The 72,089-nt window shown below is 34.6% G+C and overlaps 1 protein-coding gene and 1 long non-coding RNA gene across 2 annotated transcripts; one reads left to right on the top strand and one right to left on the bottom strand.

The window, feature by feature from the left end:
• Window positions 1-15,079: 15,079 nt before the first annotated feature.
• Window positions 15,080-18,918, top strand: LOC146997044 (uncharacterized). The gene is made up of 3 exons (XR_015040991.1): window positions 15,080-15,298; window positions 15,714-15,778; window positions 18,808-18,918. It is a non-coding gene; the product is annotated as an uncharacterized LOC146997044 (long non-coding RNA).
• An 18,377-nt stretch (window positions 18,919-37,295) lies between these two features.
• On the bottom strand, window positions 37,296-45,227 carry LOC146997043 (uncharacterized). The gene is made up of 4 exons (XM_085816402.1): window positions 45,093-45,227; window positions 44,334-44,456; window positions 37,965-38,147; window positions 37,296-37,673 (listed from the first exon to the last, which is right to left on the bottom strand). Exons 1-4 carry the CDS (start codon window positions 45,225-45,227, stop codon window positions 37,296-37,298), a joined length of 819 nt encoding a protein of 272 aa, XP_085672528.1.
• Window positions 45,228-72,089: the final 26,862 nt, after the last annotated feature.

Below are 72,089 nucleotides of genomic sequence, written 5' to 3'. Positions count from 1 at the left end.
AGAAGTAAACATTATTTGCCGATAGCTTTGAGGGAACGCTTTGATGATTAAAAATGTCTTATTGCAACATAATCTCTCTCCAAAAATTCAAAATATTTTAAAACGCGGCAAACTCTTCCAAGCCCGCATCTGTTAACATAATTAGTACCTAATTTACCTGCTGAAATCTACATTTGTGTGCAAATTAAATGCCCATCACTTGAAACTGTACGTTGCTAAAAACGAAGGATCAAATATTTCGAATCATAAATTCGTCACAATCAAGAATAACGCCATAATAAAAAAAACTGAATGATTTTTTTTTTAAAAGTACAAATTTGGTAAATTACTTTAGAAGTTCCAAAAACTCTTAATTTGGAATATTATTTTTCGTCCTATCTAACGGTACAAAAATCGAAATTCTGCACTGTTTAAAACAAGGATATGAGAGAAAATACACTACCCAACATTGGAAAATGCAACACCAAGCAGGACAGGCCTAAAAATTACGTTGAAAAAGATATAAGCAAAGGAACCTGCAGAATGTTCAACTTTAGTGCCGTTATTTCTGCTAGGGAAATCATTGTACAAAATCTGTTCTTATCTTAGAGGACGCGTCTAATAGCAGAGAATGCCAGGCCGTCAACGGAGGCAGTTACAGCAGAATTTAAGAGGGGCATGGTGATCGGACTGAGAAAGGAATGTTGGTCCATACGGCAAATCTCAGCTGACACACACCTTGATGCGTCCACAGTGTACCAGCTGTGGCAACGATGGTTGGAACAAGGAAATGTGCCAAGTTCGACGGGTGCCGGTGCAGCCAGAGTGACGTCAGCACGTATGGACCGACGCATTCGACGACAGGAGGTGGCGCACTCGCAAGTCACTTCTACCTCCATTCTGCAGCATGTTCAAGACACCCTGCATGCTCCAATATCGACCAGAGCTATTTGCCGTCAATTGGTGGCTAGTGGCCTGCATTCGTGGCGTCCGCTAAGAAACTGCAATTGACCCCACATCATACACTCCAACGTCTGCAATGGTGCCGTGCTCGAGCGATGTGGACGACGGAATGGCACATAGGTCGTGTTCTCAGGATGAGACAAGCTTCTGTTTCTTCTATGATAGTCTCCGCGTACGAGTGTGGCGTCGATGTGGAGACAGGTTCAATCCCGGCAGCAATTGTGGAACGCTCCACTGTGCGACATCATGGTTTGGGGGCCAACTGCTTACGATTCCAGGTCACCTCTAGTTCGTATTCAAGGCACTATGACGGCCCAATGATACGTGGATCATGTGCTGCGGCTGCTGACACTTCTGTACCTTCAGGGAGTGGCCAATGCCCTCTATCAGCAGTACAACGCCCGACCACACACTGCTCTCATGAGCCAACGTATTCTGGAAGGTATCTTTTTGTTAGTCAAATTGCGCTTTGCGACGCTGCCAACGGGCTCACAGGCCACAGAACAACCCTCTTTTCGGCCTGTGTTATTGAAGTAAATCCACTTTTCATCACAAGTTACGATCCGGTCCAGAATTTTGTCCTTGCGTTGATATTCGAGCAGATTAGTGCAGGCCCGAACACGTATATCCTTATCTTTTTGAGACAGTTCATGTGGCACCCAGCGATTGAACTTATACGTCAAGTTTATGCGACGTATAGCGCGGCTAATGGATATGGGATTAACGTCTAACTCCTTAGCAAGCTCTCGATGAGTTCTATACTGATTTTCTTCTACAAGTTCTCGCAAGCGAGCCTCATCAACGTCAGTAGGCCTGCCAGAGCGCTCTGCTTTTGAGCCCAGCCCTTGTTTTTGAACTTTCGGTTCCAAACCTTCACAGTATCATATGTTACGACATTAGTACCTAAAGCTGTAGCACATGATTTGGTGACATTTTGTAGCTGATTTTTTGAAACAGAATTGGAAGTAAATGATGGTTCTAATCTAGTAGCGTGATAGTTCTATTTCAGACACCTTGTACTTAATAGTAACGATAATTTTTTACAAATTTCACAACACAGTGTATAAGCTAGTTCTCCCGCCTTATTAGCATGCATTCGCAGTTTAGTGGTCAGCACGCTGGGCGCGTATTCCAGACGTCCGTGGTTCGATTACCGGCGAAGGTGTTGCTCATTTTTAACTTCTCCAGGCTCCCAAAACATACCTAATATCTCTACAGTGGCTCCCGAACTAAAAGGGTGGTTGATGATGATTCTCCACACCCAGGATTTGGCGATTGGGTCCCCTAAAACCCCAGACGCCCTTTAAAAGGGAGAGTATATAAAGAATTTCTCCTGCCTTCGTAGTGTAGTGGTCAGCACACTCGGCGAGTATTCTAGAGGTCAGTGGTTTGATTCCCGACCAAGGTGTTGCTAATTTTTCCCTTGTTCTACTTCCAAAAAATACCTAATATCTCTATGAGTGTTCTAAAACAAATCTCTTCTTTTCAAATGCCAAAAACCATTTGACAAAATATGATTAAACACACCAGCGTGTTATGTTTCCGAAGACGATATTTGCGGTGGCGGGAAAGTTTCGTTAAAACCCAATATATATGTATGTTATTATGATTCCCCTTAAAAAGTCGGGATCTGTCCATGGAATCAGCAATAATTCTTCTGCTTTACTCTACTATTTAGTTTTTATTTACACTGCTGTACCTTTATTTATAATCTGGTAGCTTATATTCAAATCTAAAAATGCTTTCTTAATTGCCAATTATTACCACAATAGCCCACTTTTGCATTCTAAATTTCATTTCGAATTTCCCAGGAGAAAATTTCCTTTATTTTGCTTTGTTATTCTCCCTCCTTTCAGCATGCCTTCGTGATGTAACGGTTAGCACACTCGTTTCGTATTCGAAAGGACGAGGTTCGAGTCCTGACGAGGGTATTTCTCATTTCCCATATCCTCTTGCTCGAAGATAACCTAATGACTCTACAATGGCCCCGACTTAAAAGATGGTGGATGATGATTCTTCGCCATCAGGATTTGGCGATTGGGTTCCCTAAGATATTTTCCCCCTCCTTTCTGCATGCTTTCGTGGGGTAATGGTAGTACACTCGGTGCGTATTCGAGATGTCTAGGTTCGAGTCCCGGCGAAGGCATTGCTAATTTTTCACATCTCCCATATCAAAGAAATCCTGACAATCTACAACTGAATTGAATTATTTATATAAATATAAAAAAGAGGGATTGTCATTGATTAGAATGAAGACATAAAATTATTTCTGAAAACATTTTTTAGAAATTTGATATTTAGCTTTAAATATAAGTAACCTAATCTGAAGATAAGGTGAAAATGTAATAAATTGATAAAAGAACTAATTTTGTAGGGGGGGGAATTCTCGTAGTAGAAAGGAAAGAAGTAATATACGTTTTAATCTTACAACAACAACAAACAAAAAAAAAAAAAAAAAAAAAAAAAAAAACTGAGATATGTAAATTTAACGAGTTATCTTTTGACTTTCATTTTCTAATCAGTGAAAAATTAACATTAATAAAATTTAAGCTATCCAAATGAAGAAGCTTATAATCTAGCATTTAAATACCTAAATGATATACAAATAAAAATTTCATCACAACTTTCTAGCTTTAAAAACCAGTTATTTGAACAGTAAGACTGCTTTAAATCTTTTGAAGATAATTCTCTAATTACAGCCTAGTTCAATCATAATGAAATTTGAAGCTGAAATAAGGCTAATATTCCCAGTTACTGTTGCTGATGGTAAAAGAAGCTTCTATAATCTTAAAATAATAAAAAATTATGAAACATCTTCATCTATTCTCTGTATAGAATATGAATTAAGCTATCAAATTCCTTCTGGAAAAAATATTGATGATTTTGTTCTATAAAGGTAAGGAGAATTAAATTATATACAGTCAAAAGTCTTTAATCTGGACTCGTCGGGACTTCGGCGATTCCGGATTATCGATTTTTCCAGATTATAGATCATCAGTTTAAATCTGGTAAGATGGCATGCAGAAGTTATAAAATTAAAAATATGAAACCGTAATTTATGAAATAAAGAACAATTATGATCTAAAGGATATCAAAATTTACAAAAAAAAAAAAAAAAAAAAAAAAAAAAAGCTTAATATACATTTGTTTTTTTTTTATTAAACATTTCTTTCAATGTAAGTTGTTTAAGTTGCTTTGTTTTATGTGATAATACTTTCTCTTTAATTCTATAAACAGACATAATTTCTTCTTCAGTTACAAAGTTCCGCTGGTCAAGTCCTATAATTGCTGTGTCGAGAATACCGACTAATTTGTCAATCGAAATTTTTTCGTTTTCAATAACCTCTGTGTCACTTTCTTCACTATCTCAAGCGAATTATAATGAGGAGGAATTTGATTTAAATCATATCAAAGACGGAGTACAACGAGATGAAATACTACATTTAGTAAGGAATTATAAGCCAAATAAAATAAAAACATCTGCCCTGAAGATAAGGATAGTGCTGACAGATCAACTTCCAATTCATTGCGCGCCGTGTCGTTTCCCTTCACCGGCAGAGTAGCGTGAAATTGATAAACATATTTCGGAATGATTAGATAATCAAAGGATATGCCTTTATACATTTTTTGCAGCAATTCCACTTTTGGTTTAATGGACTTCGAAACATACTTTCGCTTTGTAGATCCTTTACATATTAGTAAATATATATCGGAAATTCTATTTGACATAATCGAAAGTTCAAGCTTACTTTTATAAAATTGCTGTAACAGTCTGCAAAAAATAATAAGCCGGATCCAATTGGAAGATTAAGGAACAACGCAATCTGCAACATTACCTGAATTAGATAATTTCAACTTAGCTTATACCGTCCGTTATACATTAAACGCGCTTGCGTAAACGTATTATGCGCATGCGCACACGCCTATTTTTAGCCGTAAAGGTCTTACGCGCATGCGTCTAAGCGACGCAGAAAGTTTGTAGATTTGATGTCCGGATTATAGATCATTCCGGATTATGGGTGTCCGAAATCACGACTTTTGACTGTGGTCTTACGCGCATGCGTCAAAGCGACGCAGAAAGTTTGTAGATTTGATGTCCGGATTATAGATCATTCCGGATTATGGGTGTCATTCCGGATTATGGGACTTTGACTCAGTCAAAAGTCGTTAATTCGGACACCCATAATCCGGAATGATCTATAATCCGGACGTCAGATCTACAAACTTTCTGCGTCGCTTAGACGCATGCGCGTAAGACCTTTACGGCTGCGAATATGCGTGTGCGCATGCGCATAATACGTTTACGCAAGCGCGTTTAATGTATAACGGACGGTATAAGCTAAGCTGAAATTATCTAATTCAGGTAATGTTGCAGATTGCGTTGTTCCTTAATCTTCGAATTGGATCCGGCTTATTATTTTTTGCAGACTGTTACAGCAATTTTATAAAAGTAAGCTTGAACTTTCGATTATGTCAAATAGAATTTCCGGTATATATTTACTAATATGTAAAGGATCTACAAAGCGAAATTATGTTTCGAAGTCCATTAAACCAAAAGTGGAATTGCTGCAAAAAATGGATAAAGGCATATCCTTTGATTATCTAATCATTCCGAAGTATGTTTATCAATTTCACGCTACTCTGCGGGTGAAGGGAAACGACACGGCGCGCAATGAATTGGAAGTTGATCTGTCAGCACTATCCTTATCTTCAGGGCAGATGTTTTTATTTTATTTGGCTTATAATTCCTTACTAAATGTAGTATTTCATCTCGTTGTACTCCGTCTTTGATATGATTTAAATCAAATTCCTCCTCATTATAATTCGCTTGAGATAGTGAAGAAAGTGACACAGAGGTTATTGAAAACGAAAAAATTTCGATTGAAAAATTAGTCGGTATTCTCGACAGAGCAATTATAGGACTTGACCAGCGGAACTTTGTAACTGAAGAAGAAATTATGTCTGTTTATAGAATTAAAGAGAAAGTATTATCACATAAAACAAAGCAACTTAAACAACTTACATTGAAAGAAATGTTTAATAAAATAAACAAATGTATATTAAGCCTTTTTTTTTTTTTTTTTTTTTGTAAATTTTGATATCCTTTAGATCATAATTGTTCTTTATTTCATAAATTACGGTTTCATATTCTTAATTTTATAACTTCTGCATGCCATCTTACCAGATTTAAACTGATGATCTATAATCTGGAAAAATCGATAATCCGGAATCGCCGAAATCCCGACGAGTCCGGATTAAAGACTTTTGACTGTATATAAAATTACATAATTAGTACAGCATTTTTTACATTGCTATCTATTCTGTTTCTTTGATATTTGCTATTTTTTAAACATTTCTCAGTTTATAAATATAGATCATTATTTGTAACATAATTTTTTTGAATATATAAAGCTATGATTGAACATGTTAGAAGTGTTAGAATGTTGTGATTTGAAATATTTATCTTCAATGAATATGAAAGCGTATAAATATCATTAATTTCAATAAACATAGGGGTATGCCTCTGCTTAAGGCAAAAAAATATCTACGTAATGCTCTACTTAGAGTCAGCATTGCAATATATGTTTTAAAAATTCCTCAGTGTAACTTCTAAAATATATATTGATATTTATAATTAAAAAAACACATAATTTCTAGACTTTTCACCAGAAAACATTGAGGCATTATTTCCAATTCAATCAGTTCTTATGATTCAGAGAATGTAAAGAGATAATATAAAAATCAGCTCTGTGCTTCAAATCCCTAATGCATTATTTATGGAACTTCTAAATGTATTCTTTTCATGTGGTATCTATTGTCATGACTTTGAGCACATATGTTTGGGACAAGAATATTTGCATCTGATAAATGTTTGTTAATATAAATATTCAGTTTAAATTGAATTTTCAGAATATATTTACATATGTGAAATTTTCACAAAATTTTTTACATGGAACATACCTTCATCCACATTAAGAAACCTTATAATGTATTTTGCTTATATCATTTAATGACTATTATCTAAAAATATGTCGCATTACTTAGCATTCCTGACTGCATAACTTTTCTTCTGTTTTATCTTCTCAGAAACAAAATAAATCATTATATTTTAATGCTTTTCTGCATAAATTATTTTCTTTTATTTAGTCCCAGAAATAAAATAAACCAACTTACTTTAATGTTTTTTCTGAAATAATTTAAAGTAGTCTTTTAGATATTTTCAGTAACAATTTGGATATAAAAGTTCAGCTGAACTTTGGGAAGTGGCCATTACATGTTTTGCTATGCTTTTGTACACTAAAGCCTACATTTAATAATTTTATTGCATCGAATCTATTGTCTCTTATTTTAGATTACAAGTGAATCATTTCTTATGGGATTCACGATTAGGCCTTTTCAACACTAGATTTTTTTCCCACTTGTTGTAATCTCAAGTATTTCTAAATGTTAGGTTAGGTTATTTAACTATGGCAAAGCCTTGAGGGCTATCTGCCTAATGGGAGGGATGCCTTTGTGGAGGACTTTCTAAGGGAAACTGGCTCGTATACACGTTACACATGGGTAAAACCACGAAAATGGACATGCAGCCAGCCCGTTTGCGAGATTCGAACCTCGGACCGAACTACCAGTGTTCAGCGACTTTACCGCTCGGCCGCTGGTGGGCTCCTATTTCTAAATCATATCACCTGGTGTGACCGCACAAATTCTAGTGCCCGCTCTCATGAGGTTTCAGATGGTTTTTAGACGTCTTTTATTTCCTTTCAGAGGCAGATGTAAATGCTCCAAGTCCTTATATCCATCATAAGAGAGTGATTTTTTATTACTGGAAAACAGCTAAAACAGAAGCAAAATGCATGGTCTTTTTCTTCACTATGATTAATTAATTATGATCTCCATTGTCCAAGTCCCTGATGCAATGATTTGGTGAATATTTTCTAAAATAAAATAATTATCCCCTTTCTCTAGCAGATCTTTCAGTTCTTTGGCATCACTTACAGAAGGATTCTATCTTATCACATCAATGTTGAAGTACATTACTCAATTTCTTTTATGAAGAGAAAAATGCTAAAGCAATTCAATTATTGCTCTCATTATTACTAATGTCAAAATTACTAGGATAACACGTCCTGATTTTGGTGGGACAGTCCTGTTTTTTGGAGGACTGTCCCGTGCCCCACAGATTTTTAAAAATGTCCCGCTTTTTTAGAAAACATCTGCATTTCTTATTTTAAATGTACTGTTAAAATATATTACCTATTATTTATTAATTATTATAGTAAATATAAAGAAATAAATAATACATAAATAAAAAAAAACACATAAAATGTATGCAGAGTACACTAAAATAGGCGATGTAACGAGTTAGATTTACTCGGTGGTGTTCGATCATTGTCTTTACGTCTCGTCAAGGAATATCTATTGTTAATGGAGGAACAGCTAGCATTAGCTCAAGGGCTATTTGCTTTCCACACTATAAACCACAATCAAAGTTTCAGATCAATTGATTGTACATCGTAAATGATCAAAACATTGTACGACAAAAAATTTGCAGATGCAACGACAAAAAGTGAAGCAATTATTTGTAATGTTTTTTCACTATGTTCGTTTTCACAATTGCAGAAACAATTAGATTTTAAATGCACATTTATATCCATATATTATGATGCTTCCAACCACAGAGATTTAAAATTATTTTCCACAATTGTTAAACTTTTTGATCTAGAAACAGAAATTAAAATTAGAATATTAGATTTTATTTCACTGCCGGGTGAAACTTCAGAAATAATTTTTGATTCAATAAGTACTATTTTAAAAAATAATAATTTGAACTATAAAATCATTGCCTATTGTGAGGATAACACTAATGCAAATTTTGGTGGAAAAGCTAGAAGAAGCATCAATAATGTTTTTACGAACTTAACGAACATTTGAACCACAAAATTATTAGAGTAGCTTGTTGGAAAGAAGGAATGGAAGACACTCAGATGTATCCCCAGGGGTGTTCTCTATCGAAATTTGGATGGCTGCAGCATTAGCGCAGTGGAATTATACCTGTATGACACCACATGATGAAATGATGCTTGGTACTGAATTTGGAAAGAATGAAGGACAGAAGATATGCTTCTAGTTCCATATAATTTGATATTAGTCTAACACAGGCATACAGTGTGTTCATTTTAGGTAAGAAACAAAATCCTTATTTCAGTCTTGTATCTCTATTATTACAGTTGTTTTAAAGGGAGAATCAAGTAATAGAAAATAAAATAAAAAATAGAAATGCAAAACTCAAATAATGATTTTTTTAAATGATCTGTATTATAATAAATGCACTGTGTTCTGAATAACACAACATATTGCATTACACTTTACTCATATCTCATCACAAGCAACTTCAGTCCCGTCTTCCCTAGGATACTATGTTCAGCTGTTTCTTTGTAATATACATGTCAACAATCTTATATTTATGTTAGAAGATAGGGATGTAAATGTATTGATGTATGCTGAAAATTTGGTGATATGGTCTTCCATCCTCAAAAAAGGTGCACAGAAATAGTTAATTAAATGATGTCATGAAGACTTGAGTACTTGGTGCCAATTAAATAACATGCATAGAAACAGAAAAGCCTGCCTGTATAACTTTTGTATTGTGTCACAAGCCTTTTGACTTGAAGTTTTATATAATAATATCCATGTGCCTCAATACTAAACTTTTAACTAAATGGGAATTGTCTTAAATAGGAATTTGTCTTGGAATTAATGGATTGGAGGAATTATCATTGAAATAATTGTTTCTAAACTTTTAACTACATGGTAATTGTCTTAAATAGGAATTGGTCTTGGAATTAATGGGTGGAGGAACTAACGTTAAGGATAAATAATTGTTTCAATGTAATTAAACAACAGGAGTAAGGTGGGGATATGCGACTTCCACTTTATTTACAACTTACAAACCTACTTACTGTTATGAAATATTCCAGCACTCAATTAATAACTGCCTTTGAGGATTTGAAGAACAAATTGGAACAAATGCAAAATCAGATTCTTCGCCTTGACTGGCATTGAAAAAAAAACAACCCTAAGAGTTACTTTTATACTGAACTGGACAACTGTGCATGTCTCATGAGATACAAATTTCCAACTCAAGTTTCAACAACATTCTTAGACTTTCATAGATGTCTCAGATAAACTTTGAGCCACGAAGCTTAAAATTCAGCAGGGTTTTGTTTAATTTACATTGAGGGAAAAACTCAAGGATTTTGATGATTTACTAGACTGGTGCCCTTGTGAAGATACAATAGTTGTGTTTTGATTAGCAGTGGAATATCATTGCTGGGCTGTCCATATGAGTAAGACTGGAATTTTTAATAGTCTTGATTATCTCTGCCATTCTGGCTTTATGGATAGTGATCACTTCCTTCTTTGTCCTGCTCTAACAAAGAATTCTCTACTTAAACATTATTGGGAAGCTCGAAATAACATGAGACTTTTTTCACAATATTTTAAACTTTAGTAATTTAAATTTAGCATTTTAAACTTTAGTAATTTAAATTCTGGCTTGGCTATTGAATTCTAATTTTATGCTTATATGCTATATTTTAATATTGTTTTATCACCTAAGGACAAATTTTCAAAGGTTTTTCTTTTTAAGTATATAGTTTACGAAATTTAACTCATAATATCCTAAAATATGATTTCAACTAACAAGGAATAAATAACATTTTTATGACTTGAGTATCAAGTATAATAACTGAAATTCAAATATTTCTTATTCGTAACATATTTTACTTGTATTCACTATCAAATATGCCAAACTTGAATAACACTGAATCTTGAAGGATCTTAATATCCAGTACTGTAAGCCTGAATACAGATGATACTGTAAGCAGCTTCTGTTTTATTACTTGATAAATACAAAGTTCTAAGATTGAAAACGAGGAAAAAAAAAAAAAAAAAAAAAAAGATTAAAAACCTAGGAATTGAAATACCACAACATATAAGGTAGAGTTAAATAAGCACGTAACTAAAAAAATAAGAAAACTGTAGCATGTTTTTTTTTAGTACTACTACTTTAATACATTTTATTACCTGTTACAACAAGTTTGATTGTTATGGCATCTGGATTTACAAAGTAGATCAGCTGATTTGCAAAAACAGATGTTCGTAGTACACTTTTTTTAACAGCTGCATTTTCGAAGTCCTTGTCCCCCAACTAAAGAAATTTTTTTTTTTTTTTTTTTTTTTTTTTTTTTTTTTACTATTTCACATACACTTACTTCTTCTATACCAACTTCTTCAATGTTCAAAACATTTTTCTTTACAAAAAATAAACTACTTTCCTGTTTACAACGATTTTAATTTACCGAACTTACTATCAAAAACATAAAAACTCATCATCTTAAATATTTCTAATAATGGCTATTATTGATTTTGGATCCATTTTTGATCTATCAATATCAGGTACTTTTATTTTAACATTTTTCCAAAAGTAGGTTTCGGAAAGTTTTTAGTAGACACAGTCTTCATCTTCTTTGCCTGCTTCTGAAGTCCTTCCTTAACTGTCTCTCGAAACACTTTCACATTTTGAGTTTTCTTGATAATTGCACCCGTTGTGTCAGAGCATATATCTGGTTCTTTCATTTCCATTCAAACTTCAGTATCTGCTTCCATTGTTATGCCTGATTATTTTTCATATGCATTATTATTATCTTGCGATTATAAATCAACTATTGATTCGAGATTAGTTTTCCCATTTTCTGTATTAACCACACATTTATTAGTAATACATACTTATAACTTTTTTCTAAATCCTGTTCAGTGGTCATGTTACTAATCAAATTATGTGGCAAAACTGAGTTAGCAAGTCCTAGCTTCATAGGACAACTTTGCAGGACATCACAGGATAGCTTCATTAAGATGAACATTTGAATCCCTCCCGATATGCTTTGTTTTTTATTTTTGAACAAATTTTAATCCTTCTGATCAATTTCCTATCTTATTTGTTTCCAACATGTTCTCAACATCTTGGTTCACCCGTTCGACAGAACTTTGTGACTGACTGTGTCTCGGTTTTCAGTGAGCTATTTTTATATCACTCCACATTTCATATAAACTGTTTATGATTTGATTTGGTTGCAAAATTCCCTCCTATTATCAGAATGAAGAATGTTCAGGGCTCCAAAAGCTATGAAAATATCCAGAAAGTGATATGCTACTTCAACAATTCTTTTATTGTGTAAACTTCGGAGTAGGACAAATTGTGTAAGATGATCTTGATGCACTCAAATGAATTTCATATCATGATCAGTATTGGACTGCATATCTATTAGGTTGATTTGGCATCGAGAATTCATTTCACTATGCACAACTGATTTAATTACAATCCCCTCTTTCACAGTTTTTTGTTTCTTCTGACATGGTTTGCATAGTCTTAAATATGTGAAAATAGGTTCTACTGTTACATTCTTGTACTTACGATTCAGTTCTTTAATTATGCAAGTTCTTTCACCATGGCCAATTGCAATATGAGTGCTGTGTTGAAGACTTCATCAGTTGTAACATAATATGGGATTTTTGCAAATAGTGATATTATAAGTTTGTCCTTTCCTCCAATTAGAATACGACAGCGTTTCAACCTTCTGTAATGAACTGTTTGTTTCTCCATCACACATTTCTCACTTGTTAAATAAAAGCAGTTATCAGGCTTATTTTTTATAAATTCGGACAAAATGTCATAATCTTTTTCCGCATAACATCACTCATTTCCCATCAGCAAAATAAAAAAGCAAAGTATGTAAAAATGGAAACAAACTTCAGGGAAAGTGCAGAATCACTCCTGCTTAGCGCATTTCTCAAAATCGCCAACTTGAAAATAACAAGTCTAAGAATTGCACAAACTCAGTGTCCATGTACACAACGACCTATTTTTGTTTAAAATAACATCAGAGAATTACACAAACTTGGCACTACGCACTCCCTTGACTTTGTCCATGTGAACATCGATAAGTGGGCGATTCTGCACTTGCACCCAAACTTCTTCTTTTTTAGATTGTAGCTGCTTATATTTGTTTAAATTATGTCTAAGTTAGACTGTGAATGGTGCAAATAAGGAGAGGCAGGAACAGAAAAGTGTCATGACGGAATTTGTTTGCGGAGGCTTATTCAAGGTTGATTTAAATCCCTCGTTTCAGGATTTTACCAGAAGCCATTGGTAACTCCTCGGTTTTACCTCAAAGACTGAAGTGGAATCATATTAAAGCATACTTCAAGCTTTTAACAAGCTACTTTGGTAAGAGCTAGGTTTTACTGGTAAAACCTAGGATTTACCAGACTTTAGGATCTTACAGTAACATATCTCCATTCATACTGCGTATAATATTTTAATTGTAAAATGTATACGATTCTCTTATATTCTTATATATATTGATTCAAATAATGAATAAAACTTAAATGCAATAATGAAAAACAAGTGCAAATGATTTTTTAAAAAGTACGTAGCTTTTTCATAATATTTATTAAATTATAAAATGAACAAATATAATTTTTTTCACAATTTTTATTTATTAAATTATAAAATGAACAAATATCATTATTTCACAAAATTACACATATATACAATAGTTAATATATATTATTAGTAATCTTCCTTTTACTTACTGTTTATTCCTAACCTACTTTTTTTTTTTCTTTATTACAGATACTTTAATAATCCCATTAAAATATTCTCGTGCTTTCATGAAAAGCAGTATTCAGCAGAATTACTAGATTTTATTTTAACACCAACGAAAGTTGTTAAATAAATATAACGAAAAGTCAACGAAAGTTGAAAATAGGTTCTACTGTTACATTCTTGTACTTACGATTCAGTTCTTTAATTATGCAAGTTCTTTCACCATGGCCAATTGCAATATGAGTGCTGTGTTGAAGACTTCATCAGTTGTAACATAATATGGGATTTTTGCAAATAGTGATATTATAAGTTTGTCCTTTCCTCCAATTAGAATACGACAGCGTTAATGTTATCAAAAACAGCAGTATAATTAATTATCAGTTATGTTATGATCATGTTATCAAAAACAGCAGTAATATTAAAGAATATGAAGATTTAAAAATTATTAGAACACTGCTCGTATTTTGTTGTACTTCTAACTCGGAAAAAAAAAATCTTCCGGATTCTACAATTCTGAAGTTTTAGTTACATGCTCCATTACACAACGCATTTGTAATCTAAGTTTGTTTTATTTGGTTATTAATGCAGTTATATGTAATCATGTCGAAACATTTATCAATACGTAACGGATGTAGTTACCAAATAATTTTTTGCCATCGGTGTTTGTTTACATCATGGTATTAAGGATTTTCTATAAACTTCTCGAAATTCACATAAAAAAAGTGGAAAACAGCCAATTATAGTAACCGAGACAAATAGTTTGTGACGTATTGTTGCCACCAGTCACGTGAGACCCGCTAACTTCCGTAAACCGTCAGCGTTTGTAGTCGCATAATTGTAACGGACTTTTAGTTAAAATATTATGTACATCTCTGTGATGATATATGTCTTTTCTAGTTAGGTCTCAAGATAAGGGCATTCACATTACCATGTAGGAATTCATTCATTTATTTATTTTTTTTAACTTAGCTAAAGTTTGCTTCTTAAAGACACTAATTTTTGCAGATGAACGCCTTAACCACACTCATGGACACAATCGTATTTTAGGATATTTTCTACTTCTTTTCCTTTTCTTTCTGTAGGCCTTTTTTCCACCCCCTCTGTTATTTATGGCCTATTTATTTTAAATTTTATTTTGTCCCATCTTTTCTTTCTGGCCTTTTGAACTCGTAAAAAATGTACGAAGTTCCTTTATACTCTCCTCAAATACGAAATTGTCCCTCTTTCTATATATGTTGAACTGCGGTGCTTAACCCGTGCAGAAAGACTTAGCGGGTGCAAAACAAGACATCTGTCTGAAACAAGACATGGCAAACCGCACATTGAGTTGAACAGTGTTAAACGAATGTCGCATACTGCGCATGCCCAGAAACAAATTTGGCGCAATTATTATGTTGGCGCGATTTGAAAAAGAGGATAAATACGGTATGTGGTAGATGTACCGCCATATGATTGTAAACAAATCCGGCGTTTAAGTCTTCATAGAGTATATGTGCAATGTAAAGTAATTACTGTGTAAAATTAGATTTTTTTCCTGTACTGCTCCAACAACTGGAAAGCTGAACGATACGATCAAGTTTAAATTCGATTGAAGAGTGCACAAAATGGGTAAAGGAAGTAGCGTAAATGCAGATGCTCCAGTGGATAGCGCGAGCTTCAAACCAAATGCTATTGCGAGATTGCTTTCAGGTATGTCTCTGAAACACACTTTCTACAACTTATCTTTGGCTACTATAGTCTGTGTAGTCAAGCTGACTACACAGACTATAGTAGCCAAAGATAAGTTGTAGAAAGTGTGTTTCAGAGTTGAATATATGAATTAAAGTTAGTAGGATAATTATTCTTAACTAAATAATAAAATTTAAATAAAACCCCTTATTTAATTTTTTATAAATTCTCTTATTATTATGATGTGATTTCACAACCATTGACCCTCTCCTATTGTTAAATAATTCATTCAGCACTGAACAACATATTATTTTATTGGTATAAAAAATAATATATTTTGTGTGTATGACCAAGTTATGATCTAAGATTTTTCAATACTTGAATCATCCTTTTAAAGATTTTTATAAAATGTTTTTTTTTTTTTTTTTAATTTCAGGCATTGGCACAGTGAATGGCAGCTGAAAAATTTTGACCCTTGTTTCTGGAAGTGAAATGTTAGATGTAAGTAATGATGTCTGAGACCCTTATCACACGGCATTTGTTTCACATGAACAACTTGTTTCAAACAATTTTTCTGCCTGGTTTACTATTGAAAGAAAGACATGCAACGTTTTCCTTCCTTTCTAAAAAAATTGCAAATTGTTCATTTTCAATCAATCAACTATCAGCTTGTTTGTAATGGGGAACCAGTTTCCCATGTTAAACCCAAAGTGATCTATGATAATTGGCTGTTGTGACAAAGCAGAAAAATTGTGCCAAACAGTTATTCTTCCGAAACAAACTGACGTGTGATAGCATCCTTACTGTTAATAATACTGTGAAGCACGTAATTGTATGCTTTGCTAATGAATATGTACTAGGCAATTGTGGTTATTATGAAAGAGGTGAAATTTCAAATAAAATTGTTTCAGTTACAATTATTACAGATATTATTTAATTTTGTAATAATGCTAATTAAAAATATGAATTAAGAAAATGCAAAAATTAGTGTATAAGCATACTAAATAGTTCAGAGTAAGACTTGTACTTAATTTATAGTATGCACTCATTCACACATATGATGACTCGTACACTGATATAAATTTGATATGCTTTTATACTGTTTACATGTCTTCTATATTCAGATTTGAATCATCATCTGCCAACAAATTCAGTTAAGCAGGCATTGTTGACCTTATTAGTTTCTTGCAGATGTGTGAACTTTGGAAACATTTTTAGATTTAGTGTAGTTTTTGTTTGCTTTTCAGGTTTTCGCATAATATCAACTAGAAACATTACCTCTTCATTTTAAAGGTCAAAGAGATAAAATAAAAAAAAATTAATTAGTTAATATCAAACCTAAAATGTTCTTTTATTACACAACTATTATTTAAGCCATCCAAATGGGCGCAATATTTTTATAATACTTTTATTTAATTTTCCAGTATATGTTATTGAAGCCATTCAAATCCCACTTGGGCATTTTCAAGCATATTAGTTGTTGAATATTATGTCTGACTGTAAACACACAGGCAAAGTATGTATAATTATTATGTAATTTAACCTATCTTTCCTTCAAATATTTCTTTAAAATTACACGAGACAGGCATACATTTGAGCTTTGATTAACAGACTTAGTGTAGTCGCCATGACGGATAAGAAAACAGATGAATAATAGACCACCCATAATCACCAACATATAATGCAAGGATTTGAGAATAAAGATTGCTTATTAGCATAATAGTGCACTGAATATTAGATATAAAAATTATAGAACTGAAAGATTGTCACGTATCATCTTTGCTTATTTATTATATATATTGAAAATAAACAGTTTGCTTCTGCAACATAATAAATATCGAGTGTCTTGAAATGTTTTGTATACCTGGAGCTTTACAGTTCAGTACATTATACAAAGAGCAGTATATATAATGATTATCAGGTCTGCACAGAAATTTTTAATGGAAAATTCTTGTGTATAGATTTAGTTGATATTTCTTATCTTGTGTACAGATTTAGTTGATATTTTGCAAGACATGGCAATATTTCAGACTTTTATTGTAATTACTGTGACAAAACAATCATTAGAAAATTATACACGTATGAAAATTATTAATATTACATTATGTAGCTTATATTAATAATTTTCATACGTGTATATGTAATATTTTGGCAGGCACAGGAATGACCAAAGCGTGACAATATAACTAGATCATAGACCGGGCATTGTTATGGCTGGGTAGAAGGTTGCAAAATGACGACAAAGAAGGATTTAGCTTTTTAGATCCCACATCTTTATTCAATTCTCTCAGCAGATCATTTTGACTTTAGATGAAATTCTCAAAATTATATATTCAATATTGATTTAAACTAAGTAAGATTAAATTTAGACTTTACATCATATCTGCTTTAACAAAGGAAAGAACAAGATGGGAGGAGCAGCTGCAAGGTCTTGTAGCAGCGGTAGAAGAAAGCAGTCTGACGAAAAATGGCACGTATTCAGTATGTGTACTAGCGGTTATATAACATGCCAGAATGTTCTCGAAAGTACTGGTCTAGGATAAGATCCTGAAACTGCAATAAGTTAATTATAGGTTGCATGCTCGCGCAGAGCAAAGCCACTGTATTTTCTATATTTTACATGTATATAATACATATTCTTTGTGTCTTGGTGAATACATTCTACCTCGCTGGCAGGTAACAGAAACTGACGATCAAAAGATTGATGAATATTTAATAATTTTGATGAGATTATCTAGGAAAGTAAAATAGTTTAAAACGTATTAAATATGGTTTTCCAGAATGTTTCCTAGCATAGTTTTTAATCTCAGACTAAATGATACACATTATCTGGAAGTTCATATTCTTGTGTCATAAAGTATGCTTTATTGTAATTAGTCTTAGATTGTAAAGTTAAATTTATGAAAATATGATGAGTTAAAAATGTATTGCAGATATTAAACTAGATTTTTATGTGCAATTTTGAAATTTTAGAGATCTTGCTTCATGTAATTATTTTTAATGTTTTTATTAAATTCTTAATTAATGCTATTATGCATGCATTAGAAAGTGAAATGAAATAATACTTAGGGATATCATTTGGCTGCATTCTGTTGTTTCTCAGTTAAACTATTCTGCATTCAAAAAAATTACTCAAGGATTCTCACGAATACCAGCTCAAACAGTTCCAAAGTATTTCTGCAAAATATACGTAATTACTTAAGAAGAATTGTATCTTTTTGATAATATTATTTAGCCTTTACAAGTTACTGCCAAAATTATTTTGTAAATCAGAAATCTTCGAGGGGATTAGTGTGTCTCGCATAGTTACCCTGGTGCCACACTATAACACTGAAATTGATAGATGTATAATTGAATGTTTAATCAAAAATGTCTAATTCCTCTTTTATGATATTTCAATAATTGATACTACTAAAACAAGAAATATTGGTACATTAACATTTTCTTAATATTCATTGTGTATTTGTTATGATGCATGTATTAATGTCATTAGAAGTTAGCGTTTGATAATGTTTGTTTCAACAATTTAGGGTTTGATGAAGTGCCACAGAGATTATCGCTTAAAGAATGCGTGCAGGCCAACCACCAACACAAGATATTAAAAGAGCAATGAAAATGAAGATTTAACTATAAAGAAAAATATGACTAATATTATTACTCATAACACTTAATTGTTTCGTATTATTGTAAATTTATGCGAGTTTTCCTGTATTCTGTTTATTTTGCAACTTATGTTATTGTAAATTCATGTATGTTTTCATTCTTGCTCTGTCATGCATTTTATACTAATCGTTTGTTGTTCATATTAATTATATGTGTATATTACATCATTGAATTACTGTATTTGAACTTTAATAAACCTTTTTACCATTCAGTAGTACTTTTCCATAAAACCCTGAACATTCTAAACATCCTATATCACTAATCCTCAATTCTAAATAATACTTGAGTTTACTTAATTCATGTATTAATAACGAATTTGAAAAATAATACAATAGTGACATATTTTGAGGTAAAATAAATACTGCTCAATTGGACATTTTAAAATGTTTTTCCTTTTAATAGAGGAACATTTTTTAAGGATTTAATTATTAGTATTTGAATATTGTAATAATATATGATTAATTAGTATATGAATATATTGTGTGTAATGAATAAGGCAGTGAATAAATTTTGAACAATAATTTCATATGAAGAAATATGATCTGCCTGGGTTAAAAAATTAATCTTTAAATCCCATTTATGAGATTATATGGCTGAAATCTGTAACCCAAAAGCAGTTAAAGCAACCCACCCCCAAAAAAGAAGACATTTAAATAGTTTCTTCCAAAACTTGAAATATTTAAACATTACACGACCCTAAATTTCTAGTGAATTTAAAATACTCATTTCATTCAGTTCAGCTACTAGCCATTATATGAAATTTTCCTATATTATTAAAATGTTCCTCATGATTTTGCAAAGTGAAGACCACAAATGTTCTTCCCTCATAACTAATGATGATATAATAAGCATGAAGTAGACTTCAGCGTAAGGAATATGGAACTATATATTTTGCTCTTTGTTTATTAATTAGCTCACTTTTAAAAAATTCATATCATATAGTAAGTAGTATTCATAATTTTTCTCATTTTCTTAATATTTCATTGAAGTATTTAAATGTCAATTTAATTAGCAATACCTAATAATGTCAAATGCATATATTATTATACAGATGGGATTCTAACCATAACACTCGGGCAAAGTGATATACATGTTAATTTTTCAACAAGTTTCTGCGTTATGCTTTTTTACTCTCTACACAATGTTTAATTTTTAATTATTATTTTTTATTATTTAGGTCCTACAAATAATTAAAAAATAATAGTAATACCAGAAAGTGTGACTTTCTTATATTATCCAACAGGAGACCTATGTTCACATCTTATATTTTGAATTTACAGTTTTCTTTTGTAGATGACAGACACCATATATTCAAAAGAAATTAACATGCTGCTGGATACATGCATGTGTTTTTCATATTTACAGCTGTTGCATGTGATGTTATGTAATCGGGTAAAAAATGAAAGAATTAAGTTTATTGACACCAAAACAAATGCATACCTCGATATAAAGGCTGCATAAAAATGAAAATGGCTAAATTAAAATAGTGAATTGAGGTTGTAGAGTTCTCATTTATTTTTATTAACCAGCTATTTTATGATAATTAGCTTTTCTTTTTTCCTTTCCATTTTCCTGCCAGAATGCTAATTTTGAGTGTATTCAAATGAGGTGAATTCATTTCATTACTTTTGATTTACGCCATAAATGCTGGCTGATTCTGTATGAACAAGCTGTGCACTCTGTTAATTTGTCCGAGTCTATAAAAGGGTTTTTTTACACCAATTCCAAACCTCTGTTGTAATTTCCAAAACATAACGAGAAATTGCTTAAGTTTTCCAGAGTTCTCACACAGTATATATTACCAAAGTGGGTGAAACTCGTATAAGGTGTAAGAAAGACCAAAAGGAGATTTATTAAATCAAGAAAAGTAATCGGTGGAAAAGGCATTTAATCTTAATAATGAAAACTCGAATTTTACACCAAATATTCAGACTTTTGTAACTGTTTTATATTTAATTAGCGAGAGTTAAAAATAAAAATTACCTTTATAGTCATAACATAGGTTACATTCTGTTAATTTCCCATAAATAAACATAAAGAATACATTGACAAAATCATTGAACTAAGCTATTTTGGTAAAATAAAACCTACTATTTTCATTGTACTTCAAATTTAGGTTGTTTTCATGAAATTCTTTCATTAAACATTAACTTATACTTGATAATCAATCTTCAAGTTCGAAAATAAGTTAACTGTAATTGCATTTGTTTTATGATCAAATATTTTAATTTGGCATTTGAGCATTTCTAATGGCATTTCTTTTTCTGTTTGACATCTCTGCTCTGTTAAGGTTATAACCAGTTAAATTGTTACTGTGTCTCTGAAAAATCAACAGCATTCATAAACAACATTTTAAAAATATTTCTGTGTGTAGTATTTTATCAGTAGAATTTTTCCTAAATAAATACAGAAGTTGTTATGAAAACATTTGAGAGTACATGTCTTGAAAGAGAAACAGTATTCGAAATGTTTAATCAATTATGATATATTAACAGCTATCATAACTTTGCATGTATGTTGTATGCATTATACATATATATATATATGCATAAAGACCCAATTTTGGCAATAAGTAGAGCTGTTACAAAATAATCATGAAGTCTAATGGAACGTACTCGTCACACATACTGGGGGGAAATCAAATTTATGTACGTATTTGCCACTCTTAAAGAATTTTTGGGGGAATTACAAATGTACCAATTTCTTATTAATATATAATCATTTGTTAATATTAAAGAAAAATTTATTTCTTAACTTAACTAAGTCAGCTAAGTCATAGACCAAAATATGTGTTTCTGCAGATATTCAGAACTTCCACAACTACGAATACATTCACAGTTACAAAATATGTAAAATATATTTCTTTTAAATGCTTGGAATATTCGGAAAAATATCTAAATTCATAGAAATGGTAAAATAGTTTCACTTGCAGATTCTTTGTTATTTATTTGATTACATCACCATTAATAACAATGTTCAACCCCCAGAATAAAAAATATATTGTTTATGTACTGAAGTCTTGGTTTGTTTCCCTTGACAAGTCAATTAATCTATCATCAATGACAATAGCTACCTTTTAAATACTTTTAATTTTGGCACTTAAAATGTTTGCATTTCAAAATAATATTTCTATACAGCTTTTAAATAATTTTTAATGCAACAGAAATCTAAATAACTTCAAATGCTGGCTAAAATTCATTCCAATAATTCATCGCTTTAAATTTCTGTTCCTTGCAGATGATACAGGAAAAACCTTTTCTAATAATATATTTCTAATTCTACTAGGAATTACTGATAAATAATCCGATGAAAAAATTGATACAGGCACAGATGGAGATGTAAATAATTATTACGAAATAATGTGAAGCAGTGTTTGCATTCAAAATGTAAGATGTAATACTTATGAAATTCTGCACTTCACTTTGGAACTGTACGAATTTTCGCTCAGAAAAAGACTGAAATTCAGGATATATTAGTTACACTTTTAAGGAATAAAAACAATTCATAATTTACCATACGTTACAATCGTACATACGCAAAGAAACACGGACATACGTAAAAAATATAGCAAGTGTTTGCAAATAACATTGAAGAAATTTTACAATTCCTTAATGCTGTTTATTTAATTCTTTTAAATAAGAAATAAAAGCGCGAATATACGTTAACAAACTAAGCGGGAAAATCCAGTTTACATTACTGAGAATTACAACATGTAAACAAATTACATCTAAATAACGAATTATTAAGCACAATATATGGTAACAATTATTAAATGCACTGTTAGACAAATTAAAATGAAACATATATTAGAAAAATAAGCAAGTGCAATCGGTATGAACGTTAAAATAACTAATAAACAAAGTTCCACAACATTGCAGTTGTACACATCACTCGACAGCCATGGAGATCACGAATTTGCTAGCGTAGGGTTGCTTTTAGTCGCCAATATTTCTTCCCACGCCAAAGGTACACCATCAAGCATGCGCAGTAAGCGAAATTCGCTTAACACTGTTCAACTCAATGTGCGGTTTGCCATTACGCCTACTTTGTCTGTCCTTGCTCTGTTACAGCTGTCTACAGTAAAAAGTTCCTTTTAAACGTCCGACGCCGAGCTCCTTGGCGTCATGGAATTCTGTCGTTGTACAGTTGTGGATTTCGGAAGATACTGGAGTAGTACTTGTAAGCCGGCCGTGTTTTCGGAGTCGCTCTCTGCTGTCACCCGTATAGTAATATTGTAAATACATTATATAAATACTGTATTCTATTTCTTTAATTTCCTGCGGGCAGGGGGTATTCGTTTGGCCGCCCCTGCTTTGGGAGTAAGTTAATACTGACATAAATAAAATCTTACATAATATTAATTCAGGGGAAAAAACTGATTTCAAGTATTTTGCAAGACATTTCTTGAATTTTTTTCCAAAAACTAAGTTTGCCCTTAAAGAGGCTAGGATATGAAACTCTAGCTACACCCATTTTGATTTCTTAACTGAGTCTATAAGGATGGATTTTAAATTCTATGGATTTTCAAATGAAATAGCGTACGATGAATTATTGTTACAATTCCTAACCAATACAATGAATTAATGTTACAATCCCTAACCACCCGTTTTTCCGTATCTTGTTGTGGTAAATAATTTTACAAATTACTAAATTGTAGTTTCAAGACATTTGTAGTATATTCCTTTTAATAATACTGCGTTGTCTCTTTTTGCCTCAGTGAATTTCATAACAAATTTAAGCTCCCATTTGTCATAAGGTTGATTTGTACAAACAATTCCAAACAAAGCAGGAATTATAGGATAAATATGAGAGTTTACTTTGGTACATAAGTGTTAATGCATATCGAAAACTAGTGTGTGCCTTTGAAAATTAAAAATGATGTCTTCTTCTTGCTCGAAAATTTTTCAAAAATAATATAACTTAAAAAAAATGTTCCTTAAAAACATATTTAGTAAATAACTGTTTCTTACATTGCAAAGATATTTCCAAATGCTTTTTAGTTATATATGCACATGGGATTTTTCTATAGCACTGTTGCACAAATTGATTCAATCATTATCGAAGCTGAGAAACATTTTCATATATCATTTCAGAACTATAATTAAATATTTTGTTAGCACAAGAACAGCCAAGTTTAATAGAATGAACTTAAAAGCTACAGCATGCACAGGGTTATGAAATATTAACCCATTCTTCAGAATTTCAGATCAAGAAGAATTTGAAGGTGGTAAAATGAAAGTCAGCAAATTCCATAGGAATCAGATATCAAAACTGAATACTTAATAATAGACAATAAACAGAGACATATTACAACAAGCGTATCTGAAACATTTGCATGGACCCATGAACAACAAAAAAAGGTAGTAATATAATAAAGAAATAATCTTTGCACAATTTTTTCATTTTTTTATACATGAAAAGTTACTTATTGGGTGCAAGTTGGTGGTTTTCACACCTTTATTCCAGAAAGATACCCAAACTGTCAATATTTATTATAAATTGGTACAACATTATCAATATAGCCAAACAAAACATTCCTTAAAATACAAATTTGAATTATTAAATAAGCAATGAATAAAAAAAAATAAAATACATGCTTCTTCAAATCTTTCCGTTATTCTTTTGCAATTTTCTCCTCCTCAAGGACAAAGCTATCTGTTTTTGCATAAAAAAATGGTGGAATTGCTCAAAACTGGGTTCATGCAACACTCGATTATGGAGGAAAAGAATTTCCTCGTTGTTTTATTTAGAAAATTTTCAGCAAAATTTTGTGTTCTTGCAGAAATTTTACACCAGTATTTTCCATTGCTTGCAAATGCTACAAGGCCATAGTTTAAGACTAAGTTTAAGACAAAAAAACTGTTCGACTTTGAAATCCAACAAAAATGAAACGCACAAAATGGCAGAATTGCTTAACTGAAGGATTATTATACCCATGGTTGCTGGACGAATGATTATGCACTACCACAGAAAGGAAAAAAAAAAAAAAAAAAAAAAAAAAAACCTCAAGAAATTCTGACTTTGTTCAAAGACACTACAAGCTGCATAGTGGCTGCATTGGACCATCAAACACATAGTCCAAAATTAACATTTTAAATATATGACACTGAACACATAAGCTTACTGAAATCTAAATTCTAACCATTCTCAACATTAAAAAAGCAGTTCCAGAAGTTAACAAGGAAGATAGAACTACTTAAATCCTAGAATACCAAAGTTATCACAAAACAAGATATTTCACATTCCATACTTTTTACAAAAATGCAGTGAAAAGTGGATTACAGTGAAAAATGTAAATGAAATTTCCAGTCAAATGAAAATGTTCAACATTTCAAGCATTTCATGACATTACCTGAATGGGAGGAATGTGACACGAATACAATTTCTTGATTCAAAACATTATAAGCAGTCATTACCTTTTCACAGTTCGAACATGCCGTTTTAAATCTTTCATTACTAATTAAATACCAAGAATAAGAATTGTTTTAAATCAGAAATACTTTAATCAGCCTGCATATGTGATATGAAATACTAATACATATCGCACAGAAAACACATGTAGTGGGATATACTAATGGCATGATTTCGAGGAACAAATTTCATGAAAAATAAGTCTGTTGTATTTCGCACTAACATGATGATAAAATGACTTCTGAATTATCTCTCAAACATGAAGTTTTAATCTTGTGGAAAGAAACAAATGATTTATTAAGAATTGATATGAAAATACAAGTTAAATACACCTCATAGAAAGACATTTCTTTATAGCATGGTCAAGTCATTACTGCACAGATGAGTAAACTTTCTTGTTAATCTAGCTTTTTAACAAAAGACACTAGCCTTCTATTATTTGTAGGCATCCACGTTTCAATTTTTATAACATTTAAGCAATTTCTTACATATGTAACTCAGGGAGTTTCTCTCCTTGCGAATAAGTATATGGTTGTTTAAAAGATGTTTGTGAGTTAAGGACTCCTTTACATATATTACACACATGAGGTTTCTCTCCTGTGTGGATAAGTACATTTTTGTTTAAACTGGGTTTGTGAGTAAATGACATATTACATATATCATACACATAAGGTTTCTCTCAGGTGTGGATAAGTGCATGTTTGTTTAAACTACACTTGTCAGCAAGTAACTTATTTCATATCTCACACTCATGAGGTGTCTCTCCTGTGTGAATTAGCATATATCTGTTTAAATTCTCTTTTAGAGTAAATGACTTGTTACATACCTTCTTTTAGAGTAAATGACTTGTTGCATACCTCACACAAATGAGGTCTCTCTCCTATGTGATTAAGCATATGTCTCTTTAAATTTCCTTTTTGAGTAAGTGACTTGTTACATAACTAACACACAAAACATTTCTTTCTTGTGTCAATAAGTATATGTCTTTTTAAATCACCTTTTACAGTAAATGACCTGTTACATTCCTCACATGCATAAAGTTTCTCTCCTGTGGGAATAAGCATATGGGTTTTTAAATGATCAGTTTGAGCAAACGATTTGTTACATACATCAGACACATAACGTTTCTCTCCTGTGTGAATACGCATATGGGTTTTTAAATGACTTATTACATATCTCACGCACATGAGGTTTTTCTCCTGTGTAACTAAGCAGATGGCTTTTTTAAAGTTCCCTTTTCAGTAAATGTCTGATTACATATCTCACATATATGAGGTTTCTCGCATTTATGAATAAGTATATGATTGTTTAAATAACTAGTTGGAACAAATGACTTGTTACATACCTCACACACGTGAGGTTTTTTTTCCTGTGCGATTAAGTATATGCATATTTAAAATGTCCTTCCATCTAAATGAACACTTACATGCCTTACAAATCAGTTTTTTTCTGCTGTACGTATATGAAGATGTTTCTCTAATGAACCATATCATATCTCGCTCACATGGAAGCGGTGTAGCACCAGGGTGCCTGGGTCAAGGACCCTACCCCTTGTTGAACATGTAGGTTGTTTCGAATGTTGTCATGAGTAACTAACATAATTTTTTTTTCAAATTATTATGTTATGATTTTTAGTAAAAGGAGAGTAGATAACTGGTAATTCTAGAAGAAATAAAGTGTGCGCAGAGTTCCAAGACCCAAAAATGCCATCTGGGAAAGCTGAAAAGGGGAACAAGCTGGCTTTAACCTGAGTCTAGAAATGCATATAACATATACACACTTGAGAGTTTAGCATAAATATATTTCAGTTGTTCAATTGCCTAATTCATCATGAAGTTTTTGATTTCGAACGTACCAGGCCAAGTTGGTGATCTGTCTTAGGGCACAATTTTGTGCCTGCTGGAACTTTTTCCTGTATGATTTACATTAATATGCATAGTATAAGACGCAATACAGTTTTATAAATAAGCAACTGGTAATCTATTAAAAGTACACTGTTTCAAGAAATTAAGGGGTTATGTGTGGGTGCCATGAGAGAGTTTTACTGAGGATCACCCCAAGATGAACCATACCATATGTAAAGAGTAATAAAAAGTGATTTTAAAAAGAAATGCCATTGACAGTCCGGCACTGCAAAGGATATTTTTATTCTTACTTTTGAGAAATTATGTGCCGATGGCAGTATACAGATTCCAGTTCAAATAATTTTAAACCGTTTTTGGTTGCTGTTAATGAATTTCGCACAAAACAATCCAAAGACACAATTTCCAAAGACACAAAGGTAAGTCGATATTTCTTTTCCGTACTGCACAGATCTGTATAATCTGTATATTCGTGCTTTATTTTGATTTAAAATGCAGTTTATTTAGATTATACTTTTTTGTTTTAGCTATGTTTTGGATGACATTTTACTTGAGAGGGCACTGCACAGAAACAGGAATAGCACCAAAAAAAAAAAAAAAAAAAAAAAAAAAAAAAAAAAAAAAAAAAATCGCAACTTTCGTCAAGTTGGGCCCCGAAATAAGTTTTTTCTATCAACGTAAAAACAAAACAACTTACAGTGAAAAATATGCTTAATAAAGTGAACAAATAAATATAAAGCTTTGTTTTTTGTAAATTTTTATACCATTTAGATCATAAATGCTTTATTGTTTGATAAGTCATTATTTCACACTTTTAATTTTATAATTCCCAACTGCCCTCTTACTAGATTTAGGAAGATGATCTAATATTCGAAAAAATTCCAAATGCGGAATCGCACAAGTTCCAACATCACACTTTGTACTGCATTTACAGCAAATAGTGAAGACAATTTTCACAATACTTTTGAAAAATGCCATATGAAATACTTCAAATAAATCTTGTCTGTATGCCTTACTTAGTAAAAAAAAGAAAGAGAAAAAAACTAGTAACTCCATTACACATCCATTTCTTGGCTCTAGTGTACATTTGGTTCTCTTTCAATTGGCGAGAAATTTTGATTGATTTTGGCGATAAAACCCCCATTCTGGTCACCATGATAGTTTTAACTTTTAGCTTCCTAACTTTATTTAAGTGAAAATAGATTGATGCGCACGTGGAAAGTTAAGGAAGTGCGCAATGCCTAGTTTGTGTGATTCTCTGATTTTTTTAAAGTGAAAATAGATTGATGTGTACATGGACATACTGTTTGTACAATTCTTTGACTTGTTATTTTGGTTTCATGTAGCGGCCATCTTGAAATTGTGCTTTTCTGCTGCCGATATTGGCATCATAAAAAAATCACCAAAAAAAAAAAAAAAAAAAAGGTGTACACAATTGTAAACTTTTACCCCATTTTTCTTGTATTGTCATTGTTTTCTTTGACTGCTACGCACAATTTGCACATTATATCACAATCCTCATTGACTTCCTACACATAATTTATTCTTCACTAATTTTTATTATTTTGCATGATTTCAACATTATCTTTTTCCATAGTGAAGCTGTAAAAAAGTGGTCCATATTCTAAAAATCTAATAGATCACTCATTTGAATACTTGTACATGAAATTAAACATAATGTGCAAGACTCACTGTAGGAAATTTTAAGTATGATTGTTTTCTGAAAATGTACTATTCTTAACGGTTTTGTTTTCGGAAAAATGGCCAGAGAAATCTAATAAAAGGCAAATGAAGCACTGCTGTATGTATACAAGTATTTGTAACTGTTTTACAAATACAGAATTAATTCAAAACAATTTCCATAAATAGCATTTATTTTTATGTTAATATTTAATTATATATTGTTTTGCTTTTCTTTCTAACATAAATTTACATGTACAGTAGAATGTCCAAAATCCAGACTCATCGGGACTGCAGCAATTCCAGATTTGGAATTTTTCCGGATATTAGATTAATTTAAATTTGATGAGATGGCATGCAAAAATTATACAATTAAAAATACGAAATCGTGATTTATAAAATAATGAAGTATTTATGATGTAAAGGGTAACAAAATTTACAAAAAAAGCTTAATATTTATTTGTTTACCTTATTAGACATTTCTTTCAATGTAAGTTGCTTCATTTTTTGTGCTAATACATTCTCTTTAATTCTACAGACAGACGGACATATCTCCTGTTTAGTTACATTGTTGAAGTCCTGTAGCTGCTATTTCAAAAATTCCGACTACCTTGTCAATTGAAATTTTCTCGTTTTCAGTAACTTCTCTGTCGCTTTTCTTCACTTTCGGTATTTTGGTGATTTGGAACCATACTATAGATTTTGCCATTCATTAATTGATTCATGATTGAGAAGCATTGTCATCACAAAGAAAAACTTCTTTCTTATCATCTTCATTTATTTCCGCTTTTCCACATTTCTTTACAAAATATGTTAATTGAAATATTTCACCTTTGTTTGCGATATCCGAAAACCTTTACAATTAGCAGCTATGAAGATCAAAGTTAGCTATCCTTCACATTATATACTTAGATATGCAATCATGAGCTTGATAAAAAACAAGTCGTTCTGTTAAATTTTATCTTGCTTCTATCGCACACTGAGACAATTAAGCCTGAATTGTATTACTTTAGTTATTTATTATACTTATGTCTATTTTTTGCACATGCTTAAGGCTTATCAAAGTTCTGAATAAATAAATTCCTACATATACAGGCCATATTCCCATATATACATTACCTTACTGAGGGCCGGCGCTAGCTATCTTACCGCCTGATGCAGTCTCCGTGGGTCCTAAATTCTGCGACTCAACGCGGCCATACGAGTCCTGCCGCTGGTTTTGGATTTGCATGAACAACAAATGATTTATTTTTAATTTAAATATTCCTAAATGTAATCTTTGTGTCTATGAGTATTATCAACAAATCTATTTTTAGCATATGGAAAGAATTTTTGGTAAATTTTTCACCGTCAACAATTTTTAACTCATTTAATTTAATCTGTAATAATCGCCACGCATAATGTCAACATAATAGGTTACCATGCTCATTTATTATTCAATTGTGTGTGTGTGATTATGGCAAAGTCTCGAGGGCTATCTGCCTAATTGGGGGGGGAGTTCCTTTGTGGAGGACTTTCTAAGGGAAACTGGCTCATTTATCATTCAATTAATAACACAAAAAAATGCTTAGGCATCGCTACATGAGTCATTACTCAACTTGTCATGTTTTGGTTGGCATCAGATCTACGATGTATCTATGTGGAATGTTTAGGTTCGAGATGTAAGCCAAGTTGCTGCGTATCATACAAATTTACGCTAAAATGATTGCTTCTTTAATATCAAGGTATTTTATTTAGTGTCGAAGTGAAAATAAGAATTGCGACTCTCCAGATGTTTTATTATGTGCGGAGGGGGAAATTAAATGCACATGCGTAAAGCCTACAAGTAAATGTTGTTGGTAATTTTGAGGTCCGGATTTCGGACTCTGAACTGTATTAAACATTATGTTTAACACGGCAAATTTCATTTACATACACTTAATATTCTTTCCCTCCTAGCTTTAGTGCATATGCACTAAGTTGCATGTTTAATGAGCTAAATGAGACTTACACATGTTTAACATCATTATTTTCTGCTAATGTTATGCTTAATATCATGTTCTTTTTTCTTTTCTGGCATAAATATAAATTCCATATGCTTTATGCCACACTGCTGTTGCCAAATAGCATGTTTAAGAAGAAACAATTGACACATTTATGCTCAATATCATGTACTTTCTGCTGTAAGTATGCTTAGAACCCTGCTGATTAGCCATTGGTGACCTTGACAAGAAAAATGCAATATCACAAATGAGATGTGTACGGTAGTAAAAGCAAGGAAAATGTTTCAGCATTAACGACGTAAATGAGACTAATGCTATTTTAGTTAATATTTGGTTCCCCTTTTCTGTTACTGGGACAGGATTCAGAAATTTATGTATGTATGCATACATTTCTGAATCTGATCCCGGTACCTGATGAATACCTAATATTTATATCTAAAGAGTTGCATCTTACTTTATGCATACAAAGTTGCACAGAATGCTGAATTAAATGCATGCTGTGTAGGTATTTTTTACATTCAATTCATGAGCATATCATGAAAAATGTCTTATGTCTATGCAACAAAAACTTACATGCATAAATTTAAGAAGTTACTCACTAAATATTAAATATCTATGCTTGAAGTGCTAAATATTAAAAAAAAAAAAAAAAAGAAAAAAAAAAAGAAAAAAGAAAGAAAGAAAGAAACTGAAGAATTTACAAAATTCCTCTCATACTTCCATTAAACACATATATTAATTAACATCAAGGGGGGAAAATATTTAAAATATAAAATTTGATATATTTATATTGAAAAAAAATTTAGGTACAACTCTGATATACACCCTAATTTCACCAAATGAGGCGATATGTGTTCTGCACTGGTTTTTAGCGCGATTGCATGTTCTATGGCAACCCTGTTGACGTTGAACAATCTTTAGCTGGAGCTCGTTGATTCGCGTCTGTGTCTGAGAAGATGGGAGGGAAAGATAAAATGGTAGAAGTTGTTGAATTGAAGTTCGGCAAAAGGAAATAACATTGTAGCCATCCTGTTGAGAGGTAGTGGATATTTCGAGTTGTGGAAAGAGGGTCTGGGAGATTATTTTTAATGGCTGTGCATGATAGAAGTAGGGAATTGTGATTTTATTTATTTGTGAACCATAGTATGAATTTTCTGGAGTGTGTCTGGCTGTCACGTAAATATGATAGTAATTACGTGGCGGCATGTTAAAGGCGGTATGAAATTGGTATTTCTGCTGCTCGAAAAAGCATTAATTCATGGTAAGTGCATTTTATTTTATTCTTGTTCTTATTTTGTAGAATGCTATGTTCATTGGTTATTTAGTATGAATTTCTGTCGTTATTGTGGTTTTTTAAACAAAACGCTGTGCACATGGTATTATTTGAAATTTATTGTTATTATGTTATTTTACTAAAGCGAGGTGTGCGTAGATCGTAGATTCGTTCCTTGCCTAAATTTTGCAATTCGTAGATGTTTTTTTTTAAGTTTAAACAGGATGCTGTGTACATGGTATTCTTTGAAATTTATTGTTATGTTAATTTATTAAAACGAGGTGTGCGTAGCTTGTAAATTCGTTCGTTGCCTACATTGTGCCATTCGTAGACTTTTTTTAAGTTAAAACACGTCGCTGTGTACATGGATTCTTGTCAAATATTTTTGGTTAGAAACTTTACGTTTTTGCTATCTAAATTTTTTGTTTTTGTTTCGGATTTTTAGCTTAAATCATGTGTTCAAAATGTAGTTTTTGCATGTGCGAAAACCGCATTTTTGGAGACATTTTAGGCTTAAAGTTCGAAATATAGACAAAAAATTTAGATAGTAATACGGCAGCGTGAAGTTTCCCGCCAAAAATGTTTGGCGAGAAATTTGGCGACTTGAGGGCGCATATCAGAGTAGTTCCAAATTTTAATTTAATATCTTCATAATTTCAGTATTTTTTACCATTTTATCCTTAAGACTAAATAAACTATAAAAAAGCATTTATGATTATAATTTTATAAAAAAATACGGGTTATTAAAAAACAGGTTGAAGAAAAGCAAAGTTACTTCAATAAGTTCCATGAAATAAAATTTTAAAGTAGCACAGCAAATTTCTATGAGATTCCTGCTTTACAAGCACATCTTAGATTCCAGAAAAAGGTTTTCCTTGAATTAAAAACCATAAAAATGGTGGCAAAGTGCCATATATTGCTAGTTTCTATTCATTTCCAAAGTTGCATTATTATGGGAACCATTTAAGACACTTTCTTTTGTATGCTTGAGATGCTTATAATGATGATTTTTGCCAAGAACAATAAGACAGTTACAAGTGAAAAAGATTTTTTTTTTTTTTTTACTTGTACATACATGTTCATGCTTATAAAGTGTGCATTCTTGCAAATCAAAAATCAAGTTTCGGCTAATCTTTGGAATATTGTAACAAGTAGTTTTGCGACATTTCGGTAAGGTGATAAAGGGGTTAATCTTTGGATTATGGTAACTTGCCGATTTTTTGGCGACCAACTCTGCTGCAGCAACCTTCTACTTTTTTTTTCGGTGCCATTTTGTCTTCACGAAGTAAAGACATGTTTCTTTTCTTTTTATTTACTGAACACTTTTTCCAACAATCTGCTAGCCGAATTACACTTATGCTAGAAATTTTATGGAACAAATCTGCTTAATATACTACAAATATTAACTGCAAAATTGGGAAAAAGTGCAGAATCGCAAACTCCTTGCCACGTTTTTCAGAATCGCACATACATAGTAACCATGTACACGTCGACTTATTTTTACTTAAAAAAACATCCCAGAATTGCACAAAAATGGCATTGCGCACACTCTTCACTATATCCATGTACACTGCTTTTTTCTCATAAATTAGAAAAATTTCACGAAAATGCATAAAAATTTTGTGAATCTTTAAATTCGGTAAAAAGGACATATATGAAATTACCTGATTGCGAAAAAGTATATACCCTTTCCAAGGATGAACATTTCCACGTATAAAATAAATTAAATATCCAAAACTTTTACCTCTAAATTATCTATTATAAACGTCACCAACAAATTTACAACGCAAACATTAAAAATGGTTGCAAATACTTAGTGTCAAATATTTAAATTATTTCCATGCACGTTTACTTCCACTGAAACGTATACCAAATTGCTACAAACATATAATTCCCCAAATAATTATCATTTAATTAAAATATAATTAAACCATGTACACGTTGACTTATTTTTACTTAAAAACTTCCCAGAATTGCACAAAAATGGCATTGCGCACACTCGTTACTATATCCATGTACACTGCTTTTTTCTCATAAATTAGAAAAATTTCACGAAAATGCATGAAAATTTTGTGACTCTTTAAATTTGGTAAAAAGGACATATATGAAATTACCTGATCGCGAAAAAGTATATACCCTTCCCAAGGATGAACATTTGCACGTATAAAATAAATAAAATATCCAAAAACTTTTCCCTCTAAATTATCTATTATAAACCTCACCTGCCAATTTATAACGCAAACATTAAAAATGGTTCCAAATACTTAGGGTCAAATATTAAAATTCTTTCCATGCACATTTACTTACAAACGTATTCCAAAATACTACAAACCTATAACTCACAAAATCACGATCATTAAATTAAAATATAATTAAATTAAAAACACTACTTAAAATATAAATAAGGACATACATTAAATTAATACAAATTAGCTTACAATCCTAATTACTTTAAACTAAATCATTGCTAATAACAATTTTCCAATAATACCATATTAATTTATTTAGTCCTTACATTTAGAACAATGCATAAAAATAATATCCTCAAATGATTAAAAATACTAACTTACCTAATCTTCTACAGAATCTTGAGTGCATGGCGGATCACAAAATGTCCATTTTCACCAGATTTCTTGCACCGCCATTCAAACTTATCTGTAATATCCTTCCTTTCACACAATCTCATTTCATTCCCACATGTTGGACATTCATACTTATCTGCAATTAAATTACACTCATACACCATTCAACCAATTCTTTTGGATTATCAGATAAACGCATTAAAAATTTAGAATTCACTTTAGATAGCGCCATGCGATCCAAAAATTAATCAACACTCTTTCACACAACACACAATGAAGCTTAATACAAAATACTATAGTACTGCAGATATTTTTCCAAAATTCCCCCCTTTTCCGATTAAAGAACTGTAATTCGTCCATTAATGTCACATGACATATCTCATGATCTCTCATTTCCCTCACACAAAATAATGCATAATCGGAACTGAGTACTTCTCACATTATTCCCAAAGTCCTAGGTAGTAAATTTTACCGCCTCCAAAATGTCACTAAACTACCTGTTACCATATTCCAAAGATTAGCTGATAAAGGTTAGTAGCTAGGATTTTAGCACTGTAACATGGATAAAGTCAAGAGTGTGTGCAATGCCATTTTTGTGCAATTCTGGGATATTTTTTTAAGTGAAAATAGGTCAACGTGTACATGGATGATACTGTGCATGTGCAATTCTTAAAAACACTGCAAGCAGTGGGCGATTCTGCACTTTCTCCCAATTTCGCACCTAATCTTCATCATAATTAAGCACTTTTGTTCCATTAAAGTTGTAGCATAAGCGTAATTCGGCTAGCAGATTGTTGGAAAAAAATGTTGAGTTAAAAAAAAAAAAAAAAAAAAAAAAAAAAAAAAAAAAAAAAAACATGCCTTTACTTTGTGAAAACAAAATGGCGTCCAAACAAAAACTAGGAGGTTGCTATAGCAGGGTTGGTCGCCAAATTTTCGCCAAAAATTGCCAAGTTACCATAATCAAAAGACTAACCCAAGTTTCTTTGAACACTGCATAAAGAACATACAAGTTTCTGGCTCAAGAGTAGAATTGAGTGCCCTCCGATTAGTAACAAATTTTGTTCAATTTACCATGATAGTTTTAACTTTGTTTTAGTTTCCTGATTATTGTAAATGAAAATAGATCATGTGTACATGGACAAAGCTAAGGCAATAAACAATGCCTAGTTTGTGCAAATCTCCAATATTCTTTTAAGTGAAAATAGAGCAATATGTACATGGACACCAGGTTTGTGCAATTCTTCGACTTCTTATTTTGGTTTTGTGTAGCGACCATCTTAAAATTGTGCCTTCCTGGCACCAATCTTAGCATTTAAAAGAAATCGAAAAAAAAAAAAAAAAAAAAAAAAAACAAGGTACACACAATTGTTAACTTCTACCCAGTTTTTGAATATATATGTACTATATTTGAGTTTCTTACCTGCATCAAAATACCACAATACTGATTCATTTTTTCAAATGTCATCTTAGGTACTTTACACACATTGCACTGCTCTACTTGGTATGTCCAGGATTTGAAAGAATTTTATCTTACAAGACCTCATTTCCCTTTATCAGTATAATGTGATAACCGTATACCACTTTTAGAATGTTATACACTCGAGACATTTGATACTGCAGCTGGATAGTCATACTGAGAATATTTCCTGATTAATAGATTTCATTAGATAAAAAATATGTAAAAAAATGGAACTGTCTAATTTGACTGCAGGTCTTTAATATTTTAACACAGTAAAGAAATCATCTAATATATTATTTCATTACAGGTTCAAGAAAGACATCTCTATCATTAATTAAATAGCTTTCATTGATAAACTCTGAAATGTCTTTAGCACAAAGAAGATACAAGTTACAATACACATATGAGATGAAGCATTTCGCCCTGCTCCAGAATTGCATCTCAGAAGTATGTCAAATTGATAACGATCATATCATCACAACAGTGCATTTTGCTAGGTAACAGATGTAACACTGAATATGAGTGATACAAAAATCTGTGAAAAGTGATATCTAGGGTCAAAAATTCAAATTTCCGAAAAGGTGGAAGAAACACAAAACACATCATGGCAGATCCTGAACAAAACAACAATCCCAGCTTTTTCAATCAAGGTCGGTATAAGCAGGTTTAGAGTCTTTAAGGTACGATAGATAAGCAAATGTAGCTTCAAGTCAGCATTAGTTAAAAATGCAATTGAGATAAAACTTGCATAAACGTAGTTTTTTGCTTTTTTTAAAAAATAATTAGATTATGATTTATTTATATCAAATGACAATTCAAAAACTTCTCTACAGCATCAGCAGCACCCAGTTTACTTTTAAATCTAAAACTCTGCCACTAAATGGCTCTTTTATTACCAAGAATTTTCCCATCAATTAATTATGACAACATACTAATTTAACATCTCCTCAAAAGACAGAAGGCTTCTCTTCTGCTTAGATAAATGCATATTTTTTCGAATTATTCTGCTGTCCAAATGAATTCTTCTATACATGACAGATTTCCCTCTTCTGTCGATACGCATATCTTAAAAATCCTTTAATAAAAATTCATTTATCCATATTTTATACACAAGTCTTCTCTCTCGAGTGAATACGTATATGAGTGTTTAAACTACTCTTCTGATTAAATGACTTCTTACATACTTCACACACATGAGGTTTCTCTCCTATGTGACTAAACATGTGCTTCTTTAAATTACACTTTTGCTTAAATAACTTCGTGCATACTTCACACACATGAGGTTTCTCTCCTGTGTGACTAAGCATATGCTCGTTTAATTGATTCTTCCGCTTAAATGACTTCTTACATACTTCACACACATGAGGTTTCTCTCTTGTGTGACTAAGCATATGCTCGTTTAATTGATCCTTCCGCTTAAATGACTTCTTACATACTTCACACACATGAATTTTCTCTCCTGTGTGAATAAGCATATGCCTGCTTAGATGAGACTTCTGACTTAAGGCCTTCTTACATACTTCACACACATGAGGTTTCTCTCCTGTGTGAATAAGCATATGGGAGTTTAAACTAGACTATAGACTAAATGACTTCATACACACTTGACACACATGAGGTATCTCTCCTGTGTGAATAAGCATATGGCTGTTTAAAGTAGACTTCTGACTAAAGGATTTCTTACATACTGCACACACATGAGGTTTCTCACCTGTGTGACTAAGCATATGCTCGTTTAATTTATCCTTCCGTTTAAATGACTTCTTACATACTTCACACACATGAGGTTTCTCTCCTGTGTGAATAAGCATGTGCCTGCTTTGATGAGACTTCTGACTAAAGGACTCCTTACATACTTCACACACATGAGGTTTCTCTCGTGTGTGAATAAGCATATGCCTGCTTAGATGAGACTTCTGACTAAAGGCCTTCTTACATACTTCACACACATGAGGTTTCTCTCCTGTGTGAATAAGCATATGGGAGTTTAAAGTAGACTTTAGATTAAATGACTTCATACATACTTGACACACATGAGGTATCTCTCCTGTGTGAATAAGCATATGGCTGTTTAAAGTAGGCTTCTGACTAAAGAATTTCTTACATACTTCACACACATGAGGTTTCTCTCCTGTGTGACTAAGCATATGCTCGTTTAATTGATCCTTCCGCTTAAATGACTTCTTACATACTTCACACACATGAGGTTTCTCTCCTGTGTGAATAAGCATATGCCTGCTTAGATGAGACTTCTGACTAAAGGCCTTCTTACATACTTCACACACATGAGGTTTCTCTCCTGTGGGAATAAGCATATGGGAGTTTAAAGTAGACTTTAGACTAAATGACTTCATACATACTTGACACACATGAGGTATCTCTCCTGTGTGAATAAGCATATGGCTGTTTAAAGTAGACTTCTGACTAAAGGATTTCTTACATACTGCACACACATGAGGTTTCTCTCCTGTGTGACTAAGCATATGCTCGTTTAATTTATCCCTCCGTTTAAATCACTTCTTACATACTTCACACACATGAGGTTTCTCTCCTGTGTGAATAAGCATGTGCCTGCTTAGATGAGACTTCTGACTAAAGGCCTTCTTACATACTTCACACACATGAGGTTTCTCTCCTGTGGGAATAAGCATATGGGAGTTTAAAGTAGACTTTAGACTAAATGACTTCATACATACTTGACACACATGAGGTATCTCTCCTGTGTGAATAAGCATATGGCTGTTTAAAGTAGACTTCTGACTAAAGGATTTCTTACATACTTGACACACATGAGGTTTCTCTCCTGTGTGACTAAGCATATGCTCGTTTAATTAATCCTTCAGTTTAAATCACTTCTTACATACTTCACACACATGAGGTTTCTCTCCTGTGTGAATAAGCATGTGCCTGCTTTGATGAGACTTCTGACTAAAGGACTCCTTACATACTTCACACACATGAGGTTTCTCTCCTGTGTGACTAAGCATATGCTTGTTTAATTGATCCTTCCACTTAAATGACTTTTTACATACTTCACACACATGAGGTTTCTCTCCTGTGTGAATAAGCATATGCCTGCTTAGATGAGACTTCTGACTAAAGGCCTTCTTACATACTTCACACACATGAGGTTTCTCTCCTGTGTGAATAAGCATATGGGAGTTTAAAGTAGACTTTAGACTAAATGACTTCATACATACTTGACACACATGAGGTATCTCTCCTGTGTGAATAAGCATATGGCTGTTTAAAGTAGACTTCTGACTAAAGGATTTCTTACATACTTCACACACATGAGGTTTCTCTCCTGTGTGACTAAGCATATGGGAGTTTAATTTATCCCTCCGTTTAAATCAGTTCTTACATACTTCACACACATGAGGTTTCTCTCCTGTGTGAATAAGCATATGCCTGCTTAGATGAGACTTCTGACTAAAGGCCTTCTTACATACTTCACACACATGAGGTTTCTCTCCTGTGGGAATAAGCATATGGGAGTTTAAAGTAGACCTTAGACTAAATGACTTCATACATACTTGACACACATGAGGTATCTCTCCTGTGTGAATAAGCGTATGGCTGTTTAAAGTAGACTTCTGACTAAAGGATTTCTTACATACTTGACACACATGAGGTTTCTCTCCTGTGTGACTAAGCATATGCTCGTTTAATTAATCCTTCAGTTTAAATCACTTCTTACATACTTCACACACATGAGGTTTCTCTCCTGTGTGAATAAGCATGTGCCTGCTTTGATGAGACTTCTGACTAAAGGACTCCTTACATACTTCACACACATTAGGTTTCTCTCCTGTGTGACTAAGCATATGCTCGTTTAATTGATCCTTCCGCTTAAATGACTTCTTACATACTTCATACACATGAGGTTTCTCTCCTGTATGAATAAGCATATGGGAGTTTAAAGTAGACTTTAGACTAAATGACTTCATACATACTTGACACACATGAGGTATCTCTCCTGTGTGAATAAGCATATGGCTGTTTAAAGTAGACTTCTGACTAAAGGATTTCTTACATACTTCACACACATGAGGTTTCTCTCCTGTGTGACTAAGTATATGCTCGTTTAATTTATCCTTCCGTTTAAATGACTTCTTACATACTTCACACACATGAAATTTCTCTCCTGTGTGAATAAGCATGTGCCTGCTTTGATGAGATTTTTGACTAAAGGACTCCTTACATACTTCACACACATGAGGTTTCTCTCCTGTGTGACTAAGCATATGCTTGTTTAATTAATCCTTCCACTTAAATGACTTCTTACATACTTCACACACATGAGGTTTCTCTAATGTGTGAATAAGCATATGCTTGTTTAATTGATACTTCCAATTAAATGACTTCTTACATACTTCACACACATGAGGTTTCTCTCCTGTGTGAATAAGCATATGGGAGTTTAAAGTAGACTTTAGACTAAATGACTTCATACATACTTGACACACATGAGGTATCTCTCCTGTGTGAATAAGCATATGGCTGTTTAAAGTAGACTTCTGACTAAAGGATTTCTTACATACTTCACACACATGAGGTTTCTCTCTTGTGTGACTAAGCATATGCTTGTTTAATTGATCCTTCCACTTAAATGACTTCTTACATACTTCACACACATGAGGTTTCTATCCTGTGTGAATAAGCATATGCCTGCTTAGATGAGACTTCTGACTAAAGGCCTTCTTACATACTTCACACACATGAGGTTTCTCTCCTGTGTGAATAAGCATATGGGAGTTTAAAGTAGACATTAGACTAAATGACTTCATACATACTTGACACACATGAGGTATCTCTCCTGTGTAAATAAGCATATGGCTGTTTAAAGTAGACTTCTGACTAAAGGATTTCTTACATACTTCACACACATGAGGTTTCTCTCCTGTGTGACTAAGCATATGCTCGTTTAATTGATCCTTCCGTTTAAATGACTTCTTACATACTTCATACACATGAGGTTTCTCTCCTGTGTGAATAAGCATATGCCTGCTTAGATCAGACTTCTGACTAAAGGCCTTCTTACATACTTCACACACATGAGGTTTCTCTCCTGTATGAATAAGCATATGGGAGTTTAAAGTAGACTTTAGACTAAATGACTTCATACATACTTGACACACATGAGGTATCTCTCCGGTGTGAATAAGCATATGGCTGTTTAAAGTAGACTTCTGACTAAAGGATTTCTTACATACTTCACACACATGAGGTTTCTCTCCTGTGTGACTAAGCATATGCTCGTTTAATTTATCCTTCCGTTTAAATGACTTCTTACATACTTCACACACATGAGGTTTCTCTCCTGTGTGACTAAGCATATGCTCGTTTAATTTATCCTTCCGCTTAAATGACTTCTTACATACTTCACACACATGAGGTTTCTCTCCTGTGTGAATAAGCATATGCCTGCTTAGATGAGACTTCTAACTAAAGGCCTTCTTACATACTTCACACACATGAGGTTTCTCTCCTGTATGAATAAGCATATGGGAGTTTAAAGTAGACTTTAGACTAAATGACTTCATACATACTTGACACACATGAGGTATCTCTCCTGTGTGAATAAGCATATGGCTGTTTAAAGTAGACTTCTGACTAAAGGATTTCTTACATACCTCACACACATGAGGTTTCTCTCCTGTGTGACTAAGTATATGCTCGTTTAATTTATCCTTCCGTTTAAATGACTTCTTACATACTTCACACACATGAGGTTTCTCTCCTGTGTGAATAAGCATGTGCCTGCTTTGATGAGACTTTTGACTAAAGGACTCCTTACATACTTCACACACATGAGGTTTCTCTCCTGTGTGACTAAGCATATGCTTGTTTAATTGATCCTTCCACTTAAATGACTTGTTACATACTTCACACACATGAGGTTTCTCTAATGTGTGAATAAGCATATGCTTGTTTAATTGATACTTCCACTTAAATGACTTCTTACATACTTCACACACATGAGGTTTCTCTCCTGTGTGAATAAGCATATGGGAGTTTAAAGTAGACTTTAGACTAAATGACTTCATACATACTTGACACACATGAGGTATCTCTCCTGTGTGAATAAGCATATGGCTGTTTAAAGTAGACTTCTGACTAAAGGATTTCTTACATACTTCACACACATGAGGTTTCTCTCCTGTGTGACTAAGCATATGCTCGTTTAATTTCACCTTCTGTTTAAATGACTTCTTACATACTTCACACACATGAGGTTTCTCTCCTGTGTGAATAAGCATGTGTTTGCTTTGATGAGACTTCTGACTAAAGGCCTTCTTACATACTTCACACACATGAGGTTTCTCTCCTGTGTGAATAAGCATATGGGAGTTTAAAGTAGACTTTAGACTAAATGACTTCATACATACTTGACATACATGAGGTATCTCTCCTGTGTGAATAAGAATATGGCTGTTTAAAGTAGACTTCTGACTAAAGGATTTCTTACATACTTCACACACATGAGGCTTCTCTCCTGTGTGACTAAGCATATGCTCGTTTAATTTATCCTTCCGTTTAAATGACTTCTTACATACTTCACACATATGAGGTTTCTCTCCTGTGTGAATAAGCATGTGCCGGCTTTAATGAGACTTCTGACTAAAGGACTCCTTACATACTTCACACACATGAGGTTTCTCTCCTGTGTGACTAAGCATATGCTCGTTTAATTGATCCTTCCGATTAAATGACTTCTTACATACTTCACACACATGAGGTTTCTCTCCTGTGTGAATAAGCATATGCCTGCTTAGATGAGACTTCTCACTAAAGGCCTTCTTACATACTTCACACACATGAGGTTTCTCTCCTGTGTGAATAAGCATATGGGAGTTTAAAGTAGACTTTAAACTAAATGACTTCATACATACTTGACACACAAGAGGTATCTCTCCTGTGTGAATAAGCATATGGCTGTTTAAAGTAGACTTCTGACTAAAGGATTTCTTACATACTTCACACACATGAGGTTTCTCTCCTGTGTGACTAAGCATATGCTCGTTTAATTAATCCTTCAGTTCAAATCACTTCTTACATACTTCACACACATGAGGTTTCTCTCCTGTGTGAATAAGCATGTGCCTGCTTTGATGAGACTTCTGACTAAAGGACTCCTTACATACTTCACACACATGAGGTTTCTCTCCTGTGTGACTAAGCATATGCTCGTTTAAATGATCCTTCCGCTTAAATGACTTCTTACATACTTCATACACATGAGGTTTCTCTCCTGTGTGAATAAGCATATGCCTGCTTAGATCAGACTTCTGACTGAAGGCCTTCTTACATACTTCACACACATGAGGTTTCTCTCCTGTATGAATAAGCATATGGGAGTTTAAAGTAGATTTTAAACTAAATGACTTCATATATACTTGACACACATGAGGTATCTCTCCTGTGTGAATGAGCATATGGCTGTTTAAAGTAGACTTCTGACTAAAGGATTTCTTACGTACTTCACACAGATGAGGTTTCTCTCCTGTGTGACTAAGCATACGCTCGTTTAATTTATCCTTCCGTTTAAATGACTTCTTACTTACTTCACACACATGAGTTTTCTCTCCTGTGTGAATAAGCATGTGCCTGCTTTGATGAGACTTCTGACTAAAGGACTCCTTACATACTTCACACACATGAGGTTTCTCTCCTGTGGGAATAAGCATATGCCTCCTTAGATGAGACTTCTGACTAAAGGCCTTCTTACATACTTCACAAACATGGGGTTTCTCTCCTGTGTGAATAAGCATATGGGAGTTTAAAGTAGACTTTAGACTAAATGACTTCATACATACTTGACACACATGAGGTATCTCTCCTGTGTGAATAAGCATATGGCTGTTTAAAGTAGACTTCTGACTAAAGGATTTCTTACATACTTCCCACACATGAGGTTTCTCTCCTGTGTGACTAAGCATATGCCTGTTTAATTGATCCTTCCACTTAAATGACTCCTTACATACTTCACACACACGAGGTTTCTCTCCTGTGTGACTAAGCATATGCTCGTTTAATTGATCCTTCCGCTTAAATGACTTCTTACATACTTCATACACATGAGGTTTCTCTCCTGTGTGAATAAGAATATGCCTGCTTAGATCAGACTTCTGACTAAAGGCCTTCTTACATACTTCACACACATGAGGTTTCTCTCCTGTATGAATAAGCATATGGGAGTTTAAAGTAGACTTTATACTAAATGACTTCATACATACTTGACACACATGAGGTATCTCTCCTGTGTGAATAAGCATATGGCTGTTTAAAGTAGACTTCTGACTAAAGGATTTCTTACATACTTCACACACATGAGGTTTCCCTATTGTGTGACTAAGCATATGCTTGTTTAATTAATCCTTCAGTTTAAATGACTTCTTACATACTTCACACACATGAGGTTTCTCTCCTGTGTGAATAAGCATGTGCCTGCTTTGATGAGACTTCTGACTAAAGGACTCCTTACATACTTCACACACATGAGGTTTCTCTCCTGTGTGACTAAGCATATGGTCGTTTAATTGATCCTTCCGCTTAAATGACTTCTTACATACTTCATACACATGAGGTTTCTCTCCTGTGTGAATAAGCATATGCCTGCTTAGATCAGACTTCTGACTAAAGGCCTTCTTACATACTTCACACACATGAGGTTTCTCTCCTGTATGAATAAGCATATGGGAGTTTAAAGTAGACTTTAGACTAAATGACTTCATACATACTTGACACACATGAGGTATCTCTCCTGTGTGAATAAGCATATGGCTGTTTAAAGTAGACTTCTGACTAAAGAATTTCTTACATACTTCACACACATGAGGTTTCTCTCCTGTGTGACTAAGCATATGCTCGTTTAATTGATCCTTCCGCTTAAATGACTTCTTACATACTTCACACACATGAGGTTTCTCTCCTGTGTGAATAAGCATATGCCTGCTTAGATGAGACTTCTGACTAAATGTCTTCTTACATACTTGACACACATGAGTTTTCTCTCCTGTGGGAATAAGCATATGGGAGTTTAAAGTAGACTTTAGACTAAATGACTTCATACATACTTGACACACATGAGGTATCTCTCCTGTGTGAATAAGCATATGGCTGTTTAAAGTAGACTTCTGACTAAAGGATTTCTTACATACTTCACACATATGAGGTTTCTCTCCTGTGTGACTAAGCATATGCTCGTTTAATTTATCCTTCCGTTTAAATGACTTCTTACATACTTCACACACATGAGGTTTCTCTCCTGTGTGAATAAGCATGTGCCTGCTTTGATGAGACTTTTGACTAAAGGACTCCTTACATACTTCACACACATGAGGTTTATCTCCTGTGTGAATAAGCATGTGCCTGCTTTGATGAGACTTTTGACTAAAGGACTCCTTACATACTTCACACACATGAGGTTTCTCACCTGTGTGACTAAGCATATGCTTGTTTAATTGATCCTTCCACTTAAATGACTTCTTACATACTTCACACACATGAGGTTTCTCTAATGTGTGAATAAGCATATGCTTGTTTAATTGATACTTCCACTTAAATGACTTCTTACATACTTCACACACATGAGGTTTCTCTCCTGTGTGAATAAGCATATGGGAGTTTAAAGTAGACTTTAGACTAAATGACTTCATACATACTTGACACACATGAGGTATCTCTCCTGTGTGAATAAGCATATGGCTGTTTAAAGTAGACTTCTGACTAAAGGATTTCTTACATACTTCACACACATGAGGCTTCTCTCCTGTGTGACTAAGCATATGCTCGTTTAATTTATCCTTCCGTTTAAATGACTTCTTACATACTTCACACATATGAGGTTTCTCTCCTGTGTGAATAAGCATATGCCTGCTTAGATGAGACTTCTGACTAAAGGTCTTCTTACATACTTCACACACATGAGGTTTCTCTCCTGTGGGAATAAGCATATGGGAGTTTAAAGTAGACTTTAGACTAAATGACTTCATACATACTTGACACACATGAGGTATCTCTCCTGTGTGAATAAGCATATGGCTGTTTAAAGTAGACTTCTGACTAAAGGATTTCTTACATACTTCACACATATGAGGTTTATCTCCTGTGTGACTAAGCATATGCTCGTTTAATTAATCCTTCAGTTCAAATCACTTCTTACATACTTCACACACATGAGGTTTCTCTCCTGTGTGAATAAGCATGTGCCTGCTTTGATGAGACTTCTGACTAAAGGACTCCTTACATACTTCACACACATGAGGTTTCTCTCCTGTGTGACTAAGCATATGCTCGTTTAATTGATCCTTCCGCTTAAATGACTTCTTACATACTTCATACACATGAGGTTTCTCTCCTGTGTGAATAAGCATATGCCTGCTTAGATCAGACTTCTGACTGAAGGCCTTCTTACATACTTCACACACATGAGGTTTCTCTCCTGTATGAATAAGCATATGGGAGTTTAAAGTAGATTTTAAACTAAATGACTTCATATATACTTGACACACATGAGGTATCTCTCCTGTGTGAATGAGCATATGGCTGTTTAAAGTAGACTTCTGACTAAAGGATTTCTTACATACTTCACACAGATGAGGTTTCTCTCCTGTGTGACTAAGCATATGCTCGTTTAATTTATCCTTCCGTTTAAATGACTTCTTACTTACTTCACACACATGAGGTTTCTCTCCTGTGTGAATAAGCATGTGCCTGCTTTGATGAGACTTCTGACTAAAGGACTCCTTACATACTTCACACACATGAGGTTTCTCTCCTGTGTGAATAAGAATATGCCTGCTTAGATCAGACTTCTGACTAAAGGCCTTCTTACATACTTCACACACATGAGGTTTCTCTCCTGTATGAATAAGCATATGGGAGTTTAAAGTAGACTTTAGACTAAATGACTTCATACATACTTGACACACATGAGGTATCTCTCCTGTGTGAATAAGCATATGGCTGTTTAAAGTAGACTTCTGACTAAAGGATTTCTTACATACTTCACACACATGAGGTTTCCCTATTGTGTGACTAAGCATATGCTTGTTTAATTAATCCTTCAGTTTAAATGACTTCTTACATACTTCACACACATGAGGTTTCTCTCCTGTGTGAATAAGCATGTGCCTGCTTTGATGAGACTTCTGACTAAAGGACTCCTTACATACTTCACACACATGAGGTTTCTCTCCTGTGTGACTAAGCATATGGTCGTTTAATTGATCCTTCCGCTTAAATGACTTCTTACATACTTCATACACATGAGGTTTCTCTCCTGTGTGACTAAGCATATGCTCGTTTAATTGATCCTTCCGCTTAAATGACTTCTTACATACTTCATACACATGAGGTTTCTCTCCTGTATGAATAAGCATATGGGAGTTTAAAGTAGACTTTAGACTAAATGACTTCATACATACTTGACACACATGAGGTATCTCTCCTGTGTGAATAAGCATATGGCTGTTTAAAGTAGACTTCTGACTAAAGGATTTCTTACATACTTCACACACATGAGGTTTCTCTCCTGTGTGACTAAGTATATGCTCGTTTAATTTATCCTTCCGTTTAAATGACTTCTTACATACTTCACACACATGAAATTTCTCTCCTGTGTGAATAAGCATGTGCCTGCTTTGATGAGATTTTTGACTAAAGGACTCCTTACATACTTCACACACATGAGGTTTCTCTCCTGTGTGACTAAGCATATGCTTGTTTAATTAATCCTTCCACTTAAATGACTTCTTACATACTTCACACACATGAGGTTTCTCTAATGTGTGAATAAGCATATGCTTGTTTAATTGATACTTCCAATTAAATGACTTCTTACATACTTCACACACATGAGGTATCTCTCCTGTGTGAATAAGCATATGGCTGTTTAAAGTAGACTTCTGACTAAAGGATTTCTTACATACTTCACACACATGAGGTTTCTCTCTTGTGTGACTAAGCATATGCTTGTTTAATTGATCCTTCCACTTAAATGACTTCTTACATACTTCACACACATGAGGTTTCTATCCTGTGTGAATAAGCATATGCCTGCTTAGATGAGACTTCTGACTAAAGGCCTTCTTACATACTTCACACACATGAGGTTTCTCTCCTGTGTGAATAAGCATATGGGAGTTTAAAGTAGACATTAGACTAAATGACTTCATACATACTTGACACACATGAGGTATCTCTCCTGTGTGAATAAGCATATGGCTGTTTAAAGTAGACTTCTGACTAAAGGATTTCTTACATACTTCACACACATGAGGTTTCTCTCCTGTGTGACTAAGCATATGCTCGTTTAATTGATCCTTCCGTTTAAATGACTTCTTACATACTTCATACACATGAGGTTTCTCTCCTGTGTGAATAAGCATATGCCTGCTTAGATCAGACTTCTGACTAAAGGCCTTCTTACATACTTCACACACATGAGGTTTCTCTCCTGTATGAATAAGCATATGGGAGTTTAAAGTAGACTTTAGACTAAATGACTTCATACATACTTGACACACATGAGGTATCTCTCCGGTGTGAATAAGCATATGGCTGTTTAAAGTAGACTTCTGACTAAAGGATTTCTTACATACTTCACACACATGAGGTTTCTCTCCTGTGTGACTAAGCATATGCTCGTTTAATTTATCCTTCCGTTTAAATGACTTCTTACATACTTCACACACATGAGGTTTCTCTCCTGTGTGACTAAGCATATGCTCGTTTAATTTATCCTTCCGCTTAAATGACTTCTTACATACTTCACACACATGAGGTTTCTCTCCTGTGTGAATAAGCATATGCCTGCTTAGATGAGACTTCTAACTAAAGGCCTTCTTACATACTTCACACACATGAGGTTTCTCTCCTGTATGAATAAGCATATGGGAGTTTAAAGTAGACTTTAGACTAAATGACTTCATACATACTTGACACACATGAGGTATCTCTCCTGTGTGAATAAGCATATGGCTGTTTAAAGTAGACTTCTGACTAAAGGATTTCTTACATACCTCACACACATGAGGTTTCTCTCCTGTGTGACTAAGTATATGCTCGTTTAATTTATCCTTCCGTTTAAATGACTTCTTACATACTTCACACACATGAGGTTTCTCTCCTGTGTGAATAAGCATGTGCCTGCTTTGATGAGACTTTTGACTAAAGGACTCCTTACATACTTCACACACATGAGGTTTCTCTCCTGTGTGACTAAGCATATGCTTGTTTAATTGATCCTTCCACTTAAATGACTTGTTACATACTTCACACACATGAGGTTTCTCTAATGTGTGAATAAGCATATGCTTGTTTAATTGATACTTCCACTTAAATGACTTCTTACATACTTCACACACATGAGGTTTCTCTCCTGTGTGAATAAGCATATGGGAGTTTAAAGTAGACTTTAGACTAAATGACTTCATACATACTTGACACACATGAGGTATCTCTCCTGTGTGAATAAGCATATGGCTGTTTAAAGTAGACTTCTGACTAAAGGATTTCTTACATACTTCACACACATGAGGTTTCTCTCCTGTGTGACTAAGCATATGCTCGTTTAATTTATCCTTCTGTTTAAATGACTTCTTACATACTTCACACACATGAGGTTTCTCTCCTGTGTGAATAAGCATGTGTTTGCTTTGATGAGACTTCTGACTAAAGGCCTTCTTACATACTTCACACACATGAGGTTTCTCTCCTGTGTGAATAAGCATATGGGAGTTTAAAGTAGACTTTAGACTAAATGACTTCATACATACTTGACATACATGAGGTATCTCTCCTGTGTGAATAAGAATATGGCTGTTTAAAGTAGACTTCTGACTAAAGGATTTCTTACATACTTCACACACATGAGGCTTCTCTCCTGTGTGACTAAGCATATGCTCGTTTAATTTATCCTTCCGTTTAAATGACTTCTTACATACTTCACACATATGAGGTTTCTCTCCTGTGTGAATAAGCATGTGCCGGCTTTAATGAGACTTCTGACTAAAGGACTCCTTACATACTTCACACACATGAGGTTTCTCTCCTGTGTGACTAAGCATATGCTCGTTTAATTGATCCTTCCGATTAAATGACTTCTTACATACTTCACACACATGAGGTTTCTCTCCTGTGTGAATAAGCATATGCCTGCTTAGATGAGACTTCTCACTAAAGGCCTTCTTACATACTTCACACACATGAGGTTTCTCTCCTGTGTGAATAAGCATATGGGAGTTTAAAGTAGACTTTAAACTAAATGACTTCATACATACTTGACACACAAGAGGTATCTCTCCTGTGTGAATAAGCATATGGCTGTTTAAAGTAGACTTCTGACTAAAGGATTTCTTACATACTTCACACACATGAGGTTTCTCTCCTGTGTGACTAAGCATATGCTCGTTTAATTAATCCTTCAGTTCAAATCACTTCTTACATACTTCACACACATGAGGTTTCTCTCCTGTGTGAATAAGCATGTGCCTGCTTTGATGAGACTTCTGACTAAAGGACTCCTTACATACTTCACACACATGAGGTTTCTCTCCTGTGTGACTAAGCATATGCTCGTTTAAATGATCCTTCCGCTTAAATGACTTCTTACATACTTCATACACATGAGGTTTCTCTCCTGTGTGAATAAGCATATGCCTGCTTAGATCAGACTTCTGACTGAAGGCCTTCTTACATACTTCACACACATGAGGTTTCTCTCCTGTATGAATAAGCATATGGGAGTTTAAAGTAGATTTTAAACTAAATGACTTCATATATACTTGACACACATGAGGTATCTCTCCTGTGTGAATGAGCATATGGCTGTTTAAAGTAGACTTCTGACTAAAGGATTTCTTACGTACTTCACACAGATGAGGTTTCTCTCCTGTGTGACTAAGCATACGCTCGTTTAATTTATCCTTCCGTTTAAATGACTTCTTACGTACTTCACACACATGAGTTTTCTCTCCTGTGTGAATAAGCATGTGCCTGCTTTGATGAGACTTCTGACTAAAGGACTCCTTACATACTTCACACACATGAGGTTTCTCTCCTGTGGGAATAAGCATATGCCTCCTTAGATGAGACTTCTGACTAAAGGCCTTCTTACATACTTCACAAACATGGGGTTTCTCTCCTGTGTGAATAAGCATATGGGAGTTTAAAGTAGACTTTAGACTAAATGACTTCATACATACTTGACACACATGAGGTATCTCTCCTGTGTGAATAAGCATATGGCTGTTTAAAGTAGACTTCTGACTAAAGGATTTCTTACATACTTCCCACACATGAGGTTTCTCTCCTGTGTGACTAAGCATATGCCTGTTTAATTGATCCTTCCACTTAAATGACTCCTTACATACTTCACACACACGAGGTTTCTCTCCTGTGTGACTAAGCATATGCTCGTTTAATTGATCCTTCCGCTTAAATGACTTCTTACATACTTCATACACATGAGGTTTCTCTCCTGTGTGAATAAGAATATGCCTGCTTAGATCAGACTTCTGACTAAAGGCCTTCTTACATACTTCACACACATGAGGTTTCTCTCCTGTATGAATAAGCATATGGGAGTTTAAAGTAGACTTTATACTAAATGACTTCATACATACTTGACACACATGAGGTATCTCTCCTGTGTGAATAAGCATATGGCTGTTTAAAGTAGACTTCTGACTAAAGGATTTCTTACATACTTCACACACATGAGGTTTCCCTATTGTGTGACTAAGCATATGCTTGTTTAATTAATCCTTCAGTTTAAATGACTTCTTACATACTTCACACACATGAGGTTTCTCTCCTGTGTGAATAAGCATGTGCCTGCTTTGATGAGACTTCTGACTAAAGGACTCCTTACATACTTCACACACATGAGGTTTCTCTCCTGTGTGACTAAGCATATGGTCGTTTAATTGATCCTTCCGCTTAAATGACTTCTTACATACTTCATACACATGAGGTTTCTCTCCTGTGTGAATAAGCATATGCCTGCTTAGATCAGACTTCTGACTAAAGGCCTTCTTACATACTTCACACACATGAGGTTTCTCTCCTGTATGAATAAGCATATGGGAGTTTAAAGTAGACTTTAGACTAAATGACTTCATACATACTTGACACACATGAGGTATCTCTCCTGTGTGAATAAGCATATGGCTGTTTAAAGTAGACTTCTGACTAAAGAATTTCTTACATACTTCACACACATGAGGTTTCTCTCCTGTGTGACTAAGCATATGCTCGTTTAATTGATCCTTCCGCTTAAATGACTTCTTACATACTTCACACACATGAGGTTTCTCTCCTGTGTGAATAAGCATATGCCTGCTTAGATGAGACTTCTGACTAAAGGTCTTCTTACATACTTGACACACATGAGTTTTCTCTCCTGTGGGAATAAGCATATGGGAGTTTAAAGTAGACTTTAGACTAAATGACTTCATACATACTTGACACACATGAGGTATCTCTCCTGTGTGAATAAGCATATGGCTGTTTAAAGTAGACTTCTGACTAAAGGATTTCTTACATACTTCACACATATGAGGTTTCTCTCCTGTGTGACTAAGCATATGCTCGTTTAATTTATCCTTCCGTTTAAATGACTTCTTACATACTTCACACACATGAGGTTTCTCTCCTGTGTGAATAAGCATGTGCCTGCTTTGATGAGACTTTTGACTAAAGGACTCCTTACATACTTCACACACATGAGGTTTATCTCCTGTGTGAATAAGCATGTGCCTGCTTTGATGAGACTTTTGACTAAAGGACTCCTTACATACTTCACACACATGAGGTTTCTCACCTGTGTGACTAAGCATATGCTTGTTTAATTGATCCTTCCACTTAAATGACTTCTTACATACTTCACACACATGAGGTTTCTCTAATGTGTGAATAAGCATATGCTTGTTTAATTGATACTTCCACTTAAATGACTTCTTACATACTTCACACACATGAGGTTTCTCTCCTGTGTGAATAAGCATATGGGAGTTTAAAGTAGACTTTAGACTAAATGACTTCATACATACTTGACACACATGAGGTATCTCTCCTGTGTGAATAAGCATATGGCTGTTTAAAGTAGACTTCTGACTAAAGGATTTCTTACATACTTCACACACATGAGGCTTCTCTCCTGTGTGACTAAGCATATGCTCGTTTAATTTATCCTTCCGTTTAAATGACTTCTTACATACTTCACACATATGAGGTTTCTCTCCTGTGTGAATAAGCATATGCCTGCTTAGATGAGACTTCTGACTAAAGGTCTTCTTACATACTTCACACACATGAGGTTTCTCTCCTGTGGGAATAAGCATATGGGAGTTTAAAGTAGACTTTAGACTAAATGACTTCATACATACTTGACACACATGAGGTATCTCTCCTGTGTGAATAAGCATATGGCTGTTTAAAGTAGACTTCTGACTAAAGGATTTCTTACATACTTCACACATATGAGGTTTATCTCCTGTGTGACTAAGCATATGCTCGTTTAATTAATCCTTCAGTTCAAATCACTTCTTACATACTTCACACACATGAGGTTTCTCTCCTGTGTGAATAAGCATGTGCCTGCTTTGATGAGACTTCTGACTAAAGGACTCCTTACATACTTCACACACATGAGGTTTCTCTCCTGTGTGACTAAGCATATGCTCGTTTAATTGATCCTTCCGCTTAAATGACTTCTTACATACTTCATACACATGAGGTTTCTCTCCTGTGTGAATAAGCATATGCCTGCTTAGATCAGACTTCTGACTGAAGGCCTTCTTACATACTTCACACACATGAGGTTTCTCTCCTGTATGAATAAGCATATGGGAGTTTAAAGTAGATTTTAAACTAAATGACTTCATATATACTTGACACACATGAGGTATCTCTCCTGTGTGAATGAGCATATGGCTGTTTAAAGTAGACTTCTGACTAAAGGATTTCTTACATACTTCACACAGATGAGGTTTCTCTCCTGTGTGACTAAGCATATGCTCGTTTAATTTATCCTTCCGTTTAAATGACTTCTTACTTACTTCACACACATGAGGTTTCTCTCCTGTGTGAATAAGCATGTGCCTGCTTTGATGAGACTTCTGACTAAAGGACTCCTTACATACTTCACACACATGAGGTTTCTCTCCTGTGTGAATAAGAATATGCCTGCTTAGATCAGACTTCTGACTAAAGGCCTTCTTACATACTTCACACACATGAGGTTTCTCTCCTGTATGAATAAGCATATGGGAGTTTAAAGTAGACTTTAGACTAAATGACTTCATACATACTTGACACACATGAGGTATCTCTCCTGTGTGAATAAGCATATGGCTGTTTAAAGTAGACTTCTGACTAAAGGATTTCTTACATACTTCACACACATGAGGTTTCCCTATTGTGTGACTAAGCATATGCTTGTTTAATTAATCCTTCAGTTTAAATGACTTCTTACATACTTCACACACATGAGGTTTCTCTCCTGTGTGAATAAGCATGTGCCTGCTTTGATGAGACTTCTGACTAAAGGACACCTTACATACTTCACACACATGAGGTTTCTCTCCTGTGTGACTAAGCATATGGTCGTTTAATTGATCCTTCCGCTTAAATGACTTCTTACATTCTTCATACACATGAGGTTTCTCTCCTGTGTGAATAAGCATATGCCTGCTTAGATCAGACTTCTGACTAAAGGCCTTCTTACATACTTCACACACATGAGGTTTCTCTCCTGTATGAATAAGCATATGGGAGTTTAAAGTAGACTTTAGACTAAATGACTTCATACATACTTGACACACATGAGGTATCTCTCCTGTGTGAATAAGCATATGGCTGTTTAAAGTAGACTTCTGACTAAAGAATTTCTTACATACTTCACACACATGAGGTTTCTCTCCTGTGTGACTAAGCATATGCTCGTTTAATTGATCCTTCCGCTTAAATGACTTCTTACATATTTCACACACATGAGGTTTCTCTCCTGTGTGAATAAGCATATGCCTGCTTAGATGAGACTTCTGACTAAAGGTCTTCTTACATACTTGACACACATGAGTTTTCTCTCCTGTGGGAATAAGCATATGGGAGTTTAAAGTAGACTTTAGACTAAATGACTTCATACATACTTGACACACATGAGGTATCTCTCCTGTGTGAATAAGCATATGGCTGTTTAAAGTAGACTTCTGACTAAAGGATTTCTTACATACTTCACACACATGAGGTTTCTCTCCTGTGTGACTAAGCATATGCTCGTTTAATTTATCCTTCCGTTTAAATGACTTCTTACATACTTCACACACATGAGGTTTCTCTCCTGTGTGAATAAGCATGTGCCTGCTTTGATGAGACTTTTGACTAAAGGACTCCTTACATACTTCACACACATGAGGTTTATCTCCTGTGTGAATAAGCATGTGCCTGCTTTGATGAGACTTTTGACTAAAGGACTCCTTACATACTTCACACACATGAGGTTTCTCTCCTGTGTGACTAAGCATATGCTTGTTTAATTGATCCTTCCACTTAAATGACTTCTTACATACTTCACACACATGAGGTTTCTCTAATGTGTGAATAAGCATATGCTTGTTTAATTGATACTTCCACTTAAATGACTTCTTACATACTTCACACACATGAGGTTTCTCTCCTGTGTGAATAAGCATATGGGAGTTTAAAGTAGACTTTAGACTAAATGACTTCATACATACTTGACACACATGAGGTATCTCTCCTGTGTGAATAAGCATATGGCTGTTTAAAGTAGACTTCTGACTAAAGGATTTCTTACATACTTCACACACATGAGGCTTCTCTCCTGTGTGACTAAGCATATGCTCGTTTAATTTATCCTTCCGTTTAAATGACTTCTTACATACTTCACACATATGAGGTTTCTCTCCTGTGTGAATAAGCATATGCCTGCTTAGATGAGACTTCTGACTAAAGGTCTTCTTACATACTTCACACACATGAGGTTTCTCTCCTGTGGGAATACGCATATGGGAGTTTAAAGTAGACTTTAGACTAAATGACTTCATACATACTTGACACACATGAGGTATCTCTCCTGTGTGAATAAGCATATGGCTGTTTAAAGTAGACTTCTGACTAAAGGATTTCTTACATACTTCACACATATGAGGTTTATCTCCTGTGTGACTAAGCATATGCTCGTTTAATTAATCCTTCAGTTCAAATCACTTCTTACATACTTCACACACATGAGGTTTCTCTCCTGTGTGAATAAGCATGTGCCTGCTTTGATGAGACTTCTGACTAAAGGACTCCTTACATACTTCACACACATGAGGTTTCTCTCCTGTGTGACTAAGCATATGCTCGTTTAATTGATCCTTCCGCTTAAATGACTTCTTACATACTTCATACACATGAGGTTTCTCTCCTGTGTGAATAAGCATATGCCTGCTTAGATCAGACTTCTGACTGAAGGCCTTCTTACATACTTCACACACATGAGTTTTCTCTCCTGTATGAATAAGCATATGGGAGTTTAAAGTAGATTTTAAACTAAATGACTTCATATATACTTGACACACATGAGGTATCTCTCCTGTGTGAATGAGCATATGGCTGTTTAAAGTAGACTTCTGACTAAAGGATTTCTTACATACTTCACACAGATGAGGTTTCTCTCCTGTGTGACTAAGCATATGCTCGTTTAATTTATCCTTCCGTTTAAATGACTTCTTACTTACTTCACACACATGAGGTTTCTCTCCTGTGTGAATAAGCATGTGCCTGCTTTGATGAGACTTCTGACTAAAGGACTCCTTACATACTTCACACACATGAGGTTTCTCTCCTGTGGGAATAAGCATATGCCTGCTTAGATGAGACTTCTGACTAAAGGCCTTCTTACATACTTCACACACATGGGGTTCCTCTCCTGTGTGAATAAGCATATGGGAGTTTAAAGTAGACTTTAGACTAAATGACTTCATACATACTTGACACACATGAGGTATCTCTCCTGTGTGAATAAGCATATGGCTGTTTAAAGTAGACTTCTGACTAAAGGATTTCTTACATACTTCCCACACATGAGGTTTCTCTCCTGTGTGACTAAGCATATGCCTGTTTAATTGATCCTTCCACTTAAATGACTCCTTACATACTTCACACACACGAGGTTTCTCTCCTGTGTGACTAAGCATATGCTCGTTTAATTGATCCTTCCGCTTAAATGACTTCTTACATACTTCATACACATGAGGTTTCTCTCCTGTGTGAATAAGCATATGCCTGCTTAGATCAGACTTCTGACTAAAGGCCTTCTTACATACTTCACACACATGAGGTTTCTCTCCTGTATGAATAAGCATATGGGAGTTTAAAGTAGACTTTAGACTAAATGACTTCATACATACTTGACACACATGAGGTATCTCTCCTGTGTGAATAAGCATATGGCTGTTTAAAGTAGACTTCTGACTAAAGGATTTCTTACATACTTCACACACATGAGGTTTCCCTATTGTGTGACTAAGCATATGCTTGTTTAATTAATCCTTCAGTTTAAATGACTTCTTACATACTTCACACACATGAGGTTTCTCTCCTGTGTGAAAAACATGTGCCTGCTTTGATGAGACTTCTGACTAAAGGACTCCTTACATACTTCACACACATGAGGTTTCTCTCCTGTGTGACTAAGCATATGGTCGTTTAATTGATCCTTCCGCTTAAATGACTTCTTACATACTTCATACACATGAGGTTTCTCTCCTGTGTGAATAAGCATATGCCTGCTTAGATCAGACTTCTGACTAAAGGCCTTCTTACATACTTCACACACATGAGGATTCTCTCCTGTATGAATAAGCATATGGGAGTTTAAAGTAGACTTTAGACTAAATGACTTCATACATACTTGACACACATGAGGTATCTCTCCTCTGTGAATAAGCATGTGCCTGCTTTGATGAGACTTCTGACTAAAGGACTCCTTACATACTTCACACACATGAGGTTTCTCTCCTGTGTGAATAAGCATATGGGAGTTTAAAGTAGACTTTAGACTAAATGACTTCATACATACTTGACACACATGAGGTATCTCTCCTGTGTGAATAAGCATATGGCTGTTTAAAGTAGACTTCTGACTAAAGAATTTCTTACATACTTCACACACATGAGGTTTCTCTCCTGTGTGACTAAGCATATGCTCGTTTAATTGATCCTTCCGCTTAAATGACTTCTTACATACTTCACACACATGAGGTTTCTCTCCTGTGTGAATAAGCATATGCCTGCTTAGATGAGACTTCTGACTAAAGGTCTTCTTACATACTTGACACACATGAGGTTTCTCTCCTGTGGGAATAAGCATATGGGAGTTTAAAGTAGACTTTAGACTAAATGACTTCATACATACTTGACACACATGAGGTATCTCTCCTGTGTGAATAAGCATATGGCTGTTTAAAGTAGACTTCTGACTAAAGGATTTCTTACATACTTCACACACATGAGGTTTCTCTCCTGTGTGACTAAGCATGTGCCTGCTTTGATGAGACTTTTGACTAAAGGACTAATTACATACTTCACACACATGAGGTTTCTCTCCTGTGTGACTAAGCATATGCTTGTTTAATTGATCCTTCCACTTAAATGACTTCTTACATACTTCACACACATGAGGTTTCTCTAATGTGTAAATAAGCATATGCTTGTTTAATTGATACTTCCACTTAAATGACTTCTTACATACTTCACACACATGAGGTTTCTCTCCTGTGTGAATAAGCATATGGGAGTTTAAAGTAGACTTCAGACTAAATGACTTCATACATACTTGACACACATGAGGTATCTCTCCTGTGTGAATAAGCATATGGCTGTTTAAAGTAGACTAAATGACTTCATACATACTTGACACACATGAGGTATCTCTCCTGTGTGAATAAGCATATGGCTGTTTAAAGTAGACTTCTGACTAAAGGATTTCTTACATACTTCACACACATGAGGCTTCTCTCCTGTGTGACTAAGTATATGCTCGTTTAATTTATCCTTCCGTTTAAATGACTTCTTACATACTTCACACATATGAGGTTTCTCTCCTGTGGGAATAAGCATATGGGAGTTTAAAGTAGACTTTAGACTAAATGACTTCATACATACTTGACACACATGAGGTATCTCTCCTGTGTGAATAAGCATATGGCTGTTTAAAGTAGACTTCTGACTAAAGGATTTCTTACATATTTCACACACATGAGGCTTCTCTCCTGTGTGACTAAGCATATGCTCGTTTAATTTATCCTTCCGTTTAAATGACTTCTTACATACTTCACACATATGAGGTTTCTCTCCTGTGTGAATAAGCATGTGCCTGCTTTGATGAGACTTCTGACTAAAGGACTCCTTACATACTTCACACACATGAGGTTTCTCTCCTGTGTGACTAAGCATATGCTCGTTTAATTGATCCTTCCGATTAAATGACTTCTTACATACTTCACACACATGAGGTTTCTCTCCTGTGTGAATAAGCATATGCCTGCTTAGGTGAGACTTCTGACTAAAGGCCTTCTTACATACTTCACACACATGAGGTTTCTCTCCTGTGTGAATAAGCATATGGGAGTTTAAAGTAGACTTTAAACTAAATGACTTCATACATACTTGACACACATGAGGTATCTCTCCTGTGTGAATAAGCATATGGCTGTTTAAAGTAGACTTCTGACTAAAGGATTTCTTACATACTTCACACACATGAGGTTTCTCTCCTGTGTGACTAAGCATATGCTCGTTTAATTAATCCTTCAGTTTAAATCACTTCTTACATACTTCACACACATGAGGTTTCTCTCCTGTGTGAATAAGCATGTGCCTGCTTTGATGAGTCTTCTGACTAAAGGACTCCTTACATACTTCACACACATTAGGTTTCTCTCCTGTGTGACTAAGCATATGCTCGTTTAATTTATCCTTCCGTTTAAATGACTTCTTACATACTTCACACACATGAGGTTTCTCTCCTGTGTGACTAAGCATATGCTCATTTAATTTATCCTTCCGTTTAAATGACTTCTTACATACTTCACACACATGAGGTTTCTCTCCTGTGTGACTAAGCATATGCTCGTTTAATTTATCCTTCCGTTTAAATGACTTCTTACATACTTCACACACATGAGGTTTCTCTCCTGTGTGAATAAGCATGTGCCTGCTTTGATGAGACTTTTGACTAAAGGACTCCTTACATACTTCACACACATGAGGTTTCTCTCCTGTATGAATAAGCATATGGGAGTTTAAAGTAGACTTTAGACTAAATGACTTCATACATACTTGACACACATGAGGTATCTCTCCTGTGTGAATAAGCATATGGCTGTTTAAAGTAGACTTCTGACTAAAGGATTTCTTACATACTTCACACACATGAGGTTTCCCTATTGTGTGACTAAGCATATGCTTGTTTAATTAATCCTTCAGTTTAAATGACTTCTTACATACTTCACACACATGAGGTTTCTCTCCTGTGTGAAAAACATGTGCCTGCTTTGATGAGACTTCTGACTAAAGGACTCCTTACATACTTCACACACATGAGGTTTCTCTCCTGTGTGACTAAGCATATGGTCGTTTAATTGATCCTTCCGCTTAAATGACTTCTTACATACTTCATACACATGAGGTTTCTCTCCTGTGTGAATAAGCATATGCCTGCTTAGATCAGACTTCTGACTAAAGGCCTTCTTACATACTTCACACACATGAGGATTCTCTCCTGTATGAATAAGCATATGGGAGTTTAAAGTAGACTTTAGACTAAATGACTTCATACATACTTGACACACATGAGGTATCTCTCCTCTGTGAATAAGCATGTGCCTGCTTTGATGAGACTTCTGACTAAAGGACTCCTTACATACTTCACACACATGAGGTTTCTCTCCTGTGTGAATAAGCATATGGGAGTTTAAAGTAGACTTTAGACTAAATGACTTCATACATACTTGACACACATGAGGTATCTCTCCTGTGTGAATAAGCATATGGCTGTTTAAAGTAGACTTCTGACTAAAGAATTTCTTACATACTTCACACACATGAGGTTTCTCTCCTGTGTGACTAAGCATATGCTCGTTTAATTGATCCTTCCGCTTAAATGACTTCTTACATACTTCACACACATAAGGTTTCTCTCCTGTGTGAATAAGCATATGCCTGCTTAGATGAGACTTCTGACTAAAGGTCTTCTTACATACTTGACACACATGAGGTTTCTCTCCTGTGGGAATAAGCATATGGGAGTTTAAAGTAGACTTTAGACTAAATGACTTCATACATACTTGACACACATGAGGTATCTCTCCTGTGTGAATAAGCATATGGCTGTTTAAAGTAGACTTCTGACTAAAGGATTTCTTACATACTTCACACACATGAGGTTTCTCTCCTGTGTGACTAAGCATGTGCCTGCTTTGATGAGACTTTTGACTAAAGGACTAATTACATACTTCACACACATGAGGTTTCTCTCCTGTGTGACTAAGCATATGCTTGTTTAATTGATCCTTCCACTTAAATGACTTCTTACATACTTCACACACATGAGGTTTCTCTAATGTGTAAATAAGCATATGCTTGTTTAATTGATACTTCCACTTAAATGACTTCTTACATACTTCACACACATGAGGTTTCTCTCCTGTGTGAATAAGCATATGGGAGTTTAAAGTAGACTTTAGACTAAATGACTTCATACATACTTGACACACATGAGGTATCTCTCCTGTGTGAATAAGCATATGGCTGTTTAAAGTAGACTAAATGACTTCATACATACTTGACACATATGAGGTATCTCTCCTGTGTGAATAAGCATATGGCTGTTTAAAGTAGACTTCTGACTAAAGGATTTCTTACATACTTCACACACATGAGGCTTCTCTCCTGTGTGACTAAGCATATGCTCGTTTAATTTATCCTTCCGTTTAAATGACTTCTTACATACTTCACACATATGAGGTTTCTCTCCTGTGGGAATAAGCATATGGGAGTTTAAAGTAGACTTTAGACTAAATGACTTCATACATACTTGACACACATGAGGTATCTCTCCTGTGTGAATAAGCATATGGCTGTTTAAAGTAGACTTCTGACTAAAGGATTTCTTACATATTTCACACACATGAGGCTTCTCTCCTGTGTGACTAAGCATATGCTCGTTTAATTTATCCTTCCGTTTAAATGACTTCTTACATACTTCACACATATGAGGTTTCTCTCCTGTGTGAATAAGCATGTGCCTGCTTTGATGAGACTTCTGACTAAAGGACTCCTTACATACTTCACACACATGAGGTTTCTCTCCTGTGTGACTAAGCATATGCTCGTTTAATTGATCCTTCCGATTAAATGACTTCTTACATACTTCACACACATGAGGTTTCTCTCCTGTGTGAATAAGCATATGCCTGCTTAGGTGAGACTTCTGACTAAAGGCCTTCTTACATACTTCACACACATGAGGTTTCTCTCCTGTGTGAATAAGCATATGGGAGTTTAAAGTAGACTTTAAACTAAATGACTTCATACATACTTGACACACATGAGGTTTCTCTCCTGTGTGAATAAGCATATGCCTGCTTAGATGAGACTTCTCACTAAAGGCCTTCTTACATACTTCACACACATGAGGTTTCTCTCCTGTGTGAATAAGCATATGGGAGTTTAAAGTAGACTTTAAACTAAATGACTTCATACATACTTGACACACAAGAGGTATCTCTCCTGTGTGAATAAGCATATGGCTGTTTAAAGTAGACTTCTGACTAAAGGATTTCTTACATACTTCACACACATGAGGTTTCTCTCCTGTGTGACTAAGCATATGCTCGTTTAATTAATCCTTCAGTTCAAATCACTTCTTACATACTTCACACACATGAGGTTTCTCTCCTGTGTGAATAAGCATGTGCCTGCTTTGATGAGACTTCTGACTAAAGGACTCCTTACATACTTCACACACATGAGGTTTCTCTCCTGTGTGACTAAGCATATGCTCGTTTAAATGATCCTTCCGCTTAAATGACTTCTTACATACTTCATACACATGAGGTTTCTCTCCTGTGTGAATAAGCATATGCCTGCTTAGATCAGACTTCTGACTGAAGGCCTTCTTACATACTTCACACACATGAGGTTTCTCTCCTGTATGAATAAGCATATGGGAGTTTAAAGTAGATTTTAAACTAAATGACTTCATATATACTTGACACACATGAGGTATCTCTCCTGTGTGAATGAGCATATGGCTGTTTAAAGTAGACTTCTGACTAAAGGATTTCTTACGTACTTCACACAGATGAGGTTTCTCTCCTGTGTGACTAAGCATACGCTCGTTTAATTTATCCTTCCGTTTAAATGACTTCTTACGTACTTCACACACATGAGTTTTCTCTCCTGTGTGAATAAGCATGTGCCTGCTTTGATGAGACTTCTGACTAAAGGACTCCTTACATACTTCACACACATGAGGTTTCTCTCCTGTGGGAATAAGCATATGCCTCCTTAGATGAGACTTCTGACTAAAGGCCTTCTTACATACTTCACAAACATGGGGTTTCTCTCCTGTGTGAATAAGCATATGGGAGTTTAAAGTAGACTTTAGACTAAATGACTTCATACATACTTGACACACATGAGGTATCTCTCCTGTGTGAATAAGCATATGGCTGTTTAAAGTAGACTTCTGACTAAAGGATTTCTTACATACTTCCCACACATGAGGTTTCTCTCCTGTGTGACTAAGCATATGCCTGTTTAATTGATCCTTCCACTTAAATGACTCCTTACATACTTCACACACACGAGGTTTCTCTCCTGTGTGACTAAGCATATGCTCGTTTAATTGATCCTTCCGCTTAAATGACTTCTTACATACTTCATACACATGAGGTTTCTCTCCTGTGTGAATAAGAATATGCCTGCTTAGATCAGACTTCTGACTAAAGGCCTTCTTACATACTTCACACACATGAGGTTTCTCTCCTGTATGAATAAGCATATGGGAGTTTAAAGTAGACTTTATACTAAATGACTTCATACATACTTGACACACATGAGGTATCTCTCCTGTGTGAATAAGCATATGGCTGTTTAAAGTAGACTTCTGACTAAAGGATTTCTTACATACTTCACACACATGAGGTTTCCCTATTGTGTGACTAAGCATATGCTTGTTTAATTAATCCTTCAGTTTAAATGACTTCTTACATACTTCACACACATGAGGTTTCTCTCCTGTGTGAATAAGCATGTGCCTGCTTTGATGAGACTTCTGACTAAAGGACTCCTTACATACTTCACACACATGAGGTTTCTCTCCTGTGTGACTAAGCATATGGTCGTTTAATTGATCCTTCCGCTTAAATGACTTCTTACATACTTCATACACATGAGGTTTCTCTCCTGTGTGAATAAGCATATGCCTGCTTAGATCAGACTTCTGACTAAAGGCCTTCTTACATACTTCACACACATGAGGTTTCTCTCCTGTATGAATAAGCATATGGGAGTTTAAAGTAGACTTTAGACTAAATGACTTCATACATACTTGACACACATGAGGTATCTCTCCTGTGTGAATAAGCATATGGCTGTTTAAAGTAGACTTCTGACTAAAGAATTTCTTACATACTTCACACACATGAGGTTTCTCTCCTGTGTGACTAAGCATATGCTCGTTTAATTGATCCTTCCGCTTAAATGACTTCTTACATACTTCACACACATGAGGTTTCTCTCCTGTGTGAATAAGCATATGCCTGCTTAGATGAGACTTCTGACTAAAGGTCTTCTTACATACTTGACACACATGAGTTTTCTCTCCTGTGGGAATAAGCATATGGGAGTTTAAAGTAGACTTTAGACTAAATGACTTCATACATACTTGACACACATGAGGTATCTCTCCTGTGTGAATAAGCATATGGCTGTTTAAAGTAGACTTCTGACTAAAGGATTTCTTACATACTTCACACATATGAGGTTTCTCTCCTGTGTGACTAAGCATATGCTCGTTTAATTTATCCTTCCGTTTAAATGACTTCTTACATACTTCACACACATGAGGTTTCTCTCCTGTGTGAATAAGCATGTGCCTGCTTTGATGAGACTTTTGACTAAAGGACTCCTTACATACTTCACACACATGAGGTTTATCTCCTGTGTGAATAAGCATGTGCCTGCTTTGATGAGACTTTTGACTAAAGGACTCCTTACATACTTCACACACATGAGGTTTCTCACCTGTGTGACTAAGCATATGCTTGTTTAATTGATCCTTCCACTTAAATGACTTCTTACATACTTCACACACATGAGGTTTCTCTAATGTGTGAATAAGCATATGCTTGTTTAATTGATACTTCCACTTAAATGACTTCTTACATACTTCACACACATGAGGTTTCTCTCCTGTGTGAATAAGCATATGGGAGTTTAAAGTAGACTTTAGACTAAATGACTTCATACATACTTGACACACATGAGGTATCTCTCCTGTGTGAATAAGCATATGGCTGTTTAAAGTAGACTTCTGACTAAAGGATTTCTTACATACTTCACACACATGAGGCTTCTCTCCTGTGTGACTAAGCATATGCTCGTTTAATTTATCCTTCCGTTTAAATGACTTCTTACATACTTCACACATATGAGGTTTCTCTCCTGTGTGAATAAGCATATGCCTGCTTAGATGAGACTTCTGACTAAAGGTCTTCTTACATACTTCACACACATGAGGTTTCTCTCCTGTGGGAATAAGCATATGGGAGTTTAAAGTAGACTTTAGACTAAATGACTTCATACATACTTGACACACATGAGGTATCTCTCCTGTGTGAATAAGCATATGGCTGTTTAAAGTAGACTTCTGACTAAAGGATTTCTTACATACTTCACACATATGAGGTTTATCTCCTGTGTGACTAAGCATATGCTCGTTTAATTAATCCTTCAGTTCAAATCACTTCTTACATACTTCACACACATGAGGTTTCTCTCCTGTGTGAATAAGCATGTGCCTGCTTTGATGAGACTTCTGACTAAAGGACTCCTTACATACTTCACACACATGAGGTTTCTCTCCTGTGTGACTAAGCATATGCTCGTTTAATTGATCCTTCCGCTTAAATGACTTCTTACATACTTCATACACATGAGGTTTCTCTCCTGTGTGAATAAGCATATGCCTGCTTAGATCAGACTTCTGACTGAAGGCCTTCTTACATACTTCACACACATGAGGTTTCTCTCCTGTATGAATAAGCATATGGGAGTTTAAAGTAGATTTTAAACTAAATGACTTCATATATACTTGACACACATGAGGTATCTCTCCTGTGTGAATGAGCATATGGCTGTTTAAAGTAGACTTCTGACTAAAGGATTTCTTACATACTTCACACAGATGAGGTTTCTCTCCTGTGTGACTAAGCATATGCTCGTTTAATTTATCCTTCCGTTTAAATGACTTCTTACTTACTTCACACACATGAGGTTTCTCTCCTGTGTGAATAAGCATGTGCCTGCTTTGATGAGACTTCTGACTAAAGGACTCCTTACATACTTCACACACATGAGGTTTCTCTCCTGTGTGAATAAGAATATGCCTGCTTAGATCAGACTTCTGACTAAAGGCCTTCTTACATACTTCACACACATGAGGTTTCTCTCCTGTATGAATAAGCATATGGGAGTTTAAAGTAGACTTTAGACTAAATGACTTCATACATACTTGACACACATGAGGTATCTCTCCTGTGTGAATAAGCATATGGCTGTTTAAAGTAGACTTCTGACTAAAGGATTTCTTACATACTTCACACACATGAGGTTTCCCTATTGTGTGACTAAGCATATGCTTGTTTAATTAATCCTTCAGTTTAAATGACTTCTTACATACTTCACACACATGAGGTTTCTCTCCTGTGTGAATAAGCATGTGCCTGCTTTGATGAGACTTCTGACTAAAGGACACCTTACATACTTCACACACATGAGGTTTCTCTCCTGTGTGACTAAGCATATGGTCGTTTAATTGATCCTTCCGCTTAAATGACTTCTTACATTCTTCATACACATGAGGTTTCTCTCCTGTGTGAATAAGCATATGCCTGCTTAGATCAGACTTCTGACTAAAGGCCTTCTTACATACTTCACACACATGAGGTTTCTCTCCTGTATGAATAAGCATATGGGAGTTTAAAGTAGACTTTAGACTAAATGACTTCATACATACTTGACACACATGAGGTATCTCTCCTGTGTGAATAAGCATATGGCTGTTTAAAGTAGACTTCTGACTAAAGAATTTCTTACATACTTCACACACATGAGGTTTCTCTCCTGTGTGACTAAGCATATGCTCGTTTAATTGATCCTTCCGCTTAAATGACTTCTTACATATTTCACACACATGAGGTTTCTCTCCTGTGTGAATAAGCATATGCCTGCTTAGATGAGACTTCTGACTAAAGGTCTTCTTACATACTTGACACACATGAGTTTTCTCTCCTGTGGGAATAAGCATATGGGAGTTTAAAGTAGACTTTAGACTAAATGACTTCATACATACTTGACACACATGAGGTATCTCTCCTGTGTGAATAAGCATATGGCTGTTTAAAGTAGACTTCTGACTAAAGGATTTCTTACATACTTCACACACATGAGGTTTCTCTCCTGTGTGACTAAGCATATGCTCGTTTAATTTATCCTTCCGTTTAAATGACTTCTTACATACTTCACACACATGAGGTTTCTCTCCTGTGTGAATAAGCATGTGCCTGCTTTGATGAGACTTTTGACTAAAGGACTCCTTACATACTTCACACACATGAGGTTTATCTCCTGTGTGAATAAGCATGTGCCTGCTTTGATGAGACTTTTGACTAAAGGACTCCTTACATACTTCACACACATGAGGTTTCTCTCCTGTGTGACTAAGCATATGCTTGTTTAATTGATCCTTCCACTTAAATGACTTCTTACATACTTCACACACATGAGGTTTCTCTAATGTGTGAATAAGCATATGCTTGTTTAATTGATACTTCCACTTAAATGACTTCTTACATACTTCACACACATGAGGTTTCTCTCCTGTGTGAATAAGCATATGGGAGTTTAAAGTAGACTTTAGACTAAATGACTTCATACATACTTGACACACATGAGGTATCTCTCCTGTGTGAATAAGCATATGGCTGTTTAAAGTAGACTTCTGACTAAAGGATTTCTTACATACTTCACACACATGAGGCTTCTCTCCTGTGTGACTAAGCATATGCTCGTTTAATTTATCCTTCCGTTTAAATGACTTCTTACATACTTCACACATATGAGGTTTCTCTCCTGTGTGAATAAGCATATGCCTGCTTAGATGAGACTTCTGACTAAAGGTCTTCTTACATACTTCACACACATGAGGTTTCTCTCCTGTGGGAATACGCATATGGGAGTTTAAAGTAGACTTTAGACTAAATGACTTCATACATACTTGACACACATGAGGTATCTCTCCTGTGTGAATAAGCATATGGCTGTTTAAAGTAGACTTCTGACTAAAGGATTTCTTACATACTTCACACATATGAGGTTTATCTCCTGTGTGACTAAGCATATGCTCGTTTAATTAATCCTTCAGTTCAAATCACTTCTTACATACTTCACACACATGAGGTTTCTCTCCTGTGTGAATAAGCATGTGCCTGCTTTGATGAGACTTCTGACTAAAGGACTCCTTACATACTTCACACACATGAGGTTTCTCTCCTGTGTGACTAAGCATATGCTCGTTTAATTGATCCTTCCGCTTAAATGACTTCTTACATACTTCATACACATGAGGTTTCTCTCCTGTGTGAATAAGCATATGCCTGCTTAGATCAGACTTCTGACTGAAGGCCTTCTTACATACTTCACACACATGAGTTTTCTCTCCTGTATGAATAAGCATATGGGAGTTTAAAGTAGATTTTAAACTAAATGACTTCATATATACTTGACACACATGAGGTATCTCTCCTGTGTGAATGAGCATATGGCTGTTTAAAGTAGACTTCTGACTAAAGGATTTCTTACATACTTCACACAGATGAGGTTTCTCTCCTGTGTGACTAAGCATATGCTCGTTTAATTTATCCTTCCGTTTAAATGACTTCTTACTTACTTCACACACATGAGGTTTCTCTCCTGTGTGAATAAGCATGTGCCTGCTTTGATGAGACTTCTGACTAAAGGACTCCTTACATACTTCACACACATGAGGTTTCTCTCCTGTGGGAATAAGCATATGCCTGCTTAGATGAGACTTCTGACTAAAGGCCTTCTTACATACTTCACACACATGGGGTTCCTCTCCTGTGTGAATAAGCATATGGGAGTTTAAAGTAGACTTTAGACTAAATGACTTCATACATACTTGACACACATGAGGTATCTCTCCTGTGTGAATAAGCATATGGCTGTTTAAAGTAGACTTCTGACTAAAGGATTTCTTACATACTTCCCACACATGAGGTTTCTCTCCTGTGTGACTAAGCATATGCCTGTTTAATTGATCCTTCCACTTAAATGACTCCTTACATACTTCACACACACGAGGTTTCTCTCCTGTGTGACTAAGCATATGCTCGTTTAATTGATCCTTCCGCTTAAATGACTTCTTACATACTTCATACACATGAGGTTTCTCTCCTGTGTGAATAAGCATATGCCTGCTTAGATCAGACTTCTGACTAAAGGCCTTCTTACATACTTCACACACATGAGGTTTCTCTCCTGTATGAATAAGCATATGGGAGTTTAAAGTAGACTTTAGACTAAATGACTTCATACATACTTGACACACATGAGGTATCTCTCCTGTGTGAATAAGCATATGGCTGTTTAAAGTAGACTTCTGACTAAAGGATTTCTTACATACTTCACACACATGAGGTTTCCCTATTGTGTGACTAAGCATATGCTTGTTTAATTAATCCTTCAGTTTAAATGACTTCTTACATACTTCACACACATGAGGTTTCTCTCCTGTGTGAAAAACATGTGCCTGCTTTGATGAGACTTCTGACTAAAGGACTCCTTACATACTTCACACACATGAGGTTTCTCTCCTGTGTGACTAAGCATATGGTCGTTTAATTGATCCTTCCGCTTAAATGACTTCTTACATACTTCATACACATGAGGTTTCTCTCCTGTGTGAATAAGCATATGCCTGCTTAGATCAGACTTCTGACTAAAGGCCTTCTTACATACTTCACACACATGAGGATTCTCTCCTGTATGAATAAGCATATGGGAGTTTAAAGTAGACTTTAGACTAAATGACTTCATACATACTTGACACACATGAGGTATCTCTCCTCTGTGAATAAGCATGTGCCTGCTTTGATGAGACTTCTGACTAAAGGACTCCTTACATACTTCACACACATGAGGTTTCTCTCCTGTGTGAATAAGCATATGGGAGTTTAAAGTAGACTTTAGACTAAATGACTTCATACATACTTGACACACATGAGGTATCTCTCCTGTGTGAATAAGCATATGGCTGTTTAAAGTAGACTTCTGACTAAAGAATTTCTTACATACTTCACACACATGAGGTTTCTCTCCTGTGTGACTAAGCATATGCTCGTTTAATTGATCCTTCCGCTTAAATGACTTCTTACATACTTCACACACATGAGGTTTCTCTCCTGTGTGAATAAGCATATGCCTGCTTAGATGAGACTTCTGACTAAAGGTCTTCTTACATACTTGACACACATGAGGTTTCTCTCCTGTGGGAATAAGCATATGGGAGTTTAAAGTAGACTTTAGACTAAATGACTTCATACATACTTGACACACATGAGGTATCTCTCCTGTGTGAATAAGCATATGGCTGTTTAAAGTAGACTTCTGACTAAAGGATTTCTTACATACTTCACACACATGAGGTTTCTCTCCTGTGTGACTAAGCATGTGCCTGCTTTGATGAGACTTTTGACTAAAGGACTAATTACATACTTCACACACATGAGGTTTCTCTCCTGTGTGACTAAGCATATGCTTGTTTAATTGATCCTTCCACTTAAATGACTTCTTACATACTTCACACACATGAGGTTTCTCTAATGTGTAAATAAGCATATGCTTGTTTAATTGATACTTCCACTTAAATGACTTCTTACATACTTCACACACATGAGGTTTCTCTCCTGTGTGAATAAGCATATGGGAGTTTAAAGTAGACTTCAGACTAAATGACTTCATACATACTTGACACACATGAGGTATCTCTCCTGTGTGAATAAGCATATGGCTGTTTAAAGTAGACTAAATGACTTCATACATACTTGACACACATGAGGTATCTCTCCTGTGTGAATAAGCATATGGCTGTTTAAAGTAGACTTCTGACTAAAGGATTTCTTACATACTTCACACACATGAGGCTTCTCTCCTGTGTGACTAAGCATATGCTCGTTTAATTTATCCTTCCGTTTAAATGACTTCTTACATACTTCACACATATGAGGTTTCTCTCCTGTGGGAATAAGCATATGGGAGTTTAAAGTAGACTTTAGACTAAATGACTTCATACATACTTGACACACATGAGGTATCTCTCCTGTGTGAATAAGCATATGGCTGTTTAAAGTAGACTTCTGACTAAAGGATTTCTTACATATTTCACACACATGAGGCTTCTCTCCTGTGTGACTAAGCATATGCTCGTTTAATTTATCCTTCCGTTTAAATGACTTCTTACATACTTCACACATATGAGGTTTCTCTCCTGTGTGAATAAGCATGTGCCT

This window comes from Stegodyphus dumicola, chromosome 5 (assembly GCF_044657685.1).
Source record: "Stegodyphus dumicola isolate Sdum_Otavi_A_Nest chromosome 5, ASM4465768v1".
NCBI lineage: Eukaryota > Metazoa > Arthropoda > Arachnida > Araneae > Eresidae > Stegodyphus > Stegodyphus dumicola.
This window is presented reverse-complemented; position numbering and strand designations above follow the sequence as displayed.

Excerpts from the sequence above, each read along its gene's own strand:
- LOC146997043 (XM_085816402.1), bottom strand. The coding sequence starts at position 45,227 with ATGCTTATTCCCACAGGAGAGAAAACTCATGTGTGTCAAGTATGTAAG. Across the intron at positions 44,457-45,092 it reads TGTGTGAAGTATGTAAGAAG|GGAGAGATACCTCATGTGTG; the intron begins TCATTTAAGCGG and ends CTTATTCACACA. Across the intron at positions 38,148-44,333 it reads GTGAAGTATGTAAGAAGGCC|CCTCATGTGTGTGAAGTATG; the intron begins TTTAGTCAGAAG and ends ACAGGAGAGAAA.